The sequence below is a fragment of the Apium graveolens genome, chromosome 8 (genome assembly GCF_009905375.1).
Source record: "Apium graveolens cultivar Ventura chromosome 8, ASM990537v1, whole genome shotgun sequence".
In the NCBI taxonomy this organism is placed as follows: domain Eukaryota; kingdom Viridiplantae; phylum Streptophyta; class Magnoliopsida; order Apiales; family Apiaceae; genus Apium; species Apium graveolens.
In genome coordinates this window covers 253,999,557-254,071,645 of record NC_133654.1, presented here as the reverse complement: position 1 = coordinate 254,071,645, position 72,089 = coordinate 253,999,557, and the positions used below count along the sequence as shown (strand labels likewise).

Below are 72,089 nucleotides of genomic sequence, written 5' to 3'. Positions count from 1 at the left end.
GGTCATATATCTTGACGATCCGCTGTCAAGAATCCACACTACCGGTTCCACCTATTTAATGCCCTGTAATACAAATGGATTAGACCTTCTTCAGAACCCAAATTTGGTTGGGTCCGGCATACTTGTAGAATTGGCCTTTATCAGGCAAAACAACATTCTTAACATTTATGTTCTCAACTTTCTCAACGACTGGACATTTGACCTTGTAAACAACCTTGACAAATTTCTGTTTAGGCTTAGGCACAAATGTCTCCTTTCTAGCTTTAGGAGGACTAGCAGTCTTAGACCTATTATGCTTCCTATTATTCACATGCTGATGAGGAGTAGTCTTATCACTAGAAACATGCTTACCATTAAAATAAGCATACATCAAATTAAAAGCACAAGACATGCAATTAGGAACACCACATACTTTATGAGAGGAATTAACAACAGGCAAATTATGCATGGCAGGCATGGCATTTTTGTTATCCAACTCAGGTGTGTCTGAGTTAGTCTTAGTTGCTTTCACAACTTTGACTGGAACTTTCGACACACTTGGCTTGGAAACAACCTTCTCATTAGCACGATCTTCAACATGTATTTCTTCTTGAATAATAAAGGAGGTCTCATCAAATGGTTTAGCAATTGATTCTTTATAGAGGGGTTTATCAACACCCTTAAGCATATGTGGTACTTCCCTACCTTTAGCACAAACATGAGGAGGGGAGTTTATGCCTAATTCTCCAATAGCAACATTGTAATCATAACCTACTCCAGATGTTTGATTAATAGCTTGCTTATTGTTGAATTCTTTAGCCTTAGAGCAAGAATTAAAGTAAGCTTTAACCTTAGTCTCAAGACCGGTGATCTTGTCTTTGAGAATAGTTTCGAGTTGTCTATAACAGTCAACTCTATTCTCTAGAAAAGATACTTGTTCTTTTAATTTGTCTTGATTAATGTGCACAAGTCTTAATTCATTGACCTCTTTCTCAAGGTCTTTGATTTGTTGAGTTAATTCATTTCATTATCACGACGAGCACAATCTAAGGAGCCTCCTAGATGATAAACTAATTCAGCATCAGTAAATTTTACCTCTTTTCTTGACGATGAAGTGTTTCCATCAATAGCCATAAGAGCAAGATTCCCAATTTCTTCATCTTCACTGTCAGTATCATCCCAACTTCTTCCCTTTGCCAGGTAAGCCCTTTCAGATTTACTCTTCTGATTAGAATCATAAGAGTTCTTCCTTACTTGCTTTGGCTTCCTGCATTCTCTGGCAAAGTGTCCCAACTCATTGCAGTTAAAGCATCGAATGGTGCTCCGATCAACCATCCATGTTTTACATCCACCACTGCTAGTGTTAGAGGATGAAGATCCACCTTTCTAAAATTTGTTGTAGTTGGACTTGTACTTGAACTTGGGTTTCCTCTTAAATCTGACATTGGAGAATCTCTTGACAATCAGGGCCATTGACTCATCTTCCAATTGCTCCAGCTCCTCCAAGGAGTAAAAATCATCACCGGATTGATTTGTAGTAGGAGGATCAAATTCTGCTGCTATCACATTTTCTTCAGCCTTGGAAGACTGTACCATTCTCTCTGACTGTTGAGATTGTTGTTGTTGTTGTTGTTGTTGTTGTTGTTCAGCTACTAGAGCAGTACACGTGCTGACCACTCTACCTTTCCCGTAGACTTTCTTGTGCTGAATCTGCTCCAACTCAGGTTTTTAACACACCATAGAGCCTTTCCAAAAAAATCTCACTCAGATCTCTCGCTTCTCTTATGGTAGTGATTCTATGTTCAAGATGAGTTGGAAGTGTTAACAGGAACTTTTTGTTGACCACCATGATTGAGTAATATTTTCCATTTATGTTCAGGTTGTTGAACAATGCATTATACCTCTCAAACACTTCAGTAATTCCTTCTCCTGGATTGGATTTAAAATGTTCATACTCAGAGGTTAGGATCTCTAACTTGTTCTCCCTAACTTCCTCTGTGCCTTCATTAATCACCTCAATAGTTTCCCAGATGTGTTTGGAATTTTTACAGTTCATCACATGTCCGTTCATCAAGGAATCAAGGGAATCAACTAAAATTAATTGAAGGCTGGCATCCAAGGAGGCTTCTTCCATTTCAGCAGGAGTAAAATCTTCAGGCTCTTTTGCATAGGTTCTATCTTTGGTAATTACAACATCATTTTCTATAACCTCTAGTTCAATAACCATCGGAATTTTTGGACCCTTCTTTAACACATCCAGATATTTGGGATTTGCAACTTGTAAGAACAAGAGAATCTTATTCTTCCACATAATATAATTTTCTTTATCAAATAGTGGAATTTTAACGGTTCCAACTTTTTGTGAAGTCATTATGAATTTTTGAATAAATAAAAATTCAAGGAGTGGAAGAATCACAAAAGTCTAGGATCTTGATTTGTTCGTTAATCAGAAGGCTCTGATACCAATTATTAGGTCCCAATATGTTTGTAGAAGGGGGGTTGAATACAAACTATACTGTTTAATCAAATAAAATGTTGAATAAAAAGTGAAATAAAATTCAAGTTAAATAAAACTATTATTAAATTTGAAAGGTGTTACAACAACGGTATCGTTTACAAGGGATTAATCTCAAATAAATTATTCCAAATCTAGAATAAATTCGACATGAACTTTTTCTATTTTTGAAATAAAAAGATCAAATGCTAAAAGAAATTTGAAATTAAGTTCTAGGATTTTGATCCGCTAGATAGTTACACAAGAACAAGAGAAGGATTTCTAGTGGTTTAGATTTAACAATAAATACTAGAAATTAATGTCCTGAAATATTGCAGTTGAAGATAATAAGTTATCTGCTGCTTTTCTTTCTTTGTTCTTGAGTTGGTTGAATATTGAATGTGTTGTCTTGAATGATCTGCTTCTGTCTTCTTTAGTAATCAATCAATAGAATTGAATTGTACTGGCAAGACAATCCGTTGATCTAGCAAGACAATCGGTGAGACTATTGAATGAACTGGAGAGACTATCGGCAAGACAATTGAATGAGCTGGAGAGACTTCGGTATGACAATTTAATTGTACTGGAAAGACTTTCGATATGACAATTAAATTGTCATACCAGTTCAACTGTTTGTCTTGCTGAATTAATATTGAATATTAATTCACAGTCAATTCTGAAAATACATAATATTAATTCAGAATTAATTAACCAATTAATTCAATTAATCAATAAATTAATCTTTGCAGATATAATTTATTTTATTAATTAAATTATATGACGTAATTAATTAATAGAGAATTAATACTATTCTTGAACAGCAACCACTCTTCTGACAATCTTCTGAAAATCACTGAAAATTATGAATCAATTCCACCACTTCAATATTGACATTCGATGTACTGTCTGGTTCATGAATGACTAACTTCCGTGACGTTTCTTCATGTCTTGACTTTGATACCATGATTTTCTTCAGATTAAATCCCTGTAATTAATTGATACCCTGACGAGATCTATGTCACTTGATTAAATCCACAATCTTAATTTATATCACTAAGGCTTGATCAATTTCTTGAACTTCTTCCAGTGAAATAATTCCTCAAGTCTGTAGATGAATATTGTTTCTGAATCCTTTGACAAATGTTACTTTGAGAGATCTCTTTGACGGCGAATCTACTATTTACTTATTACATTCTTATTTGAGTTGATTTAAATCCTCGAATAAACAAATAGGCTATAACATATGCCTTTCAAGGATGGATTCTCAGAGGGTAGGGCGCGCCCCGTGTGTGCCTCCAAAAGGGGGAATGAAAAAAAATTACTGTAAATTTTGCGGAAAATATCTGCGGATAAATTTGCGGAAAATATTTGCAAAAAATATTAGTGAGATATTTTGCGGAATAAAAGTTGAAGCACTTGTCATGAAGATCGGAAGAAGATTTTACGACGAAGATTGTCAACTAAAGCATTTCTTTAGGGGAGAAAGAATTTACGCATATGGAAGGAAGTTTTTTAGCAAAAGAGGAAGTGAAGACGTTGCAGATGATAAAGGTCAAATTATTCACGGAAGGACGGAGGAAGTAGAAGAAGATTTTCTACTTTATTTTTAATAAACTAGAAAATCGGGGTGTAGTTGTTAATCATAAAATCGTCATGGGTATTTTATCAGATCTTTAAGGAAATGGCTCGGATCACCACCGAGGAAGAAGATGGACGAGCTCGGGAGAACGCGTCTCCAAGTCTAGGGCGCCCCCTATAGGGCTCTTTTTATATGGGAGTCGCTTACGACGACTACTGACGATGAGAAGTTATGACGATGATTGATGAAGTTTTCTATGAAGATTTACGACGACCATTATGACGGAAGATTACAATGACCATAGTGGGGGAAATGCGCGATGACCGCTACGATGGCGATACCACGACGGTCGCTATAGTAGAAGACGACAATGAAGAACAAGTATTGATGATGAGTTTATGAAGGATGATCTTTGTTAGGAATATGTTATAGTCTTGATGATAATTTACCAAAACACCTAAGTAGTTTTATTTAGTGTCTTTTGTAGCCATCAACAGATAACCACAGTTATCTATCCGTTGATTGAGTAGCTTATTTCAATAAGTTTGTAGCATATTCTGTACACTAGAATAGCTGGGGGATTTGGTAGTATTAGTTGGTTTCTAAGTCATGTTGACTACTAGAAAGATATACAAAATAGGTGAATTAATTGTAAATATAAAATGCCTTATAATTTTATATAAGTGAAAGAGTATCAACTGCTATGGAAATAACTTCAACTGCTATTCTACAAGTTTCAACGAATGACTCTACAAGTTTCAACGGATAACTCATATGCCCTCAACGGATAAGCCAGTCAAGCCCTCAACGAATATTATCTACAAAGCTGTCAACGGATGACACCAATTCAATGTCAACGGATAACATTAAGAAAGCTTCGATGAATAATCAACCAGATAGCAGTTGATAGGGACTTGAAAAAAGTTGACAGAGTCATATGGGTTGATAGTGTACAAAAGAAATGTGGCAGCCTGATTACAGGTGATAGAAGAAAATAAAGCATTTCCATTTCCATGCGAGACAAGCTCGTTCAAAGATGTTGTATCTACCTTGGATTGCATTGGACATAGAAATGAAGAAACATGTGAATTGGAATTAGCCGATAGGAATATTATTTGTCTTATTGCATATGTAACTTGGTGATATATAAATCAAGTGTAGAAAATATTTTAGAACTAAGATTAATAATAAAGAAAATAGAAAGTCTTTGTAAGTTGTATCTTTTAGCACTCTCAGGTTCTAAATTATAATACTTGTAAGCAGTTTTGGGCAACTTTGCATCACAGAGTATTCTTCAATTAATATACATCTCTGGTGGAAATACAAATACACCAGAAAGTTTTTAAACTTGTTTTATTTACTTTATGTGATTGAATACTTTATACTTATAATCCGCACTCTTGCATATTCAAAGACAACTATATATCAAATGAAGATTTTTTCCAGAAATGTAAAAAGTAACCAGAATTTCATTCAACCCCCCTTCTGTAATTATGTTGTTATATTGATAGGGAATAACAATTGGTATCAGAGCTAACTTCTTAATACACAAAGAGTTTAAAGATTATAATAATCAAACAACATGAGCAGGAAGATGTTAGAGTGAAGATTCCAATTCTAAATAAAGACGACTATCATCACTGGAAAGTGAAGATGCACCTTCATCTACTCTCTCAAGATGAAAGCTATGTCAATTGCATAGAGAATGGACCTCATGTACCTCGCAGGGCTACAACAGAAGATGGTGAAGCCACTAGAAATGAGCAAACAGTTCCAAAACCCAAATCAGAATGGATAGATGAAGATATTGAAACAGTTCACAAAGATAAAAGGGCCATGAATATTTTGTTCAATGGTCTTCATTCAGACATTTTTGACAATGTCATAAACTGTAAAACTGCTAAGCAAATTTGAGATCAAATTCAAGTGATATGTGAGGGTACTGAGCAAGTTAGAGAAAACAAGATGCAGCTTCTAATACAATAATATGAGCACTTCTACTTTGAAGATGGTGAGTCACTGAATGATACTTTTTGTAGATTTTAGAAATTGTTAAATGGACTGAAGTTGTATGGAAGGGTCTACCAAACCAAGGATTCCAACCTGAAATTTTTAAGGCCTTTATCAAAGGAATAGAAACCAATGACAGTCTCTCTAAGAAATTTACAAGAGTATAAAGACTTCACTCTTGAGAGACTGTATGGTATCTTAAAGACCTATGAGCTTGAGCTGGAACAGGATGAGCTGATAGAGAAGGAAAGGAAGGAAGGTGGATCCATGGCACTGATAGCTGGGCAAGAGAGAGCAGTGGAGTTGAAGGCTGAAGTTGTTAAATCTGCACCAAATCTCAATGTTTATGAAGGCATGCTTGAGATGAGCAAAGGAAAAAGGTTGATGACTGAAGATGAAGACTGTCCAAGTCAAGATGATATGGATGAGGTTGTTGAAAATCTAGCTTTTCTATCTAGAAAATTTGCAAAAGCTCAAATTTAAGAAAAACTTTGGAGCTGCAAGGCCTAACAGAAACATGGTTGACAAAACCAAATTCAAATGTTTCAAGTGTGGCTTAAGTGGCCATTTTGCAAATGGGTGCAGAAAGCCAAATTCTGAAAAGAAAATTCTGAAAAGAAGAGATTTGAGACCGTTGACTACAAAAAGAAGTATTTTGAGTTGCTCAAACAAAATGGAAAGACTTTCATTACTCAAGAAAATGACCGGGCAGCTGATGAAGATGATACAGATGAAGACATGAACTATGTCAACCTAGCTCTCATGGCCAAGTCAGATGAAACAGAGGTTAGCTCATCCAAAAATCAGGTAATCACCACTAATCTTGCGCATCTTTCTAAAGATTAATGCAATGATGCTATTAATGATTTGTCTACTGAATTGTATCACTTTCGTGTCACACTTAAATCACTCAAAAAAGAGAATAGTAGAATTAAAGAGAATAATGTGTTTTTAAGTGATAAAAGTGCTGCATTAAAAACTCAATTCACTGAGTTTGAGAAATTGAAAATCCAGTATAAGATTGCTAAAGATGAGTTAACTGAGTCTTTGAATAAAGAGAAAATTCTGAGAGTGCAGCTTAAACGCGAGCAAGAAGTCATTAAAGCCTAGAATCTTCTAGGGATGTTAGTTCACAGATTGCCAAAGTTCAAGGTATTGAGTCATTTTGTGAAACATCCTGGAAGAAAGACAAGAAGAAACTGGACCAAGAGTTAATTGATGGTCTATCAACGGATGATAAAGTTTATCCGTTGAAAGACAAAGCTCATCCGTTGATGGATGAACCTCATCCGCTGAAAGAGACAAAGACCATCAGCAAAGGAAAGCTAGCAAAGTTTAATGAGAAATATGGTTCAGTTACCAAGAATTTTATTTCAGAAGAATCAAGTAAAACTAAGGATGCGGGGAGAGTGAATGTAGGGCATTTGTCAGTGAAGCAGTTGAATGGTATGTTGGAAAAGATTGAAGTCAAAGCAGAATCAAAAAGGAAAATAAACAGGAATGGAAAAGTAGGGATAAACAAATATAACAACTACATACCTGATAAGTATGCACCTAGAAAAAAATGTGGGAAATGTGATAGTGTTAATCATTTATCTACTAACTGCAAGTCTATCATGAATGCACCCATGTCCGCATCTCACTCTTTGCCTAACATGCCTATATCACATATGCATGCCATGCATGTTCTTTGGTGCAGGAACCAACTTCCAAACTTTGTTTCTTTCAAATTGATTTAGCTCTTCTTGCATAGCAGATATCCAGTCAGGATCAAGTAAAGCTTCATCAGTTTTCTTAGGCTCAATTTGTGAAAGAAAGCATGCATGTAGACATTCATTAGAAGTTGCACTTCTAGTCCTCACACCAGCATTTGGATCACCAATAATTGCATCACTTGTGTGACTCCTATCCCATTTTCTGGTGTGATTATGTTGACTTGAATTTTCTGCATTTTCTTCATTATTGGCATGACTTGCAGAAATATCTTCTCGATCTCCCCCTGAGTTGGCGCTATCAAATTTAGGTGTTTGAGATGAGTTTTCATTCTCATGATTCACGTGCTCAGTTGACTCTTCATTCATTATGTTTCTTGTATTGTTCTCAGCTTCATCTTCAACATCACTATCAATGTTGAGATTTTTAAACTTAAGGGCTTCAGCTTCATTCTCATTAGGGCATTCCAAGCCTTGACACTTGTCATCATCAAAAGTCACATATGTGCTTTCTATAATTTCCTTTTGTTCAAGCACATAAACTCTATAGGAAGTTCTTTCCAATGAATATCCCATAAAAATTGATTCAAAAATTTTAGAGTCAAATTTTCCCACATATTCAGAGTTGTCTTTTAGAACAAAACACTTGCTTCCAAACACATGCAGATGCTTCAAAGTAGGCTTCCTTTTTGATAAGATTGAGTAGGGTGACTTGCCAAGATTTTTGTTGATGAGATATTTGTTTTGAGTGTAGCATGTAATGTTGACAGTTTCTTCCTAAAAACTTGTTGGCAGATTGACATCTTGCAGCATTGTTCTAGAAGCCTCAACTAGAGTTCTATTCTTTCTTCCAACTACCCCATTTTGATGAGGTTTTCTTGCAGCTGAGAACTTTTGAACAATACCCTTAACTTTGCATAATTTATTCAAAATTGCATTTCTGAATTTTGTGCCATTGTCACTCCCCAATCTTTTCACACAATTCTGATCTTCAGCCTGCTTCTAAATTTTCTTGATGTGTTCAATAATAATGTGTGGAGTTTCATCCTTTGAATGCATAAACTCTACCCATGTGTATCTTGAGTAGTCATCCACCATCACAAATGCATATTTCTTTCTAGAAATAGATACAACATTAACTGGTTCAAACATCCATGTGAATAAGATACAAAGGTGCACTTATGGAATTCATAGTTTTGCTTTTATGACTTGACCTTTTCATTTTGCCTTTTTAACAAGCCTCACAAACTTCATCTTGAGCAAATTCCAGATTTGGCATGTCTCTCACTAATTCCTTTTTAACCAAGGTATTAATTGCTTTGTAGTTCAGGTGAGAGTTTCTTGTGCCACAACTTGCTTTGCTCAACAGACGTCTTGTTGTATAAGCAACATATTCCATCCTTATTTGCTGAGCATAAATCTGAAACAAACAAGCTTCCTTTCTTGCTCATTTCAAAGCAACTTCACCTGTCTTTTTACTGATAATTGAGCAATCTCCTTTGTCAAATGAAACCTTGAATCCTTTGTCTGTGAATTGACTGACACTTAGGAGATTCACTTCAAGACCAGCTACCAGTGCTACATCATCTATGACAACATTTCCAGTAATCAACTTATCATATCCCATTGTGAATCCTTTGATGTTGTCTCCAAAAGTCACCAATGGGCTAGCCATCTTCTCAAATTATGATAGCATGGCTTTATCACCTATCATATTCCTGGAGCATCCACTGTCTATGATCCATATGACATTTTTCAATTTGCCCTTCACACAATGAGGATTAAGTTTGTTTAGCTACCAAACAGTGTTGGGTACTTTCTTCAATTTAACAGAAGTTGCAGAAGTAGAGTTTGATGATTCAGAAATAATAGCGTTTAAAGTTTGATTTGCATTTTCCTTCTTAGCTGTAGACTCACATTTAGCATCTTTGAGATTTATTCTCAGTCTATGACAACTTGTCATTACTTTCATATTACAAAAAATGCAATTAAATTAGTCACAAAAGGAATAGGGATCTTCAGCCTTTGCTTCATTATACTTGCATGCTCCCTCTTTTGGCTCACTAACATCCTTTTTACAAAGTTGAGTTAGATGATTGGTTGAGCCACACTTCTGACACTATTTCCTGGGAGCATCTGCAACAAATGCAAAGCTATTGCTCTTGTTCACTCCAATTTTTTCGTTCCTGTTCTTTTTCTTCTTTCCTGTATTCTCAATTTTGATTTCTTTGATTGGCTTCTTAGAGACTTGATTAACCATGGGCTTCTTGTCAACTTTAACAGTAGGATTGGTTTCTTCAATTTTCTTTTCATTGTCTTCATAAGCAAGTTCTTGCATGATGGCCAACTCCACTTCACTGAAATTGACTTCACATACCTTGAACAAAGGTGCATCAACTTTTCTCAGCATAACATGGATATCTTGATTTGCAATTGCTTTTCCTTTGTCACCTTCATTTTTCCTATTGATGTTCAAGGCATCATAGTCCAAACCAATAGCTATGTTAGCAGATGGTTTATTCTTCTCATGATATTATCCAACCAACTGAGATGCATTCCTAAATGACTTCAGTTTCACCTCATTCTTCTCTAACTTTTCCCTTAACACAACTTCCATTTCACTTGCACACTTAAGCTTATTTTTCGAGTATTCATTTTCTTGCTTGACTGTTTCAAGCTCAATAAGCTGCCGTTCCAATTCTTATTTCTCAATATCAAGCTTCTCATTTGTCTTTGACAGTCTATTAACTTCTTGAGTAGCTTCTGCCATGCTTTTGTGGATATGAAACATATTTACACTCATCTTTTCAACAGTTTCTTTACATTGGATTGCATTTAAATCAATAATAGTTAGAGTTGGTACCTCTGATTTTGATGAGGATGATTCTCCTTGCTCAAGAGCCATAACTGCATAGTTTCCAAACTCTTCATTTTCATTTTATTCATCAGTGCCATCCCAACTCTTGCCTTCAGCTATGTAAGCATTTCCCTGTTATTTCTTTAATAGAGCTTCATACTTTGCTTTCAATTCCAGATATGCTTTATCCTTCTTCACTTTATTTGGCTTCCTGCACTCAGTAGCAAAGTGACCCAACTCATCACAGTTGAAGCACCTTATCTTTGATTTGTCAACATATCCAGTCTTGTAGCCACCTTTGCTAGCTGAGTTATACTGAGTCTTTGGTTTCCAATTGTTGCTATTTGAGGACTATCCATTTCTTTTGAAAAACCTTGACTTTTTGACCCTTATGTTAGGAAATTTTATAGCCAGGTAAGCCATAGATTGATCCATCTCATCTAGATCATCAAGGTTGTAGTATTCGTCTTCCTCTAGCTCCAAAACAACTTGTTTCTGAGGTCCCTTGTTCTTTTGCTCCACAGCATGAATGACTGGGGTTTGAGCATCTTGTTCATCTTCACTTTCTTCACTATCATTGACAAGTAGGGCACTGGAACCATCAACAACATGTCCTTGGCTTGCCTTGAATGACTTTTTTTGTAGCATTTCAAGCTCATAAGTTTTCAAGATCCCATATAAAATTTCTAGTATTATTATGCTCAAGTCTCTTCCATATCTAATTGCTGATATTTTTTATTCAAGGTGGTCCAGAAGAGCTAGCAAGAACTTTAGGTTAACCTCCTCGGCTTCATAATATTTATCATGAAGTTGCGAGTCATTTATCAATTTGTTGAACCTTTCAAAAACTTCAGTAATTCTTTTTCTTTAGGCTTACTGAGACACCAGTATTCTCCTTTGATTTGATCTTACTTCCTTTGTACCCTCACACAAAATCTCAATCTTCTCCTAGATCTGTTTGATTGTGTCATAGTTGACAATATTATTGTACATGACATTGTCAAGTGACTCTATCAGAATTAGTTGCAGGCCGCTATCCAGAGATACTTTTTCTTTTTCGGGTTTAGTGTATTTTGAGGGTTCTTTAGGGGCATAATGAGCTTTAATGACCATATCTCCATCAGTAGATTAATCAACCCTTTCCATGGGAATAAAAGGGCCTTTCTTGAGAATCTGGATATACATTGGGTTGGCCATCCTTATGAACATCATCATCTTCTTTTTCCGAAATGTATACTTGATTTTATCAAAGGCTGGTATCTTGATACTGCTTATCTTTTGTGCACTCATACTTCCAAGATCTTGATCTGTTTACTTTCAGATTTTGCTATGATATCACTTGTTAGATATTTAGTACAACACGGGGGGGGGGTAAATGTGTATTTTGGATTTTTAGCATTTTTAAATAGTTTGGATATTAGGTGAACAAAGCAGTTTATAATTTACAGAGATATTGTGTTTAACAGAAATAAAACACCAAGTATAATGTTTCAAAACTCATTTAATTTAATTAAGTTTCTCTTGCTGCAAATTCCGTGTTCTTAAAATATAAGAACTCGACTTCTTCCTTGAGAGAATATAAGAAAATATGAATCTGTTTGTTACTACTAAACTAAGGACCAGTGCATGCTTTATACACTAGTAGCACGTGTTTAAAAGACTTGCACTTAAATGTACTAAACTACCTTCTAAAGCAACCTTTTTTCTATTTCCATTTCTAAATTAACAAATATGTGCAAATTCTTGCAGGTCTGTGACCATCCTTTGTCCAGTTAATCTTAGCCCTTGATCTTGTATTCTTCCAGCTACTTTATAGACTTTTCAATCTAGTTGATATATCATTTGTTGACTGATAATCTTGAATATTTAACTTGTCTACATTCTGTATTTGAGAGGCATGTCGAGATCTCCAGTTTGTTCTATAGAGAAGTGACTTCTCGATAAGTATAATGACTTATCGAGATCTCTGAGTTTTCTATAGGTATCTTGACTTGTCGAGGTCTCTAGATTCTTGCTTATGAAATGACTTTTCGATATGTCTGAGATCTCTACATGTAGAAATAACCTGTAGATATCTCTGAGATCTCTATATCCATTTTGACTTATTGATATCTTTGAGATCTCTATATGAGAAATTAACTTGTCGATATCTTCAATTCTTTGCATCTTCATTTAACTTATCGATATCTCTGAGTTCTCTACATGCAGAAATGACTTGTCGATATTTCCAATTCTCTGCATCTTTATTTGACTTGTTGATATCTCTGAGACTTATCTAGAAGCCATTTTGGACTTCTCGATAAGCTATTCTGGACTTCTCGAATAACTTCTCGATATAACTTGATCTGTGACTTGTCGATATCTTGACTTAGAATATTTTTCACAACACAGTTTTCTTCAACTCCAAGCTTCTAAATTTTTCTCTAAGGCATGAATATGACTTGATCTTATTTCAGAGTTTATTCCTTAGCTTGAATCTGTTCACAGAAAAATACTTCAATATAATCTTCTAACCTTTTTACATATTCAAGAAATACAATACAAAATTGATTATCAAACAACTAAATCTTAGGGTTGTCAATATGACTTAGTCTTGTTATTATACAAGCATATCTTGCACAACACCCCATCTTCAAATCAAAGATCCACAAGCTCACCGGAAGTGTCATCTAGTTAACACTCAGTCACACATCAAGATACTAGTGAGGCCACTTCATATAGAGCAAATCTACCACCTCAAAGAAAATGGACTAAGGATCGTCCATTTGAACTACATTGGTTGATGCAATATCTAGAGTGCAAATAAGGAGAGCAACTCAAGATGAATGTCTATACAATAGCTTTCTATCACAGGAAGAATTAAATAAGGTGGAAGAGGCTCTAATGGATCCAGATTGGGTTTTGGCCATGCAAGAAGAGCTAAACCAATTTGAGAGGAACAAAGTTTGGAAGCTGGTACCCAAACCTAAAAACAAGCATCTTATTGACACTAAATGGGTATTCAGAAATAAGATGGATGAAAATGACATAGTTATAAGGAACAAAGCTAGATTGGTTGCTAAAGATAACTCATAGCAAGAGGGAATAGATTTTGATGAGACATTTGCTCCAGTTGCAAGACTTGAATCTATCAAAATCTTCCTAGCCTATGCATCCCATTCTAATATCAAAGTCTATCAAATGGATGTAAAAAGTGTGGTTCTGAATGGAGAATTGGAGGAGGAAGTCTATGTCAGTCAACCTCCAGGTTTTGAAGATCCCAACTTTCCAGATTATGTTAAACACTTTATGGATTGAAGCAAGCACCTAGAGCCTGGTACGAAACATTGTCAAAGTTCCTTTTAGATAATTACTTCACTAGAGGTATTGTTGACAAAACTCTTTTCTTTTAGTAATGTTAATGGCTATGGTATACTTGTTCAAATTTATGTAAATGATATAATATTTGGCTCTACAGATGATAAACTTTGCAAAAAGTTTGCCAAATTGATGCAAAGTAAATATGAAATGAGTATGATGTGAAAATAAAAGAAGTCCCAAGAATAAGGAAGGTAAGGTGAATGTGTCTTAAGCTAGCCACACTGCAGTCTCCCAATAGACTACAGCTGTTGAAAAAGAAATTAGTACATCCCTAGTTGCTTCCTCCCAAAAGGATGTGACTATTGAAAAGAGCTCTCATCCAAGAGCACATAACAAGAGGGGTAGGGACACTAAAGACCTAGCCTAAACTTACATTAGAAAGAATAAATCTAGACCAATGGGGGAGTCACAGGGTGCACACACTATGCAATCTTAAGTCAAAGACTTGGTATCAACATCATCTCAAATTCAGTTTGATGTGGCTCCAGTGAATGTGGAGTCACAACCCCACTCATTAATAATCAATACACATCAAACACAAAGCTCTTCAACCATCTCTCTAGATGTAGATATAATTTGTACATGAATTCCTGATTTTCCATCTCTCAAACTCATGAAGGAGCCAACTACTCAAACAAGTAATCATTATCTAATTGATGATTTATTGGATCACTTGCCATTTCTTTCTTCAACCATTGAAGAGTCTGTGCAATAAAATCTAAAATCAATCTCCATAGACTTAACAATAGTTTCAACTTCTATTCCTCTTATTTCTTCTTTATCAACGGATATCCATCATCCATTGATAAGTGATTGTCCTTCAACGAATATGCTTCACAACAGTTATCCGTGTATAGTCACAACTACACCTTCAACGGATATTTCACATCCGTTGACAGTCACCACACAACTTGATATTTCAAAATTTATTACAGGTGTAGATGACTTAGTAGTTGTTTAGTCACTTTTAGGATTGAGGGAAGGGAGCGACATGAGTGAAAGGTTGGGTTGCTCTCAGGAAAAAGGAGAGGTTGAGAGTTCATCTATGCACACTGTTTCTTCAAGTGTGGCAAAAATGAGTGAGTGGAGTCCCACCTTAATAGGTGTGAGTGGTGTGAGCTAGGGGGAGCCCCTGATGCAACAAAAGAGAGAAATTGAGAGAAAAGCAGGTACATGAGATATAAGGGTGGCAGCCATTTCTAGTGAGGCAATGAATGTCAGTGATACAGAAAGGAAAAGACTATATCAGCAAGAATACAGAGTTCTTATAGATTTTATTTTCCTAGATGTTGAGATATTTACTCATCCTGTTACAGCCTATCAAACTTTGGTTGTTCAGGGCAATGAAGAGGCAGAGAGGACTATGAATCTAGTTCATACAACTGCATCTATGCAAAGAGCCAAAGATGCACTTTCAACCTTGCCTCATACAGCTGATGTTGACTCAGATTTTGGAGCTGATCATGATGATGAGTTTGGTGAAGATTTTGATGAGGAAGCTGGCATGCACATGGGGGGAAGCAAAACCTAGTTCTACAAATGAGACTCCTGACTGGATGTTTAGCAAAGAATGCAACTCTCATCACTTTAACTCAACACTCTTCAAATTAATCCATCAAACTCAAGCAACTCTAGTAGCCTCCACCAATACTGGTACAAGGGCACTTCTTCAAACCCATCTAGAGTCCCTCCAACTTCACAGAATTCAAAATCTAAAACATGATCTAGAATTGGATGGTCTTTAATTGTCAATAGATGAGGTGGAGAATGATGTATATACAAGGCTTGATGAGAAACTTCCTAAAACTACAATGAGAACAATTCAGCTAAAGTTAAGGAAGGAAACAGACATAGCAAGAAAAGTTGAGGCTTTGAGTACAAGGATGTCAAATATTGAGAACTCAGTCGCCAAGATACTTCAAAATCAAGACACTCAGGCTCAATTGCTCCAATAGCTGGTGGTTGCACAAACTTCAACTCATGTTCTTCAACTTGATGATAACAAAAAGGGGGAGAAGGATGTGCATGTTCAAGTCTCTAAAGTAATAGTTCCATGTATTACCATGCCAAAGCCATCAGCCAAGGGGAAATTGGACAGCTTAGATCTCATCAATCTAGCTACAACTGAATTGAAGATCAAGGAATAAAGGAAGAAAATTGATGAAAGAAAAAATCAAGTTTTTAGCTCAACTAAAAATCAGTCAAAATCTGTGAAGCACTTCACACAGTTAGGGCCACTAACTCTAGGAGAAATGAAGTTGGGGAGAGGTGCAAAGGGAGAAACCTCAATAATCAATGAATTCAAGCACATTGTGGTGCTCAAGCCCAAACCATCAAATTTCAAGTTCTCAAACAAACACCCAATGTTGCTTGATTATCTACCACCCAGGCCTGATGAGCAGAAACTTCTTGGTAAGACAATTGAAAGCTACAAGACAACTAAGGATGTAGCCTTGAGAAGCAGAATTACAAGAATCTATAGACATGGACAAATGATCTGTTTGATGAGTGGGCATCCTCGGTTTGTTAAAGCTAAGAAAGAAGAAGACATGAGGAAAAAGCCATTGCCAAAGAAAAGGAAAATTCAAAAGAAGAATGAGAAGCCTGCCTCTACTACAACTAAATAGAATATGACTGATAAAACTAAGAAGAAAGAAGAAAAGCCTGAGTGGGCTAAATGTAATAGGGTAAAGGTCAAAGAAAAAAGGCCAAGAAGTGCTACAGAAAAGGAAAGTGAACCATCTCAATCTATGCCAACAAGTCAACCAATTCTAACCACTATGGAAGCAACTGAAATTAAGGTCAACCCTAAGGTTAAATTTCATGGTGAACCCATTGTGCCAAAGGATGAGCCTATAGATTATGATAGTCTACCAATTCCTGATCTAAACATCCCATTGCCCACAAAGAAGAGTAACCCAAGGAAGAAAAGCAGAGGAACCAAGCCAACCCTGCCTCAAACCAAAGCCATCTCAAAACCCAACCCTACTATCAACAAAGATGATCAAGTCTAAATATGTGACATTAAATAATTCTCAAACATTAAACTATTCTTGGAAGAACTGGATGAAGTAAGAGGGATTGATGTTAACTACATGCTTCCAGAAAGATAAGTGTTTAGATACAAATGGGGTAATGAGATCACATGGCCCTTCTACAGGATTCTCAATAAAAGCTACAATGTCTTGGTCAAAGTATTTTCTGCAATGAAGAGGGACTATGGATTCACAAAAATTGCCAAGTCATAAATACTCAAAAAGATCAGTTCAATCAGACAAAGCTGGAGAGATCCTAGTGCACTACCAAGAGTTTTAATTATTCCAAACACTGGGAATAGAGTGCAAATGAAGCCCTACCGAACTATGGAGTTCAAGGATGAAAAATATGTCAGAAGATTCTTTAGACTTGAATACCAGCTCAAAATATCAAGTAATGAAACTTTTAAATAAATGCAAGAGATGCTGGATATCAATAAAGAAGATGAAGTTGAATTCTACAGACAACTCCAACTTCCGATAGAGGACAATAATGAGAAACTCGGGAAGAAGACAAGGGAATCAGGGAAAAAGAAATGATATACTCAGTCTAGAGGATCACTTTGAAAATGGCATGTAAACTCTTTCAGCTTTCTTTGTAAATTTAATTTTTAATGCAGCACTTCACATTTTTATCTACTTTTTAATGTATCAGTTTATAGGGTATTTTGTTATCATCAAGTCAACCTGAATTTATTACTATAAATCTATTAGACATAAATTGGGGGAGATTGTTAGGAATATGTTATAGTCTTGATGATAATTCACCAAAACACCTAAGTAAATTTATTAGTGTCTTTTGTAGCCATCACCGAATAACCACAGTTATCTATCCGTTGATGGATTAGCTTATTTCAATAAGTTTGTAGCATATTCAGTACACTAAAATAGCTGGGGGATTTGGTAGTATTAGTTGGTTTCTAAGTCATGTTGACTACTAGTAAGATATACTAAATAGGTGGGTTAATTGTAAATATAAAATGCCTTGTAATTTTGTATAAGTGAAAGAATATCAACTGTTGTGAAAACAACTTCAACTAATATTCTACATGCTTCAACGAATGACTCTACAAGCTTCAACAGATAACTCATATGCCCTCAACGGATAAGTCAGTCAAGCCATCAATGGATAACAGATAAAGCTATCAACGGATATTATCTACAAAGATGTCAAAAGATGACACTAATACAGTTTTAACGGATAACATTCAGAAAAGCTTCAATGGATAATCAACCAGATAGCAGTTAATAAGGACTTGACAAAAGCTGACAGAGTCACATGGATTGATAGTGTACAAAAGGAATGTGGCAGCCTGATTGCAGGTGATAGAAGAAAATGTAGCATTTCCATTTCCATGCAAGACAAGCTCGTTCAAAGATGCTATATCGAACTTGGATTGCATTGGACAGAGAAATGAAGAAACATGTGAATTGGATGTGGCTGATAGGAATATTATTTGTTTTATTGCACATGTAACTTGGTAATATATAAATCAAGTGTAGCAAGTATTTTAGAACTAAGATTAATAAGAAAAAAATAGAGAGTCTTTGTAAGCTGTATCTTTTAGCACTCTCAGGTTCTAAGTTATAATACTTGTAAGCAGTTGTGTGCAACTTTGCATCACAGAGTATTCTTCAATTAACATACATCTCTGGTGGAAATAAAAATCCACTAGAAAGTTTTTAAAGTTATGTTTATTTACTTTGTGTGATTGAATACTTTATACTTATAATCCGCAATCTTGCATATTCAAACATAGTTAAATATCAAAGGAAGAAATTTTCTGAAAAGTAACCAGAATTCCATTCATCCCCTTCTATAATTTCATTGTTATATTGTTAGGGAATAACAATCTTAGGTTAAGGGAGAAAGAGTGAAGCGATAAAGAAATTATGAACGACCGGGGCTCTGGGGAAATGTCCCCGGACCTTCATAGGGGGCGCCCGTGCTATATGGCCACAGAGGGTGGCCGCTCCACAATACAAGTAAGATGACAAGAAAGAATTAGCGATGAGGCTGCTCCCACAACTAAATTGGGAAGTAAACAAAGCATGAGAATTATACAAGAAAGGAAGAGGAGCCCCATAGGACCTCTCCATGCTTAGGGCACGCCCTAGGCATGAGGGAGGACTCCGGAGGACTCCGGCCCTTCACAGGGCATGCCCCGAGAAGGAAAAGCGCCCTCAGGGAGCCATTCATCCCGAAAAACATGTCGAAAGCGTCGTTCTGTAGTGTTACGGGTCATCATCGTAAGGGAACGGTCGTAAATATCTAATGTGTGCTTTAGGAGCCATATCTCCGTACTCGGGGGGTTGTCCTCGACGGAAGACTCTGGGGTTATCTCGTACTTTGCTCTTCTACGCTTGTGATCACTTATCATGTAGGGGAAATGATGCACTTTGGCATTTTCCGTAAGTCATGGTTATATCTGCGATTACGATCGACCGAACTCGCGGTAGCGGATGGGGATATCCTCCGGCCGGGGAATTTCCTTGCCCGTGAAGTCCTGAAGTCAAAACTGAGATCTGGGCCTTTGTGACTAGACCGCATCGTCGGGCACTCCTAAAGAAAATTAATGTTTGAGTTATAATAGGAAGTTGGTTCAACAACTCCTATTGGGACACAGAATGAGAAGCCAAGTCCATCTAGGTTTCTTGTTCCCCAAAAACTATGTCTGGCTTGATCCTCTATAAAAGGAGGTACGTAGGCACATTGTGGGGGAACATGTTTGAGAGCTTTGATAAGGAAAATATTAATCCTAGCAATCTCAGCCATTTTTTAAGCACAAATCAACGCACTCTGTTGATTTTCCTGATCACCGACCACCGGTGCAGATATTGATTCCGGCCACGAATCTCAAATCTTTATTAACCAAATTCCTCCGTTAACAAAAAGGTTTCACTGATAATACTGGTATGACTAGAATGTTATGTATAGACTTTATTCACGTTGATTCAAGATCATTTATTTTTTTCGATGATTGTATTAAAGGAGGCAGAGTAAGGCTTTTGATTACTAGTACTCAGGCGGGTGATTTTACAAGACTATATAGGCAAAATAGTGAATTAACGAAACCTTTATGGTACCAATCACAGTTCTTAGAGGAAGTCTTGATACCTTTGTGTGCACCCATTCAAGAATAATAGTGCTAATTAGCATGTTCTTAAATTGTTGTTGTGAGTTGGTTATAGTTGCATTCGTTACAAACTAATTATAGTGAAATATGATTACATGAAAACATAAACAAAAAATTGTTTAAAAAAAATATTAAATTATAGTGAAAAGTTATACACATAGAAAACCATAAATTCTTGAATGAACAACATAAATTTCTTATACACTTATAAAATAATCTACATGGACGCATTAAATTGACTAATTAATTATTTTAATTCAATCACTTATTTAAATCAAATTCTTATGAATATTATAAAATATATTTTATACATATTTTAATATACTTGGAAGATATAACTGTAAATTACATCTTTTAAATTTTTTATAAGCTTTTTTAATATTTTATAAATAACAAAAATATCTAAAAAGTACTATTTTCAAATATCTATTCCACTTTTTTTTTTTTACAAAAGTCCCTAAACACCTCAACATAATAAAATGTATAAGAAAATCAAATATTCATATAAAGCGATAGAACGTGGAATGTACAATGACTTAAATAACCAAAATATAAAATACTGATATTGATAACCAAAATACTGATAGGCAAAATGTGCCGCCTCAAATATCTGCCGATCGCCCAGGAAGATCATGCGTATAGTAAATACATAGAATGAGCATGCGTATAATGTGTCTCTTTTCACTCCACTCACTTGTATTGCACTATCTCAATTTGGCTTATATGTGAAACCCACCCTATTGACATTTCAAGAATGTCTTAGATAGAGATGCACAAGGGGCCTGATGGGCCGGACTTTAATTTGGGCCTAAAAAGCCCGGGATTTTTTCAAAATAATCCGGGCCAGGCTTTTCTGAAAACCGGGTCGGGCCAGATCTTTCACTAAAATATGCGGCCTGTTTTAGGCCCGTGGGTCAGGCCAGGCCGGGTTTTATCCTGACCTGTTTTTAAAAAAAAATCTGTTGTCCATTACAATTTTAAAATTGAAACTTTATTTTTTTATCGTAGGAACTTTAAAAATAATCTTATAAAATAATGTGTTGAGCTACAATTTAAAACCATAATTACGAAAACTATAAAAAAAATTACAAGATTTGAATTACTATTTACAACTAAAAAATTAAGATACAAACTACAAGTGAAGATCAGTGGTGAAAAAAGGTTCTCATAATAATTCTTGTATATTTTTCTCATCCATAGACCAGACCAGATGCTTCAGCCGCAGAAGAACAAAAACATAATCATTAGCTTTAAATCAAAAATGTTGTGACAACAAACTCCTTCCAGGGACACTAAATGAACCATAGCCTGTAAACTTATTAACCACGGAAGCATCATATTTGTTTCACTAAAATATCATATGCTTGAGACAAAGTCAGTTTGAAACTAGACTTTAAATTTTTTATTAAAAAAAATTATATTCTTGCATTGAATTTCATGGAATAAACCATTACATAACTCCTACAAGCCAACAATAGATATCAGCATCTAGAGTACTCAAAATTTCCACATTCATTTTGAATGCACCAAACAAAAACTAAAATGACAAACAATCAAATATAAAGAAAATACTAGTAATTAATAAAAACCAAAAATGCAATCAACCATGCCTTGCTTGAAAATCCTTCTTTATGTATATGTAAAATTTAGAGTCAAAGTATAGTTTTCTGAAAATAAAACTTAAAAAAAATGGCAAAGTCTGAGCATATTCTGGTAACATCGTTTATTCTTCGCAATCAAGATTTGGTAGAGGAGGAACTGATTAAAGAGATCAAGATGATCAGACGAGGCTCTTTCAAGAGCACTTCATCTTAGACATATCAGAAGTTTACCAAAAAAGAGAGGAGACAACCCTAAGTTTAACAATAATATAAGTGGTGCAAATTAGTTGGGGAGTTGGCAACAAAACTGATGAAGTGGTGTCTGAGCTTTTACGACAGTGCACAAATGAAGGACAATCAATTGGGATATAAGTGAGAAACCAAAATTATTTCAAAAATGTATACCTGCCCTGTTAGATATAAGTGAGAAACCAAAATAATTTCTCAACCGTAAAGTGTATTGATTGGCCTCATAGTATATTGATAGACTCATAGTTGTCAACAATAATGCTTAGATGGGTTATATCATTATATACTACAAAAAAACAATTTTCGTAATAAAATTCTAGCACAACTGAACTACTATAACTAAATAAAAGGTATAATTTAATTAAAAAAATTAGTACTATTAATGAGTCTAACAGATTGAGTTAGGAAATGAATAACACACAGGGGGTGAATGTGTTATATTGTTTTTAGGCTTTTCTTGAATATTTTTGGCTTGGTTGAACAAAGTAAATTTAATCTTGTAGAAATGTGTTACTACAGGAATTTAAACATGCAAGAATAAGGAACACAAATCTTTTCAAAACTCACTTAATTTTGTATTAAAATTAAGAATATTTTGCTACAAAATTTCTAGGCTCTTTGATGTTAAAGAGCTTAGCTTCTCCTTGAGAGTGTTACAAGAAATTTTTATCTAAATTGTTACAACTGACTAAGGACCAGTGTTAACTTTATAACTCAGTTAACTGCTGGTTTACACAATGTGTAATAAGACATGCTATTAGTTTTTCCAAACTGTCACTTGTCATTTCTATTTATAGAAAAACAGATCTTCCATTTCTGGTTAGCATATATTTAGCATCCCGTGTTCACTTTAATCTTCCTTTGTCAGTTAATCTTTACCATTGATCTTGCACATTCTTCAAGCTGCTTTTTGTAGACTTGACAATCCAGCTATTGGATTGTTTGTTGATTGTTTATCTTGGATATTGAACTGATTTGCAACCTTATACTTTGAGATTGTACATCGAGATCTCCAGTTTTGGTCTATAGAACACTTGACATCTCGATAAGTATATTGGCTTATCGAGATCTATAGTACTCTATATTTAGTTTGGCTTGTAGAGGTCTTCAGTTCTCTATAAGAGAATTTTGGCTTGTCAAGATCTCTAGTCTTCAAATCTTCACCTTGACTTATTGATAACTCTTAGGTCTCTAGTGGCTTCTTGACTTGTCGATTTCTCAGAGTTCTCTAGTCAAATTAACTTGTCGAAATCTCAGAGTCCTCTAATAAATTTTAACTTATCGATATCTCTGAGTTCTCTAGTGAATTTTGACTTATCGATATCTTTGAGTTCTCTAGTGAAGAAATGACTTGTCGATATCTCCAATCTTCATGTCTTCAATTTGGTTTGTCGATATCTTTTTGAGTTCTCTAGTAGCTTTCCTGACTTCTCGATAAGCCATTCTGGAGTTCTCGAATGACTTCTCTATAACATTAAATCTGTGACTTGTAGAGATCTTGACTTGGAGTATTTTTCTCCAAACAGATTTATTCAACTCCAAACTTCTTCAAAATTCTTTCGAGGCATGATCTTCTTAATATTCTTCCACATAGAATCCTTAGGCTTGATACTGTTTCAGGAAAAGACTCCAGTCTGCTCCTTTGCATTTTTACAGACTTTAAGTGTTACAAGTACAAAATACAGACTAAGATAAGAACACAACTTACTAGCGGTTGGCCCCAAGCTTAGCTGATTACCACAAATAACAGTTCATTAATCTCCTCCTTAGATCAGATGTCCATTTGGCTTGCTTCATACTTTGATCAGGGACATTAATGATATTATTATCTCCAGTGATCTTTGACATCATCACTTATATTTTACAGATGGGTCGTATGATTTTCTTCTTTCTCCCAATTAATTTATTACCCTTGATTATAAACATATGTTGGACAAATTATTTGTCAGAGGTGAATACTTCAGTATGACAGATTTATTAATACTAGTAAGTAGTAATGAGTGTATGAAGCAGACCTTGGACTGGTTGTTTGTTTCTCACATGAACTAGAAATAAATTATGTACCAACACAACAGCCTAGGACGAATCTTCTTCATTTGTAGAATAAATTTCTTCCGAAGAGCTGTCTTCACTAGAAACAACGTATGTGTTCTGTTTTCAGCAGCCAGGTAATCCTTATAGCAAATATAGATTTCCAAAGATTGCAGACTTAGATGGCTCCTTCTTTCATTTAAAATTATGCCACTCAAAGGAAAGGCATATTCTGAAGCTACTGTACTAGTTTGGGCAGTTAATATATCATGAACCATAATGGCCATAATAGGATAATGACAAGCTCTGGTTTTCCAAAATTCAAGTATATGTGACTGTTCACTCACAAAATCTGTCATTTTATATTTTGCTGATTCACTAGTTGAACTTATGGTTTTTGATTTCTTATGTGAAATAGCCAATTGCAGCGCAACACCCCTACTACTACTATTGCTCCATATAACGTTTCATAATGATCATAAAATGCATTTAGTATTTCCTTAAATTTTTGAATACTAGCAGTGTTTACATCATTGTTGATTCCTAAGTTGTTATTAATACACTCTATTAGGCTTTCAACTCCATCAACTCCAATTTTGGGATTTAAAGTCGCGGCACGACAAAATATTTGTGGCATTTCTTGATAATATTTTGAAAACTTTTCACGCATTTTTAACAATAACATGCCCCCAGAACGGATTAGTATGCCATTTTACAAGAGTCAAAGTAATCAGGTAATTTTTTTTAAAAATTAAAGGAGTTGTAGGATAATAAACCTCGGAAAATCATTTTGTTGACTTGTAAAAACACTTAAGAATACTTATTAACTCTTCAATTCTTATCCAATCTGTGCTACATACTTTAACCGGACCATACCTAGAATTATGAAATTCCATTAAAATAACTCTTTGTTTAAATGCACGTTTTAACATTTTGTGAGTCGAGTTCCATCGAATAGGCATGTCAACATCTGGTTTTAAGTATTTAATCCCTTGAGCACACACAAATTTACTAAAATCTTGTCTTCTCCTATTATTTCCATAACAATATAATACTAACTGCCTAATTTTAGAAGTTACATCTACAACCATTTTAAGTCCATCTTGAACAACCCTATTTAGAACATGGCATGCACATCTAATATGAAAAAATTCACCTTTATAAAGGGATCTAAATCTATTTTCAACTTGTCAATAGCCGAATCATTATTACTATCATTATCAAATAAATACTCATAATCTTATCTTTTATTTTAAATTCTCTGAGATACGACATTATCAATTGATAAATATATTGACTAGTATAGGGAAGTTCAAACAATTCAAAACAAACTATCCGTTTAGACATTTCCCATGTTAAGGGATCAATCCAATGGCATGTGATACTTATAAAAGACAACCCTAAATTCTGACCAGCAATCCAAGCATCAGAGATGTAAAACTGACCTTTTCTTCGAAATTGCTCAAGTACTTAAATAAAGCTCTTTTTGCCTTGGAATAGTTTTTTATTGCATCGCGACGAGTGGCACTTCTGCTGACCTTTTCATAACATGTTTGAAAAGCCCGATGAATGTACCTCGTTGTATCATCATTGTCGAACGAATTGAAGGGTCATTCTCGAGAAATAACACATTTCATTTGCATCTCCCTTTGTAACGTCTGATCAAAACTCCAGGTTCGACCTGTTTTATCAATTCTTACTTGAGTAAACTCAGGATTTTGTTTCGACTCGCAATTTGGATGATGTCGAGAGAGTGTTGAATTTCCATTGGGACCAAATAGCTTTCCACAAAGTCGATGTCTTGCCTTTTGAGTTCCATCAAGCAGTTGCATCATATGATAGTAATCCCAACATTTTGCTTTGGAAAATACTGTACAAGTTGAAGCTGTTGTCGGAACTGAAGTTGCACCTATCTGGTCAGTCATTTGGTGACTTGAAGAGGCCATAACAGAGAACAAATGAAGAACAAACAACAAATTATAAGTAATTATAAGTAAATTAAACAAGCAGCAGGCAGGTTGTTTGCAAATTGTAATTATAAGTAACTAGTTGTATGTAAATTTATAACCCATGTTAAAAGTAAGCAACAGCTATAAACGAATCAAACAACTATAAACAAATCAAACGGTTATATCTAACAAAGCAACGACAAACAACTGACAGAAAAATGACAAAACAACGACTATAACCAACAGATGAGAAAAGAGAATTAATAAAAATTAGGGATTAGGGATCTATACCTTGGCAGTTGGTACCTAAATTAGGGGCAGGTAGTCATGTCGTGGATAGAAAATTGGGGATTGTGTTTTTGGGGGAATACATAAGGGGATATTTTTTGTGTATTAAAAATAAAGCAAGCAACCCTGTATTCTTGACTTACGCAGATCGGGCTATCAAATAGATTTAGTCCGGGCCCAAATCGGGTTTTAACCGATTTTCTAATTTATCCAGGCTTTTATCCGGCCCAATGAGGGCTTTATCCGGATTTTTAATTATCCGTACTTTTGAAAAATCGGATTTTTATCCGTGCTTTTCGGACTGGGCCAGATTTTAGTAAGAAAAAGAGGCTTGTTTATGGCCCGCGGGCCAGGTCAGGCTTTTTCTTGGGCCGGGCCGGCCGGCCTTTTCGGATTTTTTTCCGAATCTGATCGGATTTCCGGATTCAGATTTTTTGAACATCTCTACTTAGAATAAGTGAATAACCATACTATTATTTTTTCGTATATTTAGTGAAAGATAGTAAATAAATTATTAGAAAACCAACTTGGCCCTACACAAACAACGTATACCAACCTAATATTATGCTAATGCGAATACAAGACCACGCAAATTAATTATGCGTATACTCTGCAACTCAAATTTCTAAACTATATTTATTTAAATATTAATCAAAGATTGGGTAGGCTATACACATTAAACAAATGTGTATACATTCAATAAATGAATAATCATATTAAATGCATATTTTTTTCATTAAATACATATTTTTTCCGGGCCCCAATACATTTTTTCCATCAAATTTGATAAATAAATAATCTCGTTAAATGAATAAAATCTTCTATCCCAAACATATATATTTATCGAGATTTATACCAACCTTATCACTCTATCTTCTTTAAAAACAATAGCAAAGAAAATCAAAAAAGAATACAAATATACTAAAAAAGGCACCCACGACAAGAATCAAGCTGGCACCAAAAAAGTACAAAGGCGTTACATTAAATCAAACAGTCCACGTTTGTCAATATCTAGTCCTTCATGTCCTCTTTTTCATTCGACCCCACTAATTACACTCATTACACTCGTGCTCCTTCTTTTCTATAACTCAACGGAGTTTCAAACTTTCCGATCACCGGCGACAATTTATTTACGATTTCAGGGAAGATGCCTCGTTAGCGTCTCAGAAACCAAAGACTATTATCGATAACAGATATGTAAGAATTTTGCATTTCTTTTGGCTTCTTTTTTGTTTTTGTTAACATGATTTTTGAATTTATTGTTATGTAGTAGCAAGTTTTAATGTATTTGTGTTCATTTCATGTAAGGTTTTTCTTTGTGCTTCATTTTCGTATCTTCCTCTCTCGCACACACACTGTTGAGTACTTGTTCATTTTTATGCTTGATTTTGAATTTTGTGAACATGATATTTTGAATTGTACTATGTCTTAATTGTATGTAATGTTTTTCGTGCTTTAATTGTATATGTTTTGGTTTCATGTAACTCTCTCTCTTTCTCTCTCCCTCCCTCCCCCTCTCTCCCCCCCTCTCTCCCCCCTCTCTCTACCTCTCTCCCTCCCTCCCTCCCTCCTCTCTCCCCCTCCCCCTCCCCGAGTTCTCTATTAATAAAAAACAGAGGTCTAGCTTTAATTGTATACGAATTATGTTAATTAAATCTCATTGAATTCAGTTCTGATCATTAAATGTGCATTTCTATTTTAGATGCTTGGTGATGAGATTGGAAGAGGAGCTCATGGTATAGTTTACAAAGGTTTGAATTTGGAGAATGGAGAATTTGTTGCAATCAAGCAAGTTTCTTTGGAGAATATCAAGGATGAAGATCTTAAAAATATAATGGTACGATTTTTCTTCTACATCTATAAATTTACTTTCCCCCTTACCTACCTTTACATATTGTATGTTGCAATCAATATTAACTTTGAGTATTGGTGTTCCTTGTGTTTTACATAATTTTCCGGCTTTATACTTAACTGTGCAACAAATGACTGAAAATTCTATTGCAATTGGGTCAGTCTTAGGCAGTATATGAGAAATTATGTCTCTAATAGCTTCTACATCATCATTTTTAAGCTTTATTATGCTATATACCTTTTGTGGTTCAGCTTCAGAATTATTAATTTTAATGTTTTATTAACTGATGTAGTTTATCTTGAACTTTTAAGAAAATGGTTCATGTAAGTGCAATGTTATTGATTTTTTGTGCTCCTTATTTGTTGTTTCAACACACTTCTATAGTTTTATATTCTTCCCATAAAGTTAAGCTGACTTTATGTATCTTTATGGGTTATTATGCCACTGGTTGAATACGTGAATGCTACAGCAAGAAATTGATTTGCTCAAGGTAATTTTATTCCCTTCTAATATATCCACTCGTATAATTATGATTTACACTTGCAAATACTTATTTTATATACATATTGGAATCTGGCTAGTTCTCATGTTCCATCTATCGACCAGAGCTTCTGCCTATACATTTCTGATGAATCATATCACTTTAAGATTATTCATTTTTGAAGTACCTGTTTGATTGGCTTAGGCAAACTCCTTTCCACTCACATTAGTTCTAAAAATTGAAAATTTTGATCAAGAGATCCAAGCTCGGACTACACAATTGGCGCTGGTCTATAGTACTCCCATCCTCCCTCCTCCCACCCCAAAGGAAAAAGTTTCAAAATTCTCACTTTTTTTTTGTCAAGTAAATTCTCACAATTTATTCTGAACACAAATGCAAATTATTGCCCAAACGATGGGTACTCGTGATTCACTCTTCCTCTAACACCTTAAGGTCTTAGACCGACTGGTTAATTAATTGTTTTATATTCGAGGTTTGAATTATTACCTATCATTTATATGTGCACTGATCTTTCTCCTTTTCTTTTTCATTTTTTACAGAACCTTAATCACAAAAATATCGTGAAATATCTTGGATCTTCCAAGACAACGAGTCATCTCCACATATTTCTCGAGTAAGGATGCTAAAACGATCTATTTATTGAATCTTTGTAATGGTTTAGTACTTTAAACTCGACAACTAGGAATTCTAACACATTGTTTCGTTTTAAAGTGCACTTCTTCCTTGACTTTATCAATATCTATGGTTTTGCAAAGGTACGTGGAAAATGGTTCTTTGGCAAACATCATTAAGCCGGCGAATTTTGGCCCATTTCCAGAATCTCTTGTTGCCGTGTACATTACTCAGGTTTGTCATGCCTCTTCGTCCCCATTTTCATTCCAAGTCTTGTTTTGACATCCGGCGGTTGTGACCAGGTTTTGGAGGGTCTAGTTTACCTGCATGAACAAGGCGTGATTCATCGGGATATTAAGGGTGCAAATATATTGACAACCAAAGAGGTAATTGTATTTTAGTTTTGAAAAATTAGCTGTCATTTTAAACTTCTACATTTCAGTGCAAGTGTTCCTTCTAATATGATTGGCTCTTGTGCAAGCGAGTCCTTTGATTCTTCGTCTCATTTGTTCTATGTTATCTGCTTTCTAAGTACTCTTACAAATGTATATGCTTTTTTGTTCACGTTTCTTGTTTGTTGTTCTGCACTACCATCAAATAGTGTAATTTTCCAATTTTTCTTAATAGGCGAAAACTCTCGTTATTATGTTTTGGCCTTTGTTGATAAGTTCGTATGTTTGTATAGAAGGGAAAAAATATATTACATTATACATTTTCCCGAGGTAAAGAGAACTAGTGTATAAATTATTGGCCAATTAATATTTCATATACGCTCTTCCCTAGAAGGCTAGATTTTTTGTTCATTTTCCTTTTCCTTTTCTAGACAATAAGTTATAATGATATTAATGACATCTAAACAAATTTAACACCTCACTCTTCTTTAGTAAATTCTATGCAATGTTCTTCCACACTATCACATCCGTACTCCTACTCTCGGGGGGATAATTTAAGGAGTAATTTTTATCATAAAATCTATCACTCAAGCGCATGCTCATCTCCTAGCCAACTCAAATAAAACCCTCATACTCATACATCAAAATCACAGCCCCCCAAACATATCCTTTACATGTTTTCAGATTATTATTTCTCTAAACTACTTTTCATGCCTCAAATATTTTTTTATTGGTAAGAGTTTTATATCTCCCATCTATAGTTTCCTAATATATCTTTAGCTTCTTGTCAGTTGGATTTAAAACAGATGGTGATATCTTGTATAAGATGCATAGAGTTGTTTAATTATATTTTCCGTTTGAGACATATTCAGACATTTCCTTCTCAATATATGTTAGTAAGCAATATTTCATCCAATCCATTGCCATTTGATTGCACAATGAACTCTTTACAATCTTTGACCAAAAAGTTTCTTTGAGAGATTCGGTGTGAGATAAAATAAGTATAGTTAGGTAGATATTTAAACTACTATACTATCATATACATGTAATTATGTAAATGATCTATACTTGCTAAATTAGTTTTGTTTTTATTTGGGGGTACATTCCCTCGGAGGCCATACTGTATCCTTACTCAGTGATAACTGTTATACACACCTATGAGTACATGCCATACATAATCTCTTTAACTCTCCTTTTGATATCATATCTATATGCTAGCTTCTTTATTGTTTCGCTAAGTCCCGTAGCAGGTTTCACATAATGTTTCATTTTGTAACGCAAGTACCTCTCTTTTGATCCTTGTTTTTGGGTTACTTACAATATATATGCTTTTCAGGGCCTTGTGAAACTTGCAGATTTTGGTGTTGCTACAAAGTTAACTGATACAAATAGTAACGAATCTGCCGGGACAGCATATTTGATGGTCCCTGAGGTACTTTTCTTATGATAGGGATGAAGGTGCCAGAGTTGGTAGTTTCATCACTAGTCATTACTATAAACAATAGTAGAATCTTTGACATTGTAATTTTTTTATTGCTCTGCATTTTTTTTATCACAAACACGTGTTCAATAGATTTGGAATAATACCTCTAATTTATTTAATAGATGATACAATTATTGTGCTTCCACAAATTGATGTCAATGTCTTTTAATAGATGTATCATAATGGATCGTGTATTTCACAAACAGCTGATTATTCATCAATATATGAGTAATTTAGTGGTGTTTACTGTTTACATTTTAGTAATGCATTTTGATCTATTTTTAAATCAAAGGTTTAGAATGCAAATGTCACATGTCAGTGTATATTTATTTGTAAAAATATATGAAGGTGTTTAGTCAAGAAGGAAATAATTCTGAACGACTTACAATAATATATTGCATTATAAATTCATAAGTACTAAAAGTCATGAGCATGGTTATCACGAAGACGACTACTCTGAAGGGACTTCAGCATTCAGGACTTTTAAGCTCGACGTAGTGCTGTGATAACCGCGATTATGGTGAAACATCGTCCACTCAAACCAATGATAATAAACAAGAAGCAGATGGAAATGAACATGATATTGAGATTAATTACTTTGCTTGATTTTCATCATCACTTATTTTTTTTAATTTTCTGGGATGTGTTTGATATTGCTAAATTTGATATTTGGATGTTATTATGTAATAGTCGTGCTTTATTTGACCTTACTATTCTTTTACTTCTGATTAAAAATATGAAATTGATGTGTTTTGTTAAGTTACCTATATAACTATTTAATATATGTGTAAAGAATGACTTGTCGACTTTTTACTACTAGTCGGTTAAGCATCCCTGGCTCAAAAGACGGCTGATACAATTATACGAATGCATATGATTTGACAGCAATCAATACTATTGTATGGAATAGAAGTAAGATGGTTTGCTTGACAAAGTGGCGGGGAGATATTGGATTATGGGACAAAAATTCTTGTTGGCGAAATTGTTATTGACATATGTCAAGTGACGATTTCGGTATAATATTTGGAGAAAAAATCAACTTATTACTTAAATTCATCTTATTGTATATGGATTGAAATAATGTTGTTCTAGCAAGTTACAGCTTCGTATGTGTTTGGTTTGTTGTTTTTCTTATTTACCTACTTACATATATATGATTTATTAAAACAACATATAATCTGTTTTGCGGATATCTTATACTTGACAGCAGATCAGTAATTATGACTCAATATTTCTTCCGATTACGTGATTTGAACCTGGGTGCCAGCCTTGCCATAATTGTGTTTGTTTCTCAGACTTGACCAAGAGACCAGGCATGCATAATGAGGCAAACCTGTCCAAGGGCTTGCTATTTGCCGATGTATAGTTTTTAATAAAAACAAAAAATTGGCATTCCTGCTCTTGAAATGAACCATACATCATACTCATATGTGTCAACACAAATTCTCTTGGTTGCTTGTTATGATTGTTCAACCCGAATTTTCTGAAATGCTGCTTAGAAGTATTGCCGAATCCTGAATTTCTTGAGTTACCTAGTTTGTCTATTAGAGCAATATTCCCTGCTTCACAGATTAATACATCAAGTGGGTATAGTATCCTTGACAGCATGTCTTGTGATCAATCAAGGCCATATCCCTGCATTCCATATTTGCATACTTTTAATGCGGAAGTGTTCAATATATTTATATGAATTACAGCATTGAATGTGCATTTAAGTCCTTTTTGTGGTAAGTGTATTGCAGTCCTTTTATTTAGTTATGCTTGTGTAGGTGATCAACATGTCTGGAGTTTGTGCGGCATCTGATATATGGAGTGTTGGATGCACTGTGATTGAGCTGCCCACAGGTTTACCTCCATATTATGATCTCGGGCCCTGGACAGCTCTTTGGCAGATTGTGCAGGTTATTTTTAAAAATTGTCATGGTGTTTTCTTGTAATGAGCTACCGTGAATTTAGTTTTTGCTAAGAGTTTGGGGTGTTAACAAAAAGCATAAAATCATATTATTCTCCAAGTGGCAGTATAAGTTGGCCTTTATAGCACATGAGGGAACATCATAGATATGCACTTCGATTTGTATTTTTGCATTAATTTTTTGACGTGTGAAGCATACATAATATGTGCAACATGAAGTATCGGTGTATTATTTACCTTTTTCTTTTATTTGAACATCATAGATTTATGCTTCGATTTTTATTTTTAAATTTTTTGACATGTGACGCATACCTAATCTGCGCAACATGATGTAGCAGTGTGTATTATTTTTCTTTCTCTTTTTTTTGAAAGAAAAAACTGTAACGCATTCCAGTAGAGCGTTACAACAGGAATGACTATTTTAAGTAGTGATCTTGCCTATCATGCAGGTTTCACATTTGCATCATGATTGTTTTGTTTGGCTATTACCTGTCACGCACATCTCTGTGTAAACATATTTACATTCTTGAATTATCTGCTGCTGTGATGAGCCATATCTAAATTTTTTATTCTAAAACAATACTTTTTGGCTGTTCTAAAACAATACCAGTTTGCATTTAACACTTAGTCGCCGTGGCTTAGATTGAATTTTCAATTCAAGCCTTTCTGTTAGCCCCATATTCAATATTGATGTTGATTAAGTTGAGTGCGAAACTCAGGAATTTGGGGATATAATTACTTTTAGAGGTAAGAGAGACCAGTCAGAAAAAATATTTGGATTTGTAACGTAGATGAATAGATAGATTGTTTGAAATGGAGTTGGATGCATCCTCTTAAGAGGAGAGAACTGTGTTAAGTCATCGGGATGATGGTGGTTAAACCTATCAAGATTACAGAAAATTAAATATTTGTAGCTGATTTTTCGATTATTGATCATGTGATAGCTGATTTAGGATCTAAATTATCGCATTATTAGTCAAGATCTATTCATCTTGTTAGTTCAGAAATGGTTTCTGAATGTACAATTGAATCTGCATAATGTTGACTGTGCGAACTTAGGCTTGAATTATGTTCTGCCTAATATATTTTACTATTGCGAAACGAATACAGCTTAGTTAACCATGTTATCCTGTCTTAGATCCAGTTGTGAATATAATGTAACCCATCTAATATCTACAAATCCTTAATTACTTGTATTCACTTCAGTACTTACTTTTCAGGATTACAGGCAGAGGCTGGATGCCAAGACTCTGCTTTCCCACCCTTGGATTCAAAGATCCAGGCGTATTGTACACTCTCCCCTTCGTGACAGTGAAACATCAAGGTAGGCAACTTGATTTCCACTTTTCCGCTTCATCCATTTTCCCCATAAAAGCTACAAACACTCTGGAGGCTTACATTTTGCATTTTCACTTCTGTTGCACTTTCTATTCATATTTTAGGAGTTAGCTTGTAATTATTGAACAATTTTTGTGTTTTTCCTGTTTTTTTTTATTTAAGGATTTGGTTTGATTATCTAAAGGTTACACTGTACACTTTCTTGCTTATATATATAATCATTATGACGGCATATGTGAAACTGATGAATACACTGTCGGAGACTGAACTTCTATAAAGCTTTGCAGATTGTAGCTAGTTTGCATTATTATAATTGAGTTAATGTCTGATTACTTATTATTTTAGTGAGCAAGCTTTACTTTCTAAAAGAAGCTTATGTTCTGAGGATGCTGAGACATCGAGTGGAGACAATCAGAACTCTGTTGACAATCTCCATGCCAAGAAAGCCGAGGTGAGTGCTAGTGTTTTTTCCAGTATTATCATACATGTCATTAGTTTTGCCAGTTTACACAGTTAAGATTCTGAATTTTCATTAAGAATCCCATGACCTCACCCAAAATATCGATATCATGTATGAAATTGTAATGACAAGCTGAGGATATGCATGCTATGCAACTTAATAACCCCTTGCCAACAAGATTCTTAAACTAGATACACGAAACCTTTGCTGCCTGTTGTGTTCGGAACATCTAGAAAGTGAGTGTATTTCAATTCTTTAATAACTTGATTCTTGCCGTAGCTTAACAATCACACACTCTCAGTTTGATGATAGAAGCATTATGATGAAGCAGCTGCGATGTGTGTTATATTTTTCAGAACTGTTTTGTGCCTTTTGTAGTAGATCTAATATATCTCTATTGATGTCTTTCATGTAAAATTCCAGGACTCTGAAACAGAATTTCTTAAAGTTGATACTGCTGATGCGGACAAGGATGCTGAACATAATCCTCTTAGGGGTATATTTGGTGATCCTGAGACATCATCAGAGCTTCACGAGGTCTCTCACTTGACCGACCAGGATAAAGTGTTGGTTAATGATGAAACTGGTTCTCCTACTTTTAGCAGCAAAAGCATCATTTCAAGAAAAGTTTGTGTAGAAGAAAGCTCTAATCATGCTGAAAACGGTTCATCTAGTGCGACATCGAAAAGCCAAGAGTATAGCCCTCCAAAGGTGAATTTATTTATTGTGTTATTTTCTTTTTAGAACATCTCTGAAGTCAACAAGCATATCACAGAAACACGAACTACATACATAGTGTAAGCCTTCTAATATGGAAGAGTTTGGTTTACCAGATCATCTATTCATGTTTTGTCAACATCTGATGTTGGTACAATTCAACTGTGTAAAGATAGAAAATATACTAATCATAAAGAAGAGTCATGTCAAAACTTCTTTAATTACAGTGATTCGTAGGATTTCAGAAATTGATTTATATATCGAAGATTCATTTATGTTCTGGTTATCCAGATTCCAGGGTAATTAATATAAATTGCCTCATCTATAGGTAGTCTTCATTTTCTGCATAACCCTATGTCTATTTCATAAAAATGTCATTTGAGCTTGGTGGACTTGATAATTGAGCAGAAATCAAGCACGCCAAAAGCTCAGCATAATTTGGAATTTACTCTAGTTTAGGCGGATCTGCACATAATCAGATTCTCCTCATAAAAAAGCAATGAACTCTACATTAGTGATGAAATTGATCATATGCCTATAGAGGAATATGCATTTGTATTATAACAACACATGTTTTTTATATGGGCCTACATGCACCTTTTCTGCAACATTCTTTATGTAAGACTGCACTGTATCATAAAAATAATTCGTCTGTTGAATGTATACAAGATTAAATGCTATAAGTTTTCTGCTAAAGCAAAGAACTGGTACACATTCACTAATAATAATACCCAACCTTTGGAATTGATTTCTTATATTGACAACTTGGATGGCCTATCAAAATTTGAAAAAAGCTTTATCCGGACAATATTAGCTTAAGCATTTGACAACTACTACCAATAGAAAGAGAAAAAAAATTATTTTTTTGAGCTAAATTGTAATTTCTCTGTATATCTAGGGGGTTGAATATAGCAGATTAATTTCGTCTCTGAGGCCAGATGAACCAGTGCTTGTTTCTGCTTGCCAAAAATTAACAGCTTTCTTTCACCAAAGTCCTGAGCAAAGGCTTGGTTTCCTTACCCAGCATGGTTTTGTTCCTCTAGTGGAGCTACTGGAGGTTCCAAACATTCGTGTATGTCATTCTATAAGGCTTTGCAACTATAATTTTTGAACCTTGCTATCCTCGTACATTGGCAGCTATCATAATAATCTTTTTTCTAACAGGTCATATGCTCGGTGCTTCAAGTTTTAAATGAGATTACCAGGGATAGCACTGAAATTCAGGAAAGCGCTTGTCTAGCAGGCCTGGTAAGTCGTGTGCAATATTTCTGCTCTCAGGCTCAACATTCTGAAAAGTGACATGAGATTCAGTGTTCTGAGTTGGGTTCTTCTGTACGTGGTTCATGATGAGTTAACAGTCTGGAATTGCACCATGTAGTTAACTCTACAAAATTGGTGCACACACACAAGAATCTGTAGTCCACCAGTGTGACACCTTTTCTGGAATACAAAAATTTGAACATGAATGAGTAGCGAAAGTCTGTCTCATTAGTTTATAGCTCTTTATTTTGACACTCCTTATAGTTTGTATAATTGTTTATCGGATAACAGTATTACTATTTCATTGCAGATTCCAACAGTCATGGGCTTTGCTGTACCTGGGCTTTGCTGTACCTGACCGCCCTCATGAAATTCGTATGGAAGCAGCAAAATTCCTGCATCAGTTTTGTCACTCAAGGTATATGGTTTTTTGCTCTTAATCCCTGTGGCATAATTATATTTATCTGAGTAATAAGAATAAGAATTGACTCCTGCTTTATACAGCCGCATGACTTTGCATATGTTTATTGCTTGCCGTGGTATTACCATTCTTGTGAGCTTTCTTGAGGCTGACTATAAAAACCACAGGTTCGTGCTTGATGTGAATCATTTACACTCTGATATGCCATATGTTTCTTTCGATTCATTGTTTTATTTTGTTCTAGAAATTACAGAGGATGTAAACATTGTTACTTTCTTTCATTGTTTTTATTCTTGAAACTTGAATATATAGATATAAACTATTAATGACATTGTAGATTCTCCTGAATTAAACGTGGAGCACTCTCCGCACACAAAAATATTGAAGAATCCAAAGAAAGTAACAAGAATGTTACTTCTAATCAGTGGCAAAGGACCCAGTAACTCAGCATAAGCAAATTGTGATAGTTGAATAAATTTAGTGTCAGCTGTTTCTGAAAAGTCTGAGATTACAAGAGTTAATTAAACTTGCAATTTCATATGAGAAAGGGAAATATTCAAGTCGAATACAGTTATATAATCTTTCATAACTCATGTGGCTTGATTAGCAAAAGTTTTTGTCAGATGCATCTTGAAAGTTCTTTAGCAGATCAAACTCCTCGTACATGCTTTTACCTGTAATTGTTTGTGTTTATAATTCAAGAATTAATGACATGCAGGGAAATGGTTCATCTTGCAATTGACGGATTGTGGCAAATATTTAAGCTTCAGTGGTCGAGCTCTAGGAATAATCTTTTCCGTATAGCTGCAAAAACTGGAATATTACTTAGGCTTATCAGCACTCTGTATAGTTTGAATGAGACAACTCAACTAGCTGCCATTTCTACTGGAGGTGGGTTACTCTATGATGTTGTAGTTTTCCAACAAATGTCTAGTGATCCTGAAATTTTTTGGTCCGAGTCAATGGTTTCTAGACTAAATTCTCTTAATTATCGCAATGTGACCAAAAATATATTGCTCTCTGTGACTCCCTTTTTCAATTATATTATGTGCAGACAATTTCGAGAACACTTTTTTATAATAAAAAGAAAAAGAAAAAAGGACAATATTAGCACAATATCAGTCTCCTATTACCAAAATAACGCTTTTTTGTTTGTTTGGCCATTAATACCCGACCGATACCTCGTTTCAAAATGCGTATTAGGTATTTGAAAGAACCCCACAAAACCCTGGCCTTTTCAACAATACAAATCCAACAATACAAATCCGGGCCTTTTCAACGATGAAAAGATCGTGGCGGTGAATAAAATCGTATCTATATATGTATATGGGATCTGGTGTATATAACATAAAGAGCGAAACTGAGTAGGATCGGAGAAAAGGTAGGATTCGGGAGAGAAGAGAGTTGTGGTGATGGTGCAATGATTTACGCTTCCGGCTAACGATCTACGGAGGTGAGTTAATGTTGCGGCGTCGATGTATATATTATTTAATTATTTGTCTGTATAATACTCATATATGAAATGTGTAATCGCTATTATTCTAAGCAAGACTGCGTATTACTTTCCTATTAATATATTAAATGCATATCATGTTTTCTTCTACGAAATGCGTATATGTAATACTCCTCCCAATACGTAACAAACGGGTAAATATGGCATCCTTTCTGAAATAAGGTATTTTTGTCAGTTTGACGTGATAAATCGGTATTATTGGCCTTTTCCCAAAACATGACTTAATATAACTTCTCAATTTCCTAGACAATAGAAGAATGTCAAGTCTCCACAAATTATATTTACGTTCTTGATACCTCTCAAACATTTATCATTAAGCTTTGAGACCCATACGTCAAACCGAATATAGAAGAATGGACCTTTCAAGTAAGGAAAAAAAAGAGTCAGAACAGCCGCGTAAGCGATTTGTTTTATATATTATATTGTTCTCCTCTCCCAGGATTAAGCATTTGACAACTACTCCCAGTAGAAAGAGAAAAAAATATTTTTTTGAGCTAAATGGTAATTTCTCTGTATATCCAAGGGTTGAATATAACAGATTAATTTCGTCTCTGAGGCCAGATGAACGAGAAGACGTGTTTGTTTCTGCTTGACGAAAATTAACAGCTTTCTTTCACCAAAATCCTGAGCAAAGACTTGGTTTCCTTACCCAACATGGTTTTGTTCCTTTGGTGCTCACTCGAAGAAACTTGGATGACTCCTATATGAGAGTACTTGAAGAACGGGACATTTCCAAAGGATAAGATGGCAACCAGACGACTCCGATATTACGATGTGTGGAATATGAACCGAGTTATACAAAAACGTTTTATTCAACCTTTATTGAAGTGCATCGCAGGAGAAGGTTGTCGTAATATTCTGAAAAAAAGTACATGAAGGAATCTGCGACAATCATTCGGGCGGAGGATCACTTGCGGCAAAGGTAATACGCTAGGGTTACTTTTGACCAATTTTGCGGAAAGATTCATTTAAATTAGTTAAAGCATGTGATAAATGTCAAAGATTCGCAAACTTCTCCAACATAACGGCAACTAAACTAACCACTATGGCAAGCCCTTGGCCATTTACCATGTGGGGGATTGACTTGATCGGGAAGCTCTTCAAAGCTAAAAAGGGTGTCAAGTACGCGATTGTGGCTGTGGATTACTTTATCAAGTGAGAAGATACGATGCCCTTGACGACTATTACGACAAAGAAGATAATAGATTTCGTCTTCAATTTTATAATATGTCGATTTAGGATTCAATATAAGTAAGTCTCCGGCAATGCAAAGCAGTTCGACAACAAAGAATTGAAAATGATGTTTGAAAATTTGAAGATACAAAAAGATTTTGCCGCAATATATCATCCCCAAAGCAACGGACAGTCGGAAGCTATCAATAAAATCATCAAACACACACTGAAGCCTAAGTTAGAAGATTGTAAGGGAGATTGGTCAGATGAGCTTCCAAAGGTGTTGTGGTCATACAACACTACTCCTAGATCTACTACAGGAGAAACACCTTTCATGCTGACATATGGTTGTGAAGCCATGGTACCGGTAGAAGTTGAAGTTGGGTCTCTTCACATAAGCAAATTCCGCTATGAAGATAGTGAAGTTACGTAACAGATTCAATTAGACCTACTGGAAAAAGTCAGAATAGCTTCTCAAGTGAAATTGGCGGCATATCAGCAATGAGTGTCCAGGTTTTATAATCGAAAGGTCAAAGTACGTCCGTTGAAAATTGGCGACTTGATATTGAGAAGGGTCTTGCCTAACACGAAGATAACTAGCCATGGAGTCTTCAGAGCTAATTGGGAAAGACCTTATAAAGTCCGAGCAATACTTGAGGAAGGAACATATTATCTCGAGGACTTGAACGGGAAGCCTATTCCTCGAGTTTGGAATGCGGAACATCTGCGGAAATATTTCCAATAAGGCGCCGCCTCAGCCCCTTACTTATATGCACTATAGTCGATTCAAGTAGGGCTTATCCCGAATAGTAGATTAGCATCAATAAAAGCCCAGGGGGTAGTGCATGTATCATCTCACTCAGTGTTACTCGTAGGATATTTACTTTCGTTCCTTCTATTGACCAACAGACAATGGCGCCACTTGAGACTATTGTGAATTTTTACAACAGAGTGCATCAATTAATAAAATTTTGAATTTTTTTATTTCAAAGTTTCTATCTTGAAGATATGGAGAACAACTCTTATTATTACGATAAGTTTGAGTTATGTTAATCATCGAAGAAAATGATTGTTTTCAAGCTAGCTAGAAGACGGGAATTTTGGAGTTGCTCCACTTCAATTACTTATTCCTTGGTTTTTGTTTTTGCAAGATGAAAATATTTCAAGGCAGAAACAAAGAGATAACATGCAACAAGATACACATTATGAAGTCTAAATATGAAAATGCGATAAGTAAATAGGTTCGTACAAGCTGTAAGGATTTTACAGAGCCCCGCACCTCAAATAAAAGTCGTAGTATCATTGAAGTCACAAGGAAACACATATGAAAAGCGCAAGATTTAGAGAGTCTAAGCGCAAGATATGCATAACATCAGTTCGTGATACTCTTCTACATGACAGTACACAAGAACCTCTGAAATTTATAATTTTGAGAATTTGAAGCATGTTTGCTTTATAATGTTGTATGTTCGGGAGTTATGAATGTACCTATATCTATTTTTCTTCTAGGAAAATAAAATTTAAAATTTGTGCATTTGAAGAATGTATGCTTTATAGTTGAACCTTCACCTTTTTATGTTGTCAGTGTTGTAGATTATAGTATATTTCAGTTGTAGGAAATGGGTTTACTTTTTCATGTTGATTGTAGTTGTTTGAGAAAGTATTATGCTTGAGTTAGCATGAACATTTAATTAAAATCATTCTGCATTATATTAAACACTTGTTCACTACAACTAACATGAATCCTGTATATATATTCGCATTTATATACTAAATATTCATCGTAGATAGATTCCTGTCAACTAACATTAATTAACAAATATTAATAAACTTCAATAAAAAATCAAATTTATAATATCTAATGATCATGTATACACTTATACGGAAAATAAAATATATAATATGTATTTGTTCAATATTGATACGATTTTTTGTTAAGTACTTTTCGATTAAAATCACCAATACAAGACAACAAATATTGGTATGTAATTATTCAAATAAAAATATACTATATATTACCCACGCAACATCATATATTCTTACATATAGATCATGATGAAGGAGAGGTATATACTCTCTCAGTCTCTCTCAATTCTTTACATTTCGAAGAGAGTGTCCGACACGCATTTTAAGGTACTATAAAGTATATTTTCGTAATTTATTCTTATAATTTTCTTTTTCTAAATAAAAATTTAACCATTCAATTGTTATTTAGAAAAAAAAATTGTAAATATAAATTACGGAATAATACTTTGTATGCACCTTAAAATGCGTGTCGGGCACCCCTTTTCGAAATGTAAGGAAAGGGAGGGACCGAAGGAGTATAAAAAAACTTTTTAAGAAAAAATAACTTTAAAGTTAAATGCCTAACTGTTGAGATGATAGCATTCCGAAACAAACAATTAAGAAGTCAGTGAAATAAGGGTGTTGGCACTCTCTGACACAATTTTATTAAATAACATCTCAAATAGCATATATTAAAAAAATAAACGAAACTTAAAGAGGTGTTTTGAGAAATGTAATGGCGTGCAACGTTTCTTCTCTCCGTAAATTTTTTATTTTAAAAAACCTACAAACACATGTTTAATTAGCGTTTACACAAATTCTTTGTCCGCAATATACAAGAAATATGTACCAAACAACCATTTCTATACACACATAAATTCATATTGCGTTAATTAATGACCATACAAATAATATATGTATATATATAATGGATGAGGTTCACTCATGTGCTATTATACATAACTCATTGCACTAATAACACCATTTTATCAATTAATTATTATTTTAGTATTTAAAAGCTTATGGCACAACACTCTAATTGCATGTCAACTCTATGGCACGGTATTTTAATTACATGTTAACCCGTGTACAATTGTTGTCTTTCTGTCTTGAACAAAAAACACAATACGATCTATCATTTTAGAGTATCGTAACGGGCCATTATTTTGGCCTTTTACATTTTTTTGTGTTATCAAGGTCATTTTCTCATAAAATTGAGAAATCTTATATGAAGTACAAAAAAAAGGTTCTAAAAGTCTAACTACTACAAGCTCTCAAAGTAGTCACATCGTGAAATTTTGTAATATATACCCATAAGCTACATTAACACAACAACACACGATGACATATACACAGTGAATTTGCTAACTACACATCATCATCACAATGAATTTAACAACATTATATTGATATCTTAACATGAGAACGCTGAAATTAGATCGAGACACTGTCGATTCCATATACAACAAAGTTTAATCACCTTACAACCATAGATATCAGTTCTACATAAATTACAATGAACATTATATCTTTAACTCAGAGATCGTGTACAACATAAACATTTTCAGTCACCTCAATCATTAAAGTCTGCAAAAAAGTAAATATGACACGACATGCCATCACTCAACAGTCTAACGATCATTAAGTATAAACCATTTCCATTGGTATTTTTCGCACGTTTTAACTAAATTATTAGGGGTCGTGCACTTTATTTTCAACAAAACATGTGCAAGCTGAAATTTAAAAAATTACATACACTGTATTCTGAAATATTAATAGAAAATGACCGGTGCCTCGCACGGGTTATTATGCTAGTTTTTATATAAGAAGAAAAAAAATAAACTGAAATATTATAAAAATGCAATACATAAGCTGTTTGAGAGCATTGTTACAGATTTCAGGTGTTCAGCCGATAAATCGGCCGATTTATTGGCAAGATTATTGCTACCAATCTAGTTTCGGTGAATCGCTCCATTATACGATTTGGGTCAAATCGGGTTAAAACTCGGGTGAAACTGACAAAACCGGGTCACTATGAACATAGTTGATCGATCGAAGTTGTAATCAAGATGGATTGAAATTTGGGTGGTTGTGTTGGTGCTGTAACATTGGAGCTTTGGTTGTCTCCAATACCTATATATCTATACTATACTATAATAACCAGAATGAGGTATAATTTGTAGTTTGATTGACCCCTCATTTTGGTTATCCATTTATCTCACGACCGTTGGATCTTCTTCATCAAATAATCAGAGCCGTTAGATCCACATACTAAAAAAATACACCCCACAAGTTCTCAGGTTCGAATCCCGTCAACAACAAACATTTATATTATCATTTATAAAAATATATATAAGTTCTCAGGTTCAAATCCCGTTAACAACAAACATGTATATTATTTATAAAGATACATATAAGTTTTCGGATTCGAATCTCACTCACCAACAACAAATATTTACATTATTATTTATGAATAAGATCTCATCAATCATATACTATTTATACTATTTGAACCTAACTTGAAATTATAATTATATAATCATTATTTAGTATTTAATAATTTATATAAAATTTTAATAAAATTCTATGAAATAAAATTAAATATATATAAATATTAACCAAGACCCGTGCATCGCACGGGCCGTAAGCTAGTAGCATGTAATATAACTTTTGTAGCAATCAATTGAGAAAAGGGCACCCCTCTTTTAATAAAAACAAACTGCATTTATGTGTTTATGGTTTGTATCAAAAAGGAAGTCTTAAAGTTTTTCTATAAGAGAGATATAGTTTTGACTGAGTCACGAATGATAAGAAAGAAATCTTGATGAATGATGAGAATAAAAAAGTAAAGGATTAGAAGGTTTTACAAATTAGGAGAAGAAGATGAAAAAGGGTAAGTCATGGACCTCGTGGCCCATTGTTAGGAATATGTTGTGAACTTGATGATAAATTAAACAAAACATCTTAGTAGGTTTAACTTAGTGAATTTTGTAGCACTCGACGGATGATCAAATATAGTCCCGACGGATAATTCAATATAGTCCCGACGGATGATGATTTGACATCCACCAGGTGAGTAGCTTATGTAAGAATAAGTTTAGCAGCACATTTCTGCAAACAACTCTGTGTAGATTCTATAGTAGCATATGAGTCATGTTGACTACTAGTAGATATGCAGAATAGGTTGATTAAATGTAAATATAAGATGTCTTGTAATTCTGCATAAGTGAAATGGAGTCAAGTGTCAAATAGCTACCCGACGGATGATCAACAAAGCTACCCGATGAATGTTAAGAAAGTACCCGACGGATGATCAATTCAAATACATGTTGACAGTGACAACACAGTCACATGCGTTGGGTGTTTGCAAAAGGAATGTGGGAGCCTGTTTAGCAGGAAATTGAGAATAAAGAAGCATTACAATTTTCATGCTATTATGAAGATATTCAAAGATGTTGGATTAGAATAATGAAGCAGCATGGTATAAGACTTGATAGGTTTTGTTTTATTATCCTGTCTTATTACCATATAAACTTGGTGATATATAAACCAAGTGTAGCTAGTAGAACAAACAACTAAGCAAACATATTTTAGAAGAGAAATAGAAAAAGCTGTAACTGTTGAGAATTTCTCTGTAGTTTTGTTTGTTCACTTGTAAAAAGCAGCTGTGAGCTATTCAAGCTTTACAGGGTTCTCTCGATATATATATATATATATATATATATATATATATATATATATGGTGGATACATTCAAATCCACCAGAAAGTTTTAAAGACCTGTGTTTTTATTATTTGTGTTTTGATTTATATAATTCTTTTATTCCGCACCTTGCAAATCAAACACTTATATATCATTGAGCTAGAACAGTTTTAAAAATCTCAAAAAGGAACCAGAATTACATTCAACCCCCCTTCTGTAATTCTTATTGTATTGTTAGGGAATAACACCATATATGTTGTCTCGTAGCCCATACATGTTGTTTATGTGATTTCAGTTTATCTTGTTTATGTTGTTTATGTACAAGATTTCATATTTTTTTGTGATGTATATATATATTTATATATATATTAATTAATAGTAATTTACTTCCTATTTTTCTACCGATTAATCCTTCCGATTAATTCTCCATTAATCCTTACAAGGTCACGTGACCGATCTTTCTTGATTACTGATTTATGATAGTGGGTTATATTGATTCAAACGAGTAAAAAGTCAATCACAACTTATCGTTCCTCCGATATCTTGATTTTGGTCACTTTTTTTTCCTATTTAAATGAAATAAGTATAAAGTGCATAAAGTACATTAGCCATATTTTCTTTCACCACGATTTCAGTCTATTTTTATATATTTTTTCTTTATCATTTATTTCTTATCCTCAAGTTAAAAACAATAGTTATTTTATGGTATTTTATATTCAGTATTTTTCTCATTTGTCTACATTTTCTCTTTTTATTTTATTAATTTTTTGAAATTTATTCAAAATTTTGGTAATAGTAATTATATACATTGTTAATATATTCCAAACTCTCTTTTAATTCAATAAGCATAAGTTTTGATTCATTTAAAATATCAACTCTGTTTATATATCAAATACTTAATCAATAATAAAGGTAATTGATATAATAAGAAATAATTCATGCTTCGCTTATAAAAAACATTTATGGTAATTTTCTGTATTACATCAATAATAATATGTTAACGTGCTTCATAAACTCAGGATACTCAAAATAGTAGGATAGTAGACAATTGTAATAGGAAAAAAACAATTCACCAAAATAACCAGTTAAAATGGTGGCTAGTTTTAGCCTGCAAAATACCCATACCTCATAGATTATTTATTTATTTTTTTATCATAGGTAACCCGCAGCCGCTACCCTTCGGTGGCGCACCGGGTAAATCCCACGGACTCACCCAATAGCCTGGAAATCACGTGAACCAAGATAAACCGCACTTAAGCGACATGCTCTGGTTCATGAGGCATAATTATAAATTCTACTCCCATGGGATTCGAACATGTGACCAAAAGGATAATTATCCCCTCTTTAACCAACCGAGACAACCCTTGCCGGCCCATAGATTAATTTATGTTACATATTTTGGATAAGAGTAAACTGCAATACACATCCCGCATCAAGGTACTGCAAAAAAAAACAATACACATTTATAGCAGGGAATATGAATTGAATACGTATTCAAGGGAATGCGTGTTACTATCGGTGTTCTAAAACTCAGATTACTCGGATGAGTACTCGGGGGAGTACTCGGACTCGAACCTTTGGATAAAAATATTTTCCGGCATCATCCTGTTTCCAAGACTCACTGAATTACCTCGGGCGGTGCCACAATCTTTTCGACGTACAACAATGTGTTGAATTCCCGATCCGATTTTGGTATACTCGTCATAACTCAGTTTTTTACTTGATTTGGGTTAACGGGCAAAACTCGAATTACTTAAAAAAACTCGATTTTAGAATACAAATTTGAAAAAAATGAGTAGTATCCAAAAAAAATCACATAAGTGAGTAGTAATTCTAACAAAGGAATATAACTTTTAAGTATTTCTAGTGTTGAGCTGATTGTAAAAAGACTAGCCGATTATTTTAAAAAAAAATTAATTATGTTGCATATCATTTATATAATATTACAAGTCAAATACATACTGAAATTAAAAATTACCAGCTATTTAAATTTTTTGATTTTATATTGAGTACTCTTTTGAGATACTCAAAAACATAAATTATTATCATGTATGTCATTTATAAAAATACTTTAAGTTAAATAAATATAACAATTAAAAATAGTATTTTATTTTATCTGAGTTTTTAATCGAATACTCTTTTTGAGTATTTCCCAAGTACTAGTTACTCCGTAACTTCGCCGAGTAGAATTGAGTACCAATTTTAAAACACTGATTACTATTTGGTGGACAGCCCCATTTTAATTATGAGCATGTTCCCATATCTTTTGTCTTTTCTTTCAATTCGTTCTTTTCAAGCTGTAACCGACTTTAATGCATTAGCTACCTTCGAGTACATAGAATACGCAATTCCCAATCGAATATTAGATAATATATAATTGGTCATTTTCTAAAAGTTATCAGTTTTGTTAAAACAACTTTAAAAGAAAATTATTTTTGTTATTTTTTTAAACAGTAATTATCGACAATTTGCAAATAATAAGAAAATTGTTTTAAAAAAACCTTAAAAACAATATTCGTTGTTTGCAATCGAGAAACTATCGTCGTTCATCTCATCATTTCCATTTGTAAAACAATAATTGGGCGTTGTTAGTTAATGTTGTAAATCATCATCATTTCTAATCAGGAAAATATTGATAAATTTTGTTGTAAGTTGCCTTCGTTAGTTGAGATAGTCTTTCCACACCCTGTTGTCAATTCATATTGTAAATCGTCATCGTTTTCAATCAAAAATGAATCTTATTATAAGTTGCCTTTGTTAGTTTGAAATAATCTTTTCATAAACTCATCATCGTCGCCCCGTTGATGTCGTTTTGTCTCATCATCGTTAACTGAGACTCTGTTAACATGATAAAATATTTTCAACTTTCCTTTTATTCAATTGACATAAGCCTTGATTCGTTTACAATTTTATTTATCTAACCAACACATAATCAATAATAAATCTAATTAATATAATGATAAAATAATTCATATTTCTTATTTCGCTAATAATAACAATTACGATAACTTTCTTAATTGCATCAATCATATGCCCGCAAGGGTTGGTTCAGTTTGTTAAAAAAGGATAAATATCCTCTTGGTCACATGTTCGAATCTCACGGGAGGAGAATTTATGATTATGCCTCCTGAATCAAAGCATGTCGCTTAAGTGTGGCTTATCTTGGTTCACGTGATTTGCAAGGCTATTGCGTGAGCCCGTGGGGTTACCCAGTGTGCACCTGAAGGATAACGACTGTGGGTTCCCTACGATAAAAAAATAAAAATAAATAACAATTCATTTTTCTCTAATAATAATAATTACGATAACTTTCTTAATTGCATCAATCATATGTTAACATAAATTCACGATGATTTAAAATTTATGAAATAAAATCCATGCATTTAAAAAAAATCTTTCAAAATAAATTAAATTATAAAGTATAATTTAACAAATATTTCAGCAACTTATAAGGTAATTTATCCAAATATCTAAATAACTTATAAAAAATAATCAGCTTATCACTTATGTGAGACTAATCTACTATTTAAGTAAAGATTTATTACATGTGACATACCCAAAGTAGGGATGTTCAAAAAATAGGAAACACAAAATCCGATCTGATCTGAAAAATATAATGAAAAGTCTAATACGGGTAGAAAAACACCTTCGGTTTGGCCCGGCCAACCGGGCTTTCACGAAAATCTGGCATATCCCAAAGCCCGTCCCAGATTTAAAAAAAGTCTGGTACAGGCTAGATAAAGCATGGGTTTTTTAAAAAAAAATATAGGATATTAAACTATTTTTTTACATGTCAAATTTTAAAATATACATTATCTTTAATAAATTTTTAAATGTATATAGTACTATTACAAGATGAACAAGACATATTTGGTTGATTGTTAGTTTGGTAAAATAAATAACAATAGTTGAAGGGTATATTTGGTTGATTGTTAGTTTTTTATACAATAAAAGCAATAGTTAAAATTTAAGGGAGATAAATGAGAATGGTTGCATATAATAGAAATAATATAATTTATTTTGGGAACTAAACTACTCTGATAACTCAAGGTTCGAATTCAACCACCAATATATTATGTAGCTAAATATTTATTGACAAACTATTATCTAAGGTTAAGTTTTGTTTCTCCTAAACAACATATCATAATTACACTTAATATTTTATATTTTACGGATAAATGACCTTTGCTTAAAACGCCATTGAAAAAATATTATTATAATTTTTAATTTTTACTTATAAAAATATATTAAAAATAATAATAATTGTAATGCATTATATCAAAAAGTATGTATATTACATGCAATATAAGATAATATAAAAATTTCCAAGATAAAAACCGATTTCGATGTATTCCTAAGATGGGCAACATATTTTAGGGAAAATCCGACCAACTGGTACAAGTCTAAGTTTTCAAAATGACTAACCTTGCTTGGTTATAAATTTTAGAATATATATTTATATTTATTATTATATTATATATATTAGGATATTTTTGGTATTTAGCTTATATTGATTTTTATATAAGTTAAGACATGCATTATAGATTCGAAGTTGATTGTAATAAAATTTTACGTTTGTATTATATCCCTAAAGCTATCATGGTATCAAGAGCTAGGTTTCGAGTGATTTGAGTATCAAATTTTGGGATGATCGTGGAAGTTTAGTTGAATCTTTAAATAGATAGAGTTACGTCACAACAACAAAAGTTTCTTGAAAATTTGCAAGAAATTTTCTACCCATATCAGCAACTTGTTCTTACGATTTTTAGAGTTTCAACTGTTGGATCATCCTGAAATTTTAACCACGTCTTCTTTGCATAAATATCTAAATTTTGAACGGTGGAGATCTTATTTGGAGCTACAGAAATCAATTTTTTTATGGTTCCAACATGATACTGTTTATTTTTAGTTCATTCTTTTCATCGTTGTTGATCTTGTAATTTGGGTTATTTTATTGATTTAATTTTGTAGTACTCGGTTATACGAATATTAAAATTATAGTAATTGGTTTATCAGCTTGAGATTTGATATTAGTTTTGGATTTGCAATCGAAATTGAAATTGGTTTTAGATCTACTTTCAAATTTAATTTTGCATAGGAACTAATTATTTTGAGTTTGGATTTGATTTCGGGTTTGTTTTCTTGATTGAATTTGGATATAGTTTAAATTTGGTGTTGAATTTGGATTCAACTTTGTTTCTGATTTGGGTTGAGTTTAGTTTCAGCAATATCTCGACATGTATGTCTCATCATCAACATGTCTTTTGTCAAACTGGTACTTCAAGTTTCTTTCCTTCTCTATGGATGTTGGATTCGGGTGCATCTCATCACATGTCTCCTCATTAGTCGTCTTTTGTTTCATTTTTTAATGATTCATCTTTATCCATCATGACAGCTGATGGCACTCCTATGCCGTTAATAGGTGTTGGTTCTGCAGTTACCCCAACGGTGTCTCTCTTTGATGTTTAGTATATTCTGGATCTCAAGTTAAATCTTATTTCGATTAGTCAATTATGTGAATCTGGTTACTTGGTTTCTTTTTCTTCTACTATTTGTTGTGTTATGGATCCGAGATCTCAAAAGGTAATTGGGAAAGGTCATAAGCAGGGAGGACTTTATATTTTGTATGAACTCAATGTATTTGTTGTGGGAACTTATAGTGTTGATTTATCATCTTTTCATTTGAGTGATTTGTCTTCTGACTTCTACATATGGCATGTTCGTTTAGGTCATGTTTCTCAATCTTGTTTACAATTTTTAGTTTCAACTGGAGCCTTGGTGATAACTAAAAGCTCATGATAATTTCTGACTGTAGCGGTTGTAAATTAGCGAAATTTGATGCTTTATATTTTCAGAAGAGTGTTATGTGTTCTCTTGCTCCGTTTGATATTGTGTATTCTGATGTGTGGGGACCTTCTCCCATGCCCCCAGAAGAAGGATCTAGATATTATGTTTTGTTTATGGGTGATTTCACTGGTTATACGTGGATTTATTTTATGAAGCGTATGTCTGATTTTTTTGGATATTTTAAATATTTTAGAGCTCATATAAAAACTCAACATAAAGCTATCATTAAATTTTTTCGTTGTAATTTGGGAGGTGAATACAACTCTAACATTTTTTTCGCTTTCTTGCTTCTGATGGGACTATACGTCAAACCTCATGTACTGACACTCCTCAACAGAATGGTGTTGCTGAAAGAAAACATCATCATCTTGTTGAAACAACTCGCTCATTTTTGTTGTCAGCTGATGTTCCAAGTGTATTTTAGAGTGAAACACTTCTTACTGCTGTTTATATGATTAACCGAATTCTCTAAGTTTTTCCAACATGGCATCAGAGCTATATGTTATAAGGCTTGTGAGACTCTTATAAAAATACATACATTTATATATATATATATTAAGTATTTATCTGAGATTTCAAATGGTATTAAAAATTTCTCCATATATATTTAGTGAAATATCAAGATGAAATGGTACGTGGAAAAGGAAAGAGAAGCAAGAATAAAAATGAAAGAGGAACATGAGCGGGGGAAATAATGAGAAAGATATCATGGCTCAAGAGGCCATGAAAGAAATTTTATTTTAGAGTTGCGGAGAGAATGTGCTCCTAAGTGTTTTTGGAGAGAAAGTGCTCCAAAGTGTTTTTGATGAGATAGTGCATCAAAATTGATGGTGGTGAGAAGTGCATCACAGGCGAAGAGAAAGTGCTTCGTAAATTTAAGATTATGGGGTGAATGTTGGAATAATCTTAAATTTAGTTATTAATTATTTGTTTATTTAATTATTAGATATTTAGCAATAGATTAATTATTAGAGAAAAATATTAATTTAGAATTGTTTAGTAGTGGGGTAGTGGAGTAGTGGAGTTATGGAGTAAATTATGGACATGTAATTTACCCATTAATTAGTAGTGGTTAGTTTTAGTAATAGTTAGTTTTAATATGTTTGTAAAGCCTATATAATGGTTAGTTTATCTTGAGTTTTAAAAGAAGAATAAAAGTAAGTAAAAATAGCAGTACAAGTTCTCTGCAAAATGTAGGTGTCTTTTTCTTCTCTAGTTTGTCACCTTTTGAGAAATTATATGATGAAGTGCCTGATTATGCTTCATTGCGTGTCTTTGGTTGTACCTGCTTTGTTCTTAAACCCCAGGTTGAGCGTAGTAAATTGCCTACAAAGTCTGCTTTATGTGTGTATTTGGGCTACGGTATTACCCAAAAAGGATATCATTGTTTTAACCCGGTCAGTAGAAAATTGTATATTTCTCGGCATGTTTACTTTTTGGAGCAAATTCCTTTTTTCTCTGTTCATGCTAGTTCGCATCATATAACACAGGAAGAGCTTATTCGTATCAATTCTCTTGACACGAATATTGAGGATGCTTCAACCACAAATTCTAGTACTTCAGTTCCAGAGACATCTATATCTCAAACCCCCACATTTCCACCGACTTTTACATCTACATCTTACACTCTAATGTCTCCACCTACTTTTACAACCAGTCAATCGTCACCAAAGATTTCAGATTCTCCTCCCACCTAATTGTCTACCAAAAGTTCGACTCCTTGCCATTTTGGCAGTCTACTCGCATACGTAAGTCCACCCAATTGCCTGATTTTATTTGTTCATCTTATTTCCCATCTTTTTCTTCATCCGTTACTTATGTTCACCATTTGTCTGAGACTGGATCGTATAGAAAGGTTGTTTATGATCCTTTATGGCAGAATGTTATGGCTGAGGAACTTACTGATTCACATCAAACTCATACATGGGATTTAGTCCCATTGCCTCCAGGAAAACATTCAATTGGTTATCGTTGGGTATATAAAATTAAGACAAAATATGATGGATCGGTTGAGCATTATAAGGCTCGACTTGCTAAAGGTTACTCTCAAGAGTATGGCTTAGATTATGAAGAGACTTTGGCGACTATTGCAAATATGACAACTGTTCGTACTTTGATTGTAGTGGGTTATGTTTGAAAATGGAAAATATTTCATATGGATGTTAATAATGCATTATTGTATGGTGATCTTCACGAGGAAGTTTATATGACACCTCATCCTGGTCTTCCGCATCAACCAGGTTATGTATGCAGACTTCATAAATCTATTTATGGTCTTTGCCAATCATCTCGTTGTTGGTTTGAGAAGTTTTCTACTATACTTTATGTAATATCCCATATTTTCAAATATTATTATTATAATTATTTGGATTTGTTTATGTGATTTTTATGTGAATTTTGGTGAATTATCTGATATTGGAATTGGTGTTTGGGTGTTTATATGTAATATTATTTGAGTATTTTAATTTTTATGTGCTCAGAATAAAATATAGATAATTGTGATATTTTTCTGGTAATTTTTGGAATGTTATATGATTTTATAATGATTTATGTATTTATTAATTATTTTCTGAATAATTACAAAATTATTTTATAAAGCCGGGAATCGTCCAACCTCAACTGTTTTTGCGTTTTTACAACCCGAAACTCTTCGAAAAACTCCTTCCTAACCTAATCTGGTAATTCCGGACATTTTTCATGTTTTGACTTTTTCGATCCGGATTACGGTTTGACCCGTGCGTGGACCGGCGCAAGATTTTCGATACGATAGTTATTTCGGTAATCAACAAAACCCGTATTCTCGAGAGACGGGATATTTTTACGCTATTTTCGTATATAGTGTTTCATAAAAAGCCCGGTTTTGATGATTATCCAATTCTGGTATTGAATTGTATCGTTTTTATAGTTACTTAGCGGCTAAGTAATCTATTTTCGAATCATTTTGCAGTTACTTAGCGGCTAAGCAACAAATTTATCGATCCAATATTATCCAATGCGTACCAATATTCTATAAGTATAAATATCTTTTTTATTTATTAATAATTATTATTAAAAATCAGTTTTTTTTCAGAAAATCAGATTTTCTCTCTCAAGAACTAGGGTTAGGGTTTTGATTTGTTCTTGAAGATCAAAACAGATTTGGGTATGATTTTGAGCTCCAGATCTTATGTATGAGTAACCAAAATGAAGCCCTCGATCCATACTACATGTACCCATCTTCAAAATCGACAAACGAGTGGTAAATTTTCAATTTCAAAAATTAGGGTTTATGGTCGAATTTAGGCGTTTCTTTTGTGTAGATTTTTGATTGTGTTTGATGCTTGAATAAGCTTTATCACGGACTGGGGAATCGATTCGTGTATAAACTTTATGTGTTTGTGTACAAGATGATAGTAGTCGAGTTCATAGTTTTATTTGAAAATTTGATTCGTTTAGTTTAGATTGTTCTTGATTATCTGGTTGTTTTGATTTCTAGAAAAGTTTCGAATAGATGTGAGCTTCGTTTTGCCATTGGAATTGTTAATTTTAGTTAACAGATTATTGATGTCATCCTTCCGCCGGTTTTTGGCCGGAGTCGTTCGGAAATTGATCGGAGAAGATGATCGGAGAAGAGTTGAGTGTTTCTGTTGCATGTGCTGAACTCGGAGAGTTGTTTTGAGTCTATTGGACTGAAAAACCAAGCCTAGCTACCTGTTTTTTTGGCTAAGAACGGACCGAACCGGACTTTTTCCGGTGGCCGGACCCCGACGCCGGATTCTGGGTTTCCCAGTTTCCGGTGAGGAGTTCATGCTTGACCCGGTTGGAGCCCCGACCCGACCCGTTAGTTTTAATTGAAACTCGGTTTTGATTTTGTGTTGCCCAAAATCAGATGTTAAAATGTATTTGTGGGTTTTTATTTTTATAAAAAAAATCAAAATTCAGTTTTAGTTTTAAAAATTATTTTCTTATATATTAAAAATCATTATTTGTAATTCTGAAAATGTATTTTTAATTCAAAAATAAATCCAAATTATTTAGTTAATTAATTTTAGTTGATAATTAATTATTTAATTAGTCAATTAATTTAAATATTAATTGATTAATTAATTTAATTAGTTATTAATTAATTTTATTTGATTATTTAATTAGATTTAATTATTTATTTTTGATTTAAAAATTCTGAAAAATAGTTTCAAGCTTTAAAATATTATTTTATATTATTTTCCAGGCTCGATAATCCTTATAAAATTATTTTAGGGTGTTCGAGCCCTATTATTTAATTATTAAATGATTCGGAGACCCGTTTTAATTCCGAAAAATGTTCAAAAATTCATAATAAATCAATTGTTCGTCCGTTTAATACGAAACGAACGCCTCCAGACTCCGAAAAATATTCTGCTTCTATTAAAAATACTTTCGAGACCCAAATTATTTTGTTTCAAAAGATCGCTTGTTTTATGAATCATTCTGAGTCGATTTTTGATCAATAAATTATATTTTTCACCCGATTTCCGTTTTAAACGTACCGAGTCCTGTGTTATATGAATTATGTGATACGTGAGTTATGTGATTACGTGTTATATGAATTATGTGTGTATGTGGATCAAGAGTCCTGTGATTGTCTGTTATATTTATGTGTGAGCTATCGTATGGGTAGACGATAGGATTTTGACGCGTAGTTCGTCGAGTGATTATCGGTTAGACGATTAAAGTTCTATATTTTAATTATAGAGGCGGATCATTCGAGTTGATCAGGACAAGACGTTGGATAATGAATAAGATGGAATGGCGTTGGATATATGGCTTCTAGCAATCGCAGGAGCAGCATATCGGTAAAGTGTTGAAAAGAAAGACGGTGATACTTTAAGACAGAATGTCAAAATTGATGCGTCTTTGCGAGTGTGACTAACTGCTAAAAACCCAAAGGCAAGTATCCCTATCATCACTTATTGTTCAAGTGATATTTATTTTAAATCTTTTGATGCAAGTATTGCTTTCCTTATTCTCAGTTTAGAATCGATAAATGTTTTACATATCGCTGAATTAAATAATTCTGTTATGCAAATACTCGTCTGATGTTCTATGTTAAGAATAGTCAAGTGATTTTACTTATCTAATTATCGGATTTATAATTGTTTTGGATTTTGAGAAAAGTGATTTGGTTGCGAATATTCCTACCCAAGAATTGGGGGAATAAAATTATTTCGGGTGTCAATTATTATGACCCCATTTTAATAAAAGGTTTTAAGACTGGATCATAATTGCGTAAGTGACCGGGACGGACGGTCCAGCGGAGGGCTATTTCTAAGTGCCATATGGAATATTATGACACAATTTTTTCCATAGGCAGGTATATTGCCTTTTGTTTGAGTACTCGTATTTTTGGGGTCACGTTTCTATGAATCATGACCTTGTGCTTTCACACGGGCTGATTAGCATGTGATAGTACGTCCGTCGGAGGATGATCCTAATCTAAATTATCATATCATTTTTGATATTCATAGAATAAATAATTTATCAACTGTTGCTGTTTTGGAATAATGGTAAAGTGCGGTTTTGATTCAGATTTTGATTTATGCTGATACTTACGTTGTTGTTAAATATCAAAGGTGGTATTAGTATAAATGAATGATGTTGACTTCAGTATGGAATGTTGTGAGCATCAAAGTTCGTATTGATATCTAATTTGATATGACAGCAAAATAAGTATTAATTTGAAGAGTTCGGTTTTGAGTAAAGTTTATGATTCAATCCATAATCAGTGTTTCATATTATTGTTGTTTACGATATTTCCGTAAACACTGTTTTACGAGTTTTATTCTCGTCAAGATTCAAAGTATTGCTGAAGCATTTCGCTCAAAAATATCAAAATGGTTTTGAATACAATTTAAGGAATCAATTATGGGATTCCTCAACTAAAGTTTTATGATTCAGCAATTATGATTTTAAATGTTCAGCTCTAATACAGATGTCGGTTTTATATCAAAACGACCCTATATATGTCATAATGATCTTGCTGAGCATTTCTTTCGCTCATACTTGCCTGTTTTTAAATTTAACCTCCAGTGATGATTAGCTTGTTGTTTAGCTGCGTAATTCGAGGAAGCAAAGAAGAAGCTCTTGGAAGGTGGTTGGTCCAGGGTTTGCGAACTACTGTAAGTTTTATTGTGTAAAGTTGTTTATATTATATTATATTATAGTTTTGTATATTTTATTTGGGCCTAGTATACTTCATTTCGAAGTTATACTAGTGGGTTTAATTTTGAGATTGAGATTTGTTGAAAAGAGTTTTAAAAGTAAAAGAAAGAGAAAAATTATTTGTGGAATTTTGAATTCTTGTTTCTAGAACTGTAACCTTAAAAGATCTTGGATTAGTTTGTGGTCATTTTTGATAAATATCTTCCGCTGGCATTTGTATTTTGATTTAACGGGTTAATTTGGATTGAGATTTTATAGTGACGACCAAATCCCCTGACCCCGGATTTGGGGGCGTTACAGATTAGTATCAGAGCTGAGGTTATAGTAAACTAGAAACGAGAGTGTGTAGGAGTGTGTATAGCTATGTGAGGACGTTTGAGCTCATATCGAGTTCCTGTTGGACTATTGGATATAGTACCAACGAATAAGTGAAGATAGGCGCATTCGTTTAAGATGGTTGTGCTGAGCTGGATGGAATTCCGGGAAGCTGCAAACTTCTGTTGTGGAATCTTTCGAGGCTACTACGATTCGACGATGATGGAGATTATCGATATCCTTAGAATATGAAGAAGTGTCTAGAATCAGATGGCGAGTCAACTGGAGAGTTCAAATTGGAGATAAATATTAAGACTTTGGCAATACCTTCTTTTTCTATAAATTCTTTTGACTTCTCTCAAAAAGAAATATCAGTTAGAAGACATAATCCCTAACACCAGTTTATTCATTTGGTGCCAGAATTTTTATTCTCTGGACTTCATTTCCTTCAGAAATATCAGTTTTGAAATCTTTTCAGCTTTATTCATTTGATTTTGAATTCTTTGATATTTTTATTCCGACTGAGATGAACAACCCTAACTGTAGGGGACACAAGGTATACATGTCTGTGTTATAGGAGTTGGATGGGACGCCATCACTTGTGTGTATTGTGAATACATGAAGGTTAACAACCTTTAGTAGTGTCTTAATTTGGACACGCAATACCAAGTTCGTTTGATCATATTGATCTCTCAGTTATTCTTTCATTTCAACAATATTTTTCTCAAATTCAGATTTTGGTTCTGTTATGATATCAAATTCTTTTATTTTTAAAATTCCATGATTTTATCATCCCAAATATTTGAAGGTATGCCAATCAAGTTAAGCTGAGTATCCTGGTCAAGTCAAAGTAAGGCGATGTGATGGAATTACGAAGGACGATAGTGGAGTGCAATGCGATTAAACTATCACTGGCATATAGCGAAGTCAATCTGTTTCTTTATTTCTCTCTTTATCTCTCTTTCTTTTCTTCTCTCTATCTTTCTCTCTATTCTTCTTTCTCGCGATCAGTAAAAGTGATTCTATTGAGGAATTGGTCAAAGGATGTAGACGGAACAGTGGTACACAGTGAAGCTCCTATAAAAGTTTTATTATACAAGGAATACAAGATTTATTCGAGATTTTGAAAAATTGAGTTTATTTGGAAATGGAAAGTTGGCTAGAAGATCCCTTAGTGCTTTCTTCTGCTGATTCCGAGGACGGAATCCTTATAAGGGGGGTAGATTGTAATATCCCATATTTTCAAATATTATTATTATAATTATTTGGATTTGTTTATGTGATTTTTATGTGAATTTTGGTGAATTATCTGATATTGGAATTGGTGTTTGGGTGTTTATATGTGATATTATTTGAGTATTTTAATTTTTATGTGCTCAGAATAAAATATAGATAATTGTGATATTTTTCTGGTAATTTTTGGAATGTTATATGATTTTATAATGATTTATGTATTTATTAATTATTTTCTGAATAATTACAAAATTATTTTATAAAGCCGGGAATCGTCCAACCTCAACTGTTTTTGCGTTTTACAACCCGAAACTCTTCGGAAAACTCCTTCATAACTTATCTGGTAATTCCGGACATTTTTCATGTTTTGACTTTTTCGATCCGGATTACGGTTTGACCCGTGCGCGACCCGGCGCAAGATTTTCGATACGATAGTTATTTCGGTAATCAACAAAACCCGTATTCTCGAGAGACGAGATATTTTTACGCTATTTTCGTATATAGTGTTTTATAAAAAGTTCGGTTTTGATGATTATCCAATTCTGGTATTGAATTGTATCGTTTTTATAGTTACTTAGCCGCTAAGTACTCTATTTTCGAATCATTTTACAGTTACTTAGCGGCTAAGCAACAAATTTATCGATCCAATATGATCCAATGCATACCAATATTCTATAAGTATAAATATCTTTTTTATTTATTAATAATTATTATTAAAAATCAGTTTTTTTTATTTTTCAGAAAATCAGATTTTCTCTCTCAAGAACTAGGGTTAGGGTTTTGATTTGTTCTTGAAGATCAAAACAGATTTGGGTATGATTTTGAGCTCCAAATCTTATGTATGAGTAACCAATCTGAAGCCCTCGATCCATACTACATGTACCCATCTTCAAAATCAACAAACGAGTGGTAAATTTTCAATTTCAAAAATTAGGGTTTATGGTCGAATTTAGGCGTTTCTTTTGTGTAGATTTTTGATTGTGTTGGATGCTTGAATAAGCTTTATCACGGACTGGGGAATCGATTCGTGTATAAACTTTATGTGTTTGTGTACAAGATGATAGTAGTCGAGTTCATAGTTTTATTTGAAAATTTGATTCGTTTATTTTAGATTGTTCTTGATTATCTGGTTGTTTTGATTTCTGGAAAAGTTTCGAATATATGTGAGCTTCGTTTTGCCATTGGAATTGTTAATTTTAGTTAACAGATTATTGATGTCATCCTTCCGTCGGTTTTTGGCCGGAGTTGTAATAACCCCAATTTTTGGGAAATTTTTGAAACCCTTATGAATAGTGTTTTTGCTGAATGAGAAAACTTTTCATGCCACACTATGTAGGGGTTCTGATATGGATATTCTGAGATTTTATTAGTACTTTATATGGGATATAAGTGTATGTAAAGATCGTCAGAATCCAAATCCGAACACTTTGATTTTTCCCGGAAATCCACTAGATACGGAAAGAATCGAGTATAAGGTAATAGGATAAAAAGTATTTAAATTAAAGGATTATAAGAGAGGATCATAAAAGGAATACAATATATTGAGAAAGGTTAAGGGAACCTAAGTAATAAGATCCCGGGTATGATCCCTCAAACGATAAACGAAAACGAAAGTTAAGCGAACCGTATAACAGATCAGCGGTCATTAGGCAAACAATTAGGAGGTTAATCAAGAAGGTTAGGGATGATGAGGTCATCCAACCAATAAGGAGAGGACAAAGGGGGGAGGATGACATCAGGAGCATGACATAAGCATGACATAAAGGGAAGGAGATGTGGTTAGTTTATAACCACACAAAATCAAGGTTAAATTGGTCATTAACCAAAAACAAAACAAAAGAACAACCAAGCTAAGCCAAACAAATCAAAAAACACAAAATCATTTCATTCTTATCATCTTGCTCTCGGCTTTTCACCTTTTTCAAAGGAAGAAAAATCAAAAATCAAGTTCCAAGCATTGTTAAATCACAAGGTAATTATCTAAGGTTCCTTGTACATAGATATGGATATGCTATAAGTTTAAGCTCCTAATTCATTCACAATCTCTTCCAATAAATCAAGGAAGAAGATGGTGAATAGTAACCTTCAAGAAATAACTTTAGTTTTCTTGAATTTTTATGAAAGATTAAGGTTATACAAGCAAGGATCAAGGTTCTTTTAGGCATTCAAAGCTCTTGGGTTGTGTTAGGAAGCTTCAAGGAGGTATAAACAACTTTCACCTTTAACTTATAGTTTGAACTTTGAGTTTTGATGAGTTTATGGATGGATTAATGTATATATAGAAATATCCATGTATGTATAGCAAGATCCATGCATGTTAGATAGTTTGGTTGGATTTGTGGTGATTTTGGATATGAATCTTGGTTAATGGTTAATGAATCTTAAGTTATGGTTAGTAGATCATGTTTGCGGTTGAATAAGTTGGAAAACCTTGAGATTATGGACTGACTTTGCCTTGATATAAGTTGTGTTTGATGTATTGATGATGGTTGGGTGGTTTGTAGTGAATTGGTAAAGAATTGGAGTGGTATAAATATTGGTAATCGCGTAAACATAGCCGTCGTAACGTCCGATTTTCTTTAGACTGTTTTTTGCATAACATTAGGACCCGAGGACCCCCTGCTAGATTATGACCACTGCCATGTTTAGATAGCTCATGTTACGAGCTTCGTTTTGATATATAGTTCGTTCGATTCCGATGCACGGTTTAGGAGAAACGACCGTTTCAAGTAACGGCGTTTCGCGAACGAAACTTTTCCCCTCGCCTTACTTTGAAACATAGGTTAAAGACCAAAAAGGGTTAATTAATGCATGAAACATTTATGGTAAGTGTGTTAGGCAGTTGGTAAGACACTCGCGAAGGAATCGCCTTAAAACTCGTAAAGGATTAAATTATTAAAAATGGTGGAGCCGAGGGTACCCGGGTGACTTAAGCAAATCAGTAAGCGCAAAACAAGCGTTAGAGTCTAAGTTAGTTAAAGTATAGATTTACAAGTGACTTTGGTTTAATTCCAACTTACTTGTTGTTTATAGGTTACCAGACTCGTCTCGAGCCATTCGTAACCCCCAGTCGCTCAGGCAAGTTTTCTACCCGATATACTGTTGTTGTGATGTAAATATATGTATATGCATTATCTTGTGATAGTGCATGATTGTTATTAGCAAATTTTGCGATATATTGGAGCATGCTGATATGGTATATATGCATGTCTGTTTCGTAATCTGGTTATCTATCTGTTGATTTCAATGCTTATAGTTGCATAATACCTATGCTAGAAATAAGCAAGTAGTTGCGTATACCCTTAGTATAGGGGATAAAAGGTGAACATATTTCTAAACCGGGAGTCGATGTTCCCGAGTATATTATATATATATATATATATTTATATATATATGGATATAGTTTCTAAAACTATGGATCGAATAAGGTTTATTCGATACCTTTATTTTACTTAATTGAATATTAATTTGAGTATTCATTCGAGGGCTTATGACTCAGTTTATTTTATTATTTGAATATTATTTGAATATTCATTCGAGGGCTTATGACTCAGTTTATATTATTATTGAATATTACTTGGATATTCATTTGAGGATGTATGACTCCTTTATTTTATGAATATTATTTATAGTATTCATTCGAGGTATTATGACTCCGCTTATTACTTAATAATATTCTTTATTGTATTAAAGAATAAGGTGTCGATAATCAAACTTACTTTTGATTATTCAAATAAAGATATTACTTTCGTATAAGTATATCTTTGATTATTTGCTATTCATTTCAAGTATAAGTTTTAATACTTCTACTTCAATTATTTTATAAAGATTATTCTTTATGGGAATATTATTTAAATAATAATATTCAGACATTTTCTAAATATTCTGGGGACTGATTTACTTCATTAAATCAGCTTCACTCCAAACATTCTTAAAAATGTTTTGCGAGTCTTCAAAATGATTTTTTTAAAAGTTAGAGCGGATCCCAAAACTCATTTTTTTAAGATCCTCCTTTCGAAGGGAATTTAAATACTCGCTCAAAACCTGAGGGATCCGGCTCTGTGGTGTGTTTTATATTCGCAACAAGGTTGCTGTTTTGATAAATGAATTGATTACTTACCCAACACTCGGGAAGTAAAATTCTTGGAACAAGTTAATCCATTAACAGGCATCGCCTGGGAAATATCGGTGAGTTCTCCTTTCCAAATAGATACGACTTCTTGGTGGAGCCGTATCAACAAGTTTCTACTTGGGGAAAGTGGGGACAAGCTTTACGTTTCAGAGTCATGGATTTCATCTGAACTAGGAGTGGCGTAAGTGGCCGAGTAGCGCCGGCCCAGCCTTATTATATTGGCCCAAATGGCCTGGAAGTTCCGCTAAGGCGGTCCATTCCTTAGGAGTTCAGTGTTCGGTTGACAAGTAAATCCGACAGGTTCTCCTCTACATGTAGAAAATGGTGGGGTTGTACTACTACGACTGATCATCGTAAGTGGTCTTCCTGGCGCGGCAAACTCCCGTAATGAGTTCATCATCCAATTGGATATTTCTGCAACACTACCCAGAGCACTTCGATAGAAAGGCTACGGTTGGGCGATTGTTGAGTGTTGGCAGGGTCAAGTTTTCAAAATGATGTTCGCATCAAATGAAGTATCTCATAACTTCATTTTATTTTGATGATATTTTAAAGGTTGAATCTGTTCAAGTATTATCTTGTAGTCTCATCTATGTGATGAACTTTTGAACTAATTATAACTTGAACGGTGGTAGTTCAAATAGTATTTGGAAAGGATATAAGTATATTGGAGTATCTTGTAACTTCATCTTTTAAACTTATATCTAGTAAATGATTATCTTATGCATGGCAAAGATTTTCAGAAAAAAAAAATGTTGAGACAAGGTTAGATATATGAGATCACCTTGCAACGATATTTTTTTATACAGTTATACACTGGGACTTTGTGTATATTATGCATGGAAGAGGACTTCCAATATTTTGAAAAGTATATATGTATATATACTGAATATTTTGCGACTTCATCGCATTAAGATATCAAACTTGGTTCATTTCTTTTGACCAAGACTTTCATGAGCATTATGAGTAGGCTCATATATTGTTAATCATTATACATATTATTTTGGTGGGCTTGCTGCTCACCCTTGCTTTCTTCTTTCATCACACAACATCAGATAGATAAGATGAACAGGACCAAGCTCCCAATTCGCAAGCGGATAGGAAACGTTCCGCAGCTTTCCGGAAGCGTTTAGGCCGCTGTAGCTGAGGTAAAAATTACCAATAGGCTAAGTTTTCAACTAGTAATGTACTAGACTTATGTATATTATGAATTGTAATAATGGCAAAGAAATGTAAATTTATTCAGAAACCTTTTTAAGGTGTATTGACTTAATTGTGGAATAAAACGACTTGTGATTATTTTTGGATATTCATCTCTGAGACTATAACTTGTGGTGTGTGTGTGTATATTGCGGGGTCACAGTAAAGAGTAGTTGATTGTTTAATAAGATTGGGTGTTGTTAAGGGAAGTGGAACTCGTGACGACCCGGATCCCCGACCCCGGATCTGGGGGTGTTACAGAAATGGTATCAGAGCTAAGCGTTATAAACCTCAGAGATGATGTGACGTTAAGATAATAAGTTCACTAAGATAATAGGAACTCTTGCCAAGTTCATAGTCGGGCTACCTAACGTAGTACCGACAGTTAAAACCCTTACGGGAACCCTTATAAGTATCGTGATAGTAACGTAGTTCGTTCTCGTATAGGGCAGCGGAGCACCGAACCTTGAGGTTCAGGAGCATCAACATGAGGATGTTTTATTACAAGCTGGAGATCAAATTGTGAATCCGATGGAGTACCCTAATGAGGGACCGGATGAGGTTCAGATAGAGAATGTTGCGGTTGAGGATGTTATTCCGGAAAGGATTGTGGCTGAGGAGGATCTCATGGAGGATCCTGATGAGAATGAAGAGAGGACCGCTGAGGAACTGATGACCATAGTCAGGGCGACTACCAGAGCAAGAATGGCCGCGAGGGTGGCCCTAGAGGATGAAGAGTTACCAAGGGCACAAAGGTTAATGAGGGCAGAAGGAGTGGGGCCTTCCATGACCCCAATTATACCAGTATCAGACCCTCTTCCAGAGGCTCCTGTAGACATCCATGAGGTTCCACCAATTCCTGTCCCATCCCCTGTACAGAGCCCAGCACATACTGAGGAAATGCCACCTTTATCCCCTGAACCATTGTCACCTGATACCGTGCTTGGTTATCCCTTTGGATCTCCTGGGTCTGCACCACCCGTACCCCATGGACTGCTAGATGCTACCACTCAGGCTTCTCTTATCGCCAATTATTATATGACTTTGGGTGGCCTGTCTGAGGCCCGTAATGTTAGGAGTGATCTGTTGGATCGACTTACTGCACCAAGGATTGAGGGCGGGATACTTCCGGCAGGATTAGCGTATAGCATGGAAAGGATTGAGGCTACCACCCGTGTTACAGCTAGAGGCCATCTTGAGGGTCAGGTCGATCCGGCTCTACTTGCGACTATCTTAGACCTCATCACCTCTGTGATGGAGCAGGTTAGGGATGTCGTGCGTGCTCGCATCTCTTAATCCATGGTAGTGTGTAGAGCCAGAGCAATCAAACAAGGGTTTCATGTAGCACCGCTTTTGGAGGATTAGCCTAAGTGACGAATGATTAGTTTTAATGATGAGATGACTATCTACGGTAGTACTTTTGGGATAGGAGCGATAAGTTCAAATGATGTAACCCTCTGTAATATGTTCAGTTGTTATACCCTCGAACAAATGGTTATGTATATATTCGTTAATTTCAGTTCAGGTCAGTTTGTTTGTGATAAATCACATTGTTAATTTCTCTATTAACACTTAAGAGAGTGTCATGAAGTTTATCGAACTTAAGAATTCATGATTTACAATCGTGCAAGGACTAAACGAAGGGGAAGACTTAAGCAAAGTAAGTAAGACAAATATCCGGAGATTCTCAAAATTTTCCAAGTAATATGCCCCCACAAGGAAAAAGATTAAGGGCAAACCTGGAACGTAATAATCAGGGAGGTTACAATTAAGATATAAAGAACCCGAAATATAATAAAGTGGAAAATGAAGATTTTAAATTAAAAGATGACTCCAATTATGGGGAGTAGGAAGAAATATTTAGACTGAGGAATCAAAAGTCGAGTAAGGAAAGGAGACCCGAGATGGTACCCCTATACGGCAATTCATGGACCTGTCTAAAGAGAACTTAGACTATTATCCCCAACCACCACCCTGAGGAGACAGTGCGGTGGGAAATTCTTTCATGACCTTTAAGTCGCTAAGCTCTCAGAGTTCTAAGGAACAAGCTGACCCAGTCGAGGCAAGAGCCTGGCTAAAGGAAATAGATGAATCATTTGAGACTCTAAATGATTGACGAACCACAAAAGACTGTTTTGTCACTTACCCTCCTAAGAGAGAGACCACCCGTTGGTGAAAGACCAAGAAAGGCACGGAGCCAGAGGTTAGAATAAACTGATTTAAGTCCAGTCAATTGTTTTTGGGAAAGTAATTCCCAAAGATAAGGAGATAGTGTAAAAGCTTTAGAGCCAGAACAAAGGCAGACAAGTATGATAAATTATGAATCTTTGTTGTAAAAGTTGTCAAGATTCGTTCTGAGGACACGAATCCAGAATGACGGGATGTTTGAAATCAATGCTTATATTGTGATTGATTTGTGAAATAACGATAAGAGAAAGGAAAATAAAAAGAAACTGAAGTGGAAAGGAATATAAAGGCAATAGAGTTTGAGGAATGATAAGGGAGTTGGGTATGAGGAAACCCTAAAGACTCATAGCAATAGAAATAGAAAAGTATGTAATCGTCAGGATGATGATCCACCATGAGTTAAAATTGATGGTTGAAGGCATAAGAGATACATATATTGTACCCCCTTTAAGTTGGGAGGATTCGAGGAAACCTTGAGATAGTTCGAAGGATAAATATTGAGACACGGATAGACTGAGGAGACAAGAAAGTAAGAAATCAGGAAAAATTGGATGAAGGAAGTGACCTTCAATAATGTGAAATGTAAGACCGGTGGCTCGATACCCAGAAAGGGAGACGCCAGGTATGGGAGGTATCCCAACATTGAGGTGACTGTTGAGATAAACAACAAAAGTAAATAAGGAATTATTAAGAAGAAGTTCACGTTGAACATGACCAATATCTTCCAGAACATCCATGTTATCATTACCAAATCAGGAAAGAAAAGTGGATGACCATTGTTATCTTTTGGAGGCCATATGGATTGACCTCAATTTGTATAAGGATGCTATTATGAAGTTAGGTATAGACTATCGAGGTGGGAATGATTGAATAAGACACCCTTATCAGGGATATATGACTTGATTTATCCATGGAAGGATGCAGGTACCTTTTAAAGGTGGAATTAAGGATAGAACATCGGTAACTTAAAATGAATCCTAGGGGAATGCATAAAGGTTGGAATTTCACCCTTAATAAGGACAGTATGAGTTTTGACAGTATGATTTGGAAAGGGTTAATGTAGCAACAACCTTTAAGAATCAGTGGAGAAATTTTTCAGAAGTATATAGACAATGGTTCTAGTAATAGTAAATGGTATTTTAATATGCCCTGTATCTAGGGAATACAGGAGGAACGATTGAAGGATAACCTTAGAGGTTTTACAAGGAGAAAGGTAATATTCAAAATTTTCAAGAATAGAAATGTTGATAAAGGAAATATGACGTAATTATAATGTTGCCAAGTGGGGCACGTGTTAGACCACGAGAAAGTATGGATCGAACCAGTAATGGTCGAAATTATTCAGGGCAATTAGGACTTAAGATAAAAGATGTTCTAATTATGATTGAGAGTCAGTCATGACAGTGATTAACCTCTAAAGACTGAGACAATAACTTATGGAAAAATGGTGATTTTTTTTACTCATCAGATTTTAAGGAAAACATCTTCACATAAGCTGTGATTGAAATGAGGTAGAAAATTATTTGGAGGTGGTTAAAATGACATTGACTGTAAGGAAATTGTACTATCAGGAAAGGCCAAAGAGGTGGCCGACACTTTAAAGGTAAGAGGATAATTATAGGCACTTGTGCCAAAGGAATACAGTGATGATGGTTAAAACTGTGAAGGTTGTATTATGGTTTGGAAGATTGACATTCCTTCTGATGACTGTGCAATACCCAGCCGTAATAGTAGTTGGTAAAGGTTTAATTCATGTAATCGCCATGAGCGGGCTATCTATCTTAGAAGGTACTATCTTGAGAATGAGCCTGGACCATGTTTCAAAAGGACTAAACGAACCTTTGAGATCAGGAGTGTTCTTCATGAATCAGAAATGGTGATTATGTTACCTCCTTAGAAGGATTTGATATGACATGTATGGACTCCATATGGTTAGCTATTAAGATTTCATGGAAAGTGAATGATGAAAGTGGGTCAGTGGTGGACCATAGTAAGGCAGCAATGATTCTGCGAGTAACGAGCTTATTACAACCGTGAGAGTTGTATTGGAATGGATGTTGAGATTGAGTACCACTAAACGGGTCGTGGTAGTGTATAAGTTATCATTGATAGACTAATTAAGTAGAGTATCTACCTATTGAATATTTATTCCCTCTTATGAAAAGATAGTCGTATTACTATATGAGGAAGGTTGCGGTGCAAGCATAGAACTCTAGTAACGGTGATGTCTAAAATGAGATCCCAGGTTCGATTTTCGAAATCGAGGGAGTTTCAAAGGTGATTGTGTATAAGCTCGAGGAAGAGCATGGGTCCATAGAATGATGGACGGAATAGAAATATTTAGGCATGGGAAATACGATGCTATAATACTTGATGCTGATATAAATACGTATATGTTTTGTTCTCCTATGACAAACCTCTATAGTTCAGAGGTAGGTTCCAAGCCAGATATTTTGTGGCAGTATATTTTTTTTATATATACAATTCTCTTCAGTTCGTTCTTTTTTCTTCTTTTCATTTCATGTAAGTTGAGAAGAACAACCCTTCCAGAAGGGGAGGTATTGCCGAATGACTGTCTATCTGTGTGATAGAAGCCTAGTAGGATACCAACTATTGTTTAATTGCTTGTCAAGTACTAAAGGCTGGCCACCTTCTGTACTAACTATGCGAGATAACAAGTGTTCATGATCATAGTGATCTCTCAATAAATTCTTTTACTTCTATATGAAGGATTAAGCTTTCGAAAATAGAAACAGCTGAAAAAGGAGTAGTAAAGTTATGGTGGTATTCAGAATGGGAACACATTCATAATACTAAGGTTGACGTGGTTATTAAAAGGTTATAGAACGCTAACGAGCAAAAGTATAACCAGTATAATATTAGGAACGGAAGGTAGTAGCGATTACGAACTCGAAAAGAATGGGTATTGAGAAGCAAAAGCTCTAATGCTAAACGCTATAATGAGAGTCTGTGCAATAGACTTGAAAGAATTTGGAATGATCACTTAACGCGGATTTAGTTATATCACGACAATAGATCATATGTCATTATTGAGGTGTCACCTTATGAGATCCTTGAGGGAAGATAATGTCGATCTCCCTTATGTTAGGATGAAGTTGTAGAGCGCAAGATGCTCGGACCCGCAGTAGTCCAAAGGACCAGGGATATAATAGATCTAATCAGAGGACGGCTGGTAGTAACCCAAGATGGACATAAGAGGTATGCTGATTTGACTCAAAAAGGACAAAGAGTATGAAATAGGGGGCCTAGTAATGTTATAGGTATCCCCTTGGAAACCCTTGAAAAAGGATTGATGAGGTTCGGAAAGAAAGGAAAGCTAAGTCTACAATTTGTTGGACCCTTGGATATATTAAGACATTTGGGAAGTTAGCATATGAGCTAGCCCTACCCCCGAACCTGTAGCAAGTTCATAACGTGTTCCACGTATCAATGTTAAGGAAGTGTAATTCGGATGCCAGACAAATAGGGGCATATGAGCGCATAGACATGCAACCAGACGTAACCTATATGGAGCAACCAGGAAGGGAATAGAGTAAAAAGGAACGAGTGCTTAGGAGAAGGGTTATCAAACTAGTAAGAGTTTGATGGTAGAACCACAATGTGGGAAAATTTACTCGAAAGTTAGAAAGTGCAATGCTAAGAGAGTATCCCTATTCATTTTCTATCTGATTCCGGGACGGAATCCTTTTAAGGAGGGGAGACTGTAATAACCCCAATTTTTGGGAAATTTTTGAAACCCTTATGAATAGTGTTTTTGCTGAATGAGAAAACTTTTCATGCCACACTATGTAGGGGTTCTGATATGGATATTCTGAGATTTTATTAGTACTTTATATGGGATATAAGTGTATGTAAAGATCGTCAGAATCCAAATCCGAACACTTTGATTTTTCCCGGAAATCCACTAGATACGGAAAGAATCGAGTATAAGGTAATAGGATAAAAAGTATTTAAATTAAAGGATTATAAGAGAGGATCATAAAAGGAATACAATATATTGAGAAAGGTTAAGGGAACCTAAGTAATAAGATCCCGGGTATGATCCCTCAAACGATAAACGAAAACGAAAGTTAAGCGAACCGTATAACAGATCAGCGGTCATTAGGCAAACAATTAGGAGGTTAATCAAGAAGGTTAGGGATGATGAGGTCATCCAACCAATAAGGAGAGGACAAAGGGGGGAGGATGACATCAGGAGCATGACATAAGCATGACATAAAGGGAAGGAGATGTGGTTAGTTTATAACCACACAAAATCAAGGTTAAATTGGTCATTAACCAAAAACAAAACAAAAGAACAACCAAGCTAAGCCAAACAAATCAAAAAACACAAAATCATTTCATTCTTATCATCTTGCTCTCGGCTTTTCACCTTTTTCAAAGGAAGAAAAATCAAAAATCAAGTTCCAAGCATTGTTAAATCACAAGGTAATTATCTAAGGTTCCTTGTACATAGATATGGATATGCTATAAGTTTAAGCTCCTAATTCATTCACAATCTCTTCCAATAAATCAAGGAAGAAGATGGTGAATAGTAACCTTCAAGAAATAACTTTAGTTTTCTTGAATTTTTATGAAAGATTAAGGTTATACAAGCAAGGATCAAGGTTCTTTTAGGCATTCAAAGCTCTTGGGTTGTGTTAGGAAGCTTCAAGGAGGTATAAACAACTTTCACCTTTAACTTATAGTTTGAACTTTGAGTTTTGATGAGTTTATGGATGGATTAATGTATATATAGAAATATCCATGTATGTATAGCAAGATCCATGTATGTTAGATAGTTTGGTTGGATTTGTGGTGATTTTGGATATGAATCTTGCTTAATGGTTAATGAATCTTAAGTTATGGTTAGTAGATCATGTTTGCGGTTGAATAAGTTGGAAAACCTTGAGATTATGGACTGACTTTGCCTTGATATAAGTTGTGTTTGATGTATTGATGATGGTTGGGTGGTTTGTAGTGAATTGGTAAAGAATTGGAGTGATATAAATATTGGTAATCGCGTAAACATAGCCGTCGTAACGTCCGATTTTCTTTAGACTGTTTTTTGCATAACATTAGGACCCGAGGACCCCCTGCTAGATTATGACCACTGCCATGTTTAGATAGCTCATGTTACGAGCTTCGTTTTGATATATAGTTCGTTCGATTCCGATGCACGGTTTAGGAGAAACGACCGTTTCAAGTAACGGCGTTTCGCGAACGAAACTTTTCCCCTCGCCTTACTTTGAAACATAGGTTAAAGACCAAAAAGGGTTAATTAATGCATGAAACATTTATGGTAAGTGTGTTAGGCAGTTGGTAAGACACTCGCGAAGGAATCGCCTTAAAACTCGTAAAGGATTAAATTATTAAAAATGGTGGAGCCGAGGGTACCCGGGTGACTTAAGCAAATCAGTAAGCGCAAAACAAGCGTTAGAGTCTAAGTTAGTTAAAGTATAGATTTACAAGTGACTTTGGTTTAATTCCAACTTACTTGTTGTTTATAGGTTACCAGACTCGTCTCGAGCCATTCGTAACCCCCAGTCGCTCAGGCAAGTTTTCTACCCGATATACTGTTGTTGTGATGTAAAT

At 34.3% G+C, this 72,089-nt stretch overlaps 1 protein-coding gene across 3 annotated transcripts; it reads left to right on the top strand.

The window, feature by feature from the left end:
• Positions 1-27,548: 27,548 nt before the first annotated feature.
• LOC141677370 (MAP3K epsilon protein kinase 1-like) lies at positions 27,549-38,218 on the top strand. 3 transcript variants are annotated; one of them, XM_074483266.1, is made up of 16 exons: positions 27,549-27,584; positions 27,984-28,118; positions 28,603-28,623; positions 29,175-29,248; positions 29,391-29,481; positions 29,550-29,633; positions 30,976-31,071; positions 32,892-33,023; positions 34,255-34,358; positions 34,718-34,823; positions 35,256-35,543; positions 36,448-36,621; positions 36,714-36,797; positions 37,120-37,227; positions 37,314-37,397; positions 37,949-38,218. In XM_074483266.1, exons 1-14 carry the CDS (start codon positions 27,564-27,566, stop codon positions 37,165-37,167), a joined length of 1,458 nt encoding a protein of 485 aa, XP_074339367.1. In that variant the 5' UTR covers positions 27,549-27,563; the 3' UTR covers positions 37,168-37,227; positions 37,314-37,397; positions 37,949-38,218. The 3 variants fall into 3 exon arrangements, with proteins under 3 accessions (XP_074339367.1, XP_074339368.1, XP_074339369.1); XM_074483267.1 differs by lacking the exon at positions 27,549-27,584 and adding an exon at positions 27,732-27,761; XM_074483268.1 differs by lacking the exon at positions 27,549-27,584 and adding an exon at positions 27,824-27,899.
• Positions 38,219-72,089: the final 33,871 nt, after the last annotated feature.

Coding starts and splice junctions, on each gene's coding strand:
- LOC141677370 (XM_074483266.1), top strand. CDS start 27,564: ATGTATTTGTGTTCATTTCAT. Junction 29,634..30,975: donor ATATATTGACAACCAAAGAG/GTAATTGTATTT, acceptor TATGCTTTTCAG/GGCCTTGTGAAACTTGCAGA. Junction 36,622..36,713: donor TGGAGGTTCCAAACATTCGT/GTATGTCATTCT, acceptor TTTTTCTAACAG/GTCATATGCTCGGTGCTTCA.